We start from the raw sequence: 71266 nt of genomic DNA on the forward strand, positions 1-71266 counted from the left end.
TATTTTTTTAATCATTTAAGGAGATGATAGATCTCTACGATTCCTCTTTTTTAATTTCAATCATTAAAGTGAAGATTTTTGTGAGAAAGATGAAGAATTAAATAAAGAAGAAAAATAAAAAAAAAATAAAAAAAAAACAAGTTAAATGAAAGTCAAAATAATGCAAGGACAATTTTGTTCTAAAGAGAATTAAGTAAGCAAAATTAAAAGTTAGGAAATAAACTGAGAAATAGAATATTCTTTAACGAGATAAAATGTTATTAACCCTAAATTAAATGATTACTATGCGTATTAACAAGTGCCCCAAGAGTACCCATTAGAAAAATCATTTCACGATTACCACAAGTCTAATTCATTGACACAAAAGACTGTTAATCTCAACTGTTTCAATTCCATGACATTTGTTTCTCCTTTTCTGCTATTAACTTTGGAAATAATTATGTTTACCTGCCGCTACAGGAACCAGGATTATGATGCAAATGTCTATGAGAAAAACAAAAAACAAAAACAAAAGAAAGGAAAGATTCCAAATCACTTAAGGTATCAATCTTTTGAGTAACTGGAAATTATCCATTGGAGAAGATATTGTACCAAAACTGAAGGACTGAGGCAATGACAACCACCCAGAAATCCTTGATAGCTAAAGATAGCTGCCATAGAGTTTAACTGTGAACATCAGCCTTTGGAAATATCAATCTTAATCAGACACCTTCTAAACATAACTGCCCATATCAACATTTTTATGCAAAATTCTACCCAAAGACCTCGCATTCAAGTCGTAAAGGACACTGGAGTACAAAAGAGAAATATCAATCTTAATCAGACACCTTCTAAACATAACTGCCCATATCAACATTTTTATGCAAAATTCTACCCAAAGACCTCGCATTCAAGTCGTAAAGGACACTGGAGTACAAAAGATCTTCCACTACAAAGAAAATTCAAGGTCTCTATCAACTCATGCACTTTCACACCGACTATATATACATGCAAATAGAAATGTGATAAGAAAAGCTCTCAAAACAGACTATTAGTATCTCCTACTTTAACTGAGAAGATCTAAATTTGCCTAGTATATCCACAACAATCTACCATTACCACGGCTTCACCATACCAAACAGTTGGATCTATCAAATATGTTACAAGCGGAATGCTGAAATGTTAGTCACCACTTCCCCAGTATCTGCTAAAGTTTACGTGATTCATGCACTAGTGTACATTTTCTTCCATATTCACAAGCTTCCAGCCACTCCTTTCCAGCATAGAGACGCACAGTTGCACAACTCTGCATATGTTAGTTAAAAGTGGATGTTAAAACAACAGAAACATTAGGAAGCAATGAATATTTCAAGAAATTTGACCAAAAAGGGGTATTGGAAAAGAATGGTGTAAGTTCTGGGGGTTAAGAATTAATACCAGCAAAGCCAAATTTTACAGGCTTTGACTTCCCAGTTTGGGGTTTGAGATTGATAAACAAGCTGATGCATTGGTTTGCCAGTGATCGTCTTAGGGTATACACTGCATGATCCAGATGATTAAACAGTGTTCCAAGAGGGTTTTTCATCAGGTGGTTCCAAGTCAGTTTTATTTTCATGAAAGAACAGTAAAACTTTTTGACATTAGAAGAAAATAAAATTTGCCACACAGATAAAAACCAAGATGACAAAAATCAGTCAACAGCTTCCTTCCTAACAGTCGAAACCAGCTTGGATAACATCCTTTGACAGATAAACTGAAAGGTATGTTCCTTCTAAAGTAGAAGAGAAATGTAGCAAATCCTTCTAAAACTCTCTTAGGACAGGACAACGTAAAGAGCTAACTACAGTTAGAGAAGCACAACAGTCCAAGTTCCATACTAGTTATATAACTTGCATTAATAAAGTTCCTTGAATACGCATTTTTGTTACAGACACCACCCAGCTTTAGATATCAATGGGACTCTATCCATTCGCATATATAACTGGAAAAAAGGGTATCACAATACATACCAGTTATGGTTTCAATTTAGGTTTGAGGTGGAGACTCTGGCTCAGAACCACAAACAGACGAAAACGACATGGTATCTTCTTTTGGTATTGCGACGAAGTTCAATGGTGCAGTGGAAAGCCTTCTTGTTTCCTTAAAATAACCATTCTGCCGACCAGAATAAGAACGAGGTGTCAGAAGCTCTGGAGTTGCACAGCCAATTGAGTTTCTACGAGGTGAAGGAGTTACGGATCCGTTTCCATTTGCATGATAACCATTCACTTTTCTAAAACTGTTGCTTCTTCTTGGGCTTGGCTTGGAGCCAAATCTGGCTTCTTTCTCTGCAAGTAGCATGTCCTGGAGTTTCTTTTGATCCTATACAGAATACAAGAAGGAACCCTTGGTAAGATACAAAATACAGGAGAAAATTAACATTAAATACATTGTATATCCCTGTTATGCAAAATAGAGTGCCCAAAATTGAGTCTCAAATTTAACACAATCATACAAGTAATAATGTCAAAGGGCTATCTTTGCAAAGATCAGATTCATTTTCTTTTTCACCCTTTTGCCCTGTCATAAGATAAATCAATTTGAAATAAGAGTTGAAAAGATAAGACTCCTCGATACTTCTGCCACACATTGCTGTCTTCTATGACAGTTGAATGAGTATCAATATTCAATAATAAAAATTACCCTAGCTCGCTTTTTCTCCTCTTCCTTCTGTTGTCTGGTTCGTTTGTAATCCTCCAGTATTGAAGCCAACCGCACCTAGAGACAAGAAGCTGCAATTAGCAAAAGAGTCCCTTTCACCAGAATATCGAAGTAAAAGCAGAAGCAAATTACAAGTTAACATGACTCACTCCATCATAAAGAAACAACTTCTTTTTCTCATCCTCCCAGGCTAGCGTCTTGCTAATTAGATTGTCAACCATAACTGGACCAAGAGAACAATTGTAAGCTCCAATGATATTGTAAGTTCAGGCAACAAATGATACAAGGTTATAGCAGGTATAGATAGATACCTGGAATCTTATTGACCATCACTCGAGCTCGTTCTGCACGTTTAAGGTTTATGTGAGCACCTCTTCCAGCACTATACCGGGTTTCATCCTGGTAACCATGGGAGCCATTAGAACATGCCAAGCACAAGTTAGAACCCCATATATTTTATAAAAGCTAGAATGTCAATATAAGGCCAATACTATTAAGTTCATGCTGCATGAGAACTATTTAGCTTACTCGATTGTAGTCTTCAAGCCAGTTTTCCTCCTCACAGGCACAAAGCCATCGTTCAATTCTATCCATAATTTCTTTGCGACTAAAAGCTTCTTCTGTTGCTTTGTTAATCTGTGTTTCAATGTTTGCTAAAAGTTCACAAGGATCCAGGAGACCTACAAGAAAAGGTTTCAAGCTTTTTAATTTGCAACTAAGTAGAAAAGCATTTACATCTTATAGAAAAAGGCAACCATCATACCAGAATCTATCATTGCTTTAGCTTTATCAGCAGCGGTGCTTGGATCAGGTTGAATGTGGGTCCTACAGCAAATATCCTCTAATTCTTGCCTCCTCTTCATGACCAGTTCCTTCATCCTACTCGCTTTCAGCGTATTAAGTCTCTCAACTTCTGCAGTTATCTATCAGGATTTAAGACAAAAGTAATGTCAGAGAGTCTAGCTGCTTTATAAAATAATAGGAAGAAGAAACAGTTTTAATCCATCTGGTTTCAAACCTGTTGAATAACATCCAGTGAAAGAGCCCCCGGCTCCACAATATCTGATTCTGCTGAACCAAGAATGAAATTTATCCTCGAGAACTTAACCTGCTCTTCCTTTGTCGTATCCATCAAATTCCAAAGTTCAAATAGAGACGCAGCAACATCCTTCAGCTGCATTACTGATAATGTTAATAACAGAGATGAGCAAAATGTTGACAATGAGTTGTGAGTTGCAAAAATACCTTCTGAAGTCTGACTTTTCTCTCTGTTTTTAACCTGAGAATCGTCTGTTCTAGGCCTTCTAATGTTGTGTCGCTGATATTTGTAGACTGTTCCAGGCTGGTTCCCTGTAAACTTGGATGAATTTCACTGACAGTCTTGCCAAAATCCAAGCCAAGCACTCCACACAAGGAGTGGACTTCGTTTACAAACTCCAAAACCTTTTTGAGACGTTCAGACTGCCAAAGACAAAACAAAGACGTCATAACCTCCCATCAGAGAAAATTCTAGTAATTGGCAGGAACTACAAGCACATTCATGAAATCACAAACTATATACAAGGCAGCAAAAGTCGAATTGCAATATCAAGAGGTGGAGATTGTGTTAATCAGATCCATAAAGGATGCTATTTCTCAGGAGTTACAATACAGTGACAAAAATAACTGCATTATGTCTTACCTCACCCCCAAAAAAAATACAGTGACCAGAAGTCTTTTGGTTATCATTGCCACTTACAAAAAGCTGCAGTAATTGTAGGCCTCAATTGTAAGGCACTAAGTCAATCATAGTTTTGCTTCCTTGGTGTCTTATACGCCAGATGTGCATCTATCAAACAGGAATACTAAATAACAGCCAACCTAGCTTGTTCCATTATTGATGTAATTGGTTACATTGTCCAATTGACTTATTACAATACATAACTAATCAAAAAGGCTGTCAGTCTTTAAGACATAGATAAATTGATTAAGTTACAGTTGATTAGGATTACACAACTAACAAGCAACAAATGGAAACAAAAATAACTAATAAAATTTCAGTTACACAAGACAGTTACTACAAAATTAGGAAGGGTACATACCTTCTCCTTTTGGAGGTTACGAAGATGTGATTGGTATTCTGTAAGCTTTCTTAGTGAAAGGTCTTGCTCATCCAGGTTCATCGAATTCACTGAATTGATAATGTGACTATATCCCAAAATCTCACCCGTGATCTTCTCAATTTGTGCATTAATATCAGCAAATTGCTTGAAGCGTTCCTCTTTTCTTAGTTTCAGATCCTCCACGAGTGGTGTGACATATGCAAGCTGCTCTTTCAAAGATGATGGTTTCTTCTCTGACTGAACCTGCTTATTACATAGTACACTTAGCAACCGACAGTGAAAACCAAACACAGAATTTGTCTGAAGATTAAAGAAATCCAAAGTCTTGATAAAGCATTTTGCAGCTTCTATTAGTTTCAAAATACAGATACCATTCCAATAGCTAATCCGGGATTGATACTTAATAAACATGTACTTGGGACTTCAAAATTTAATATCATCTAGGACAAAAGAGAATAACACCAACATCATTTTTTTCCAGTGCAATAATCTCAAACCGGTATGTTTGAATCTATAAAAAAGTCAATAAATTGACAATATTCAAAATCTAGCTGAATTAGTATCTCTTCAATTTATAATGATTATTCAACAGTCAGGTTTTCTACAAGCCAAACGAAATTGAAAAGTGAAACTACAAAAGGCTCAGGAGAAAGTGTGACTACTACATTTGATCTAACAGCTACATCTCTATTTCATGAAATTATATGGCCAGAGATAATATATACACCTGCCCTGTGTGAAGATTTACAAGGATCCCTAGGCATAACCATTGGTCCAATGCACAAAAGAGCAACTGTAGCCTACATCTGCAGCATTGCAGGGGAGCTTCATGATGTCTTAATTTCTTTTTGTTAGAAAGGCATGCTACCTAAATATTGGACAGAGGCAAGCCAGTGTAATAGTGAGGGTTCAGTATGTAATACAACAACATTATGCGGCTTCGCCCATTACAAGCTGGTTAACATATTTCCAAATATTGTTGCTGTTGAACAATGAACAGTATAAGTAGGAGACATCACTGCTTTTCTCTTTGAGAAAATCAAAACCAATAAATACTTCAATTATAACCTTTTCCTAACATGACAACTAGAAACTAATGACCTAAATGGCCTTCAATTGAAAAGGTTAAAAGGATAACAATCTAAAAGATGGAGAAATTCACAATACTCAACAAGTCATAAAATATAAAAAAATTACAATCACCTTTCAGAAAGAAGGGAAAAAGGGAATACTTTCTTATCCTTTAAATCATGCTTGTTGAAAAGCTAATAAATTTTACATAGTCAATCAATTTTCCAACTCTAGAAAAGGCATGCCAAACATGGACACAAGAAAGAAACATCAGATAAAACAGAAACATATTCTAAAAGTAACTTTTCCTGCACTTAGGTTCATGGTTTCATTACCGGTGAGCTAACATTCATTTGCCCAAGAGAAGCCATTAGTGTTGCTATTTCTGCTTCTTTGGCAGCAACAGACTGATGAAGACGGGCCTTGGAGTTGGCAGCCTCATCAACCTTTCTTCTGTAAACTTCTAGGCATTCTTTCTCCAGTTCCAACAGCATACGGTCCTTATCAGCTTCAGTCTCACCAATATCAGCCCATAGTTGCTGCTCCACATAAGAACAAAGCCATGTTTAGTAGTAATTAAAGAAGTGCGACGGTTGGCCAACATCATCTACACTCAAATTCAAGAATCAAAACAGTTACAGTCCAATACAATGGGGAGTCAACAAATTCAACTAAGATAAGAAAATACTTTTTCAAAAACCATTTTTCCTCCTCAAACTCCACAAAATAAATTAACTCAAGAAATTAAAATTTACACTTATTGAGAAACGGATTTCTCACATTAATACCAAAGAAAAACACAGATGAACAAACCTAACAGGGTCTTAATTTTATGTGTCAAAGTCAAACCCCAAATTATTCACAGAACCCATAGAAATTGAAGCAAGAAAACCTGATATTCTCAAGAAACCAAAGTACAAAAAAATGCAGAAAATGTAGGTCATGACTTAAATTTACCCAAAAGTAAACATCATGCGAGTGTGTAAAGAGAGTGCTTTTTCACGGCAAAAGACATGTCTCTCTCACACACAAAACACACTCACGCACGCGCGCACACAGAGAAGAGAGACAGACCTGAAGTTCTCTGAGCATAGCATTGCAAGAACTAATGCTTGTCCTCTCACTGCTGCTACAAGGACTCCCGAATGCCAACATCTTTCTGACCTCTCCCACTACTCAAAAAACTCTTTCTTTCTTGAAAATCACCTCAACAAAACAAAACGCTTTCAGGAAATGCAAATTCTTGAAAACCCAAAAGCTTTTCAAGAACCCCAAAAGCTTCCTAAAAACTCAAAAGACACCAAAATCCCACTTCAAAGCAAGCAGCTTTTTTCTTGTTCTTTGGGTCCTTGGGTCTTCTTTTTTCTCCCTATTTCCTTTTCTTCTTTCACTTTTTCTCTCTCCCCCCTTTCTATTTAAGTCAAAGCTAAAACAACTCCTGAACTACAACTACTAATAATGATGAGAACAGCAATGATGAGTTATAAAAGCCTTTGTACAAACCCATTTCTCCATTTCTTCCACTTTGTACAACAGATCTGAAGCTTCCTTAACTCTCAAAAAACAGGGCCTTTAGCTTTAAGCCATATACACTACTACCACTTCCAGTGCTACTACCCACCAAGCCACCAAACCTGTATTGTTGGTGCAGTTGTTTTTTGAGCTTTTGGTGCTAAAAGGGAAGGAGAAAAATACAAGAAATGGGATCTGTTTATTTATCTGTAGAAATCATTAGGTACACATAAGAAGAAAAAAGAACTAGTACAAGCTCTAGTTAAATAAAGCACTGCTAAAAGGGCCACACCAACCAAAGTAATACCAACCAAACTGCTGACAGAGACAGAGAAATGTTAGGGGAAATGGGGTTGTTTTGGCTTTAGGGTTTGGGATGTGGGGTGGGGCTAAAATGTATGAACAAATGCAGCTGGATCTGCACAAAAAACCTAGCACAGGTTTTGAGGCTGGAGAGCTTCCAAATCCACGGAAGTTCTCTTTGTACAATGGAGTATGATGGTACTATTGGAAGTGTGACATTTCAACACAAGCTGCCAGGTAAGGCACAGATATTGGATAAAAAATATGTTGGAATAGATTATCCGATAAAGCATGTTAAGTTTATAAATGTAGCAAGCAATTATTACTCTATGGACTATGAAGTTATTTAGTGGCACTATTCTATTATGCTAAATGTCTAAATGATGTGTATTTGCTATTTTCCACTCCAATTGTTAGCTCTAATTATTTAGATGCTTTTTTAAGGTTTTGTCTGAGGGATTTTCTGTGGAAGATTTGTTATTAAGGTCCCAAGTAATGTTAAATAAATTAAAGAATTGTTGTTTTAAGGGTATTTTTCAAAAATTCTTACTTTAATTGCATATTTTAGAGAAACATGTAAATGAGATAAATAGGTAGATAGAGAACATAGTTGGAATTTTTCAAAAAAAAAAAAAGTTTTATTAAAAATAACTCTATCCAAATGGAATCATGATGCTAGATAAAGTTATTGTGTGAAATAAAAATGCAGGTTAGCTACACTAGTTACCATTTTTTCACAATTTATTAACTTAAAAAAGAGAGAGAGTTACATTTTGAAGTCATATTCTTCAACAACAATCAAAGTGAAGTGAAGTTTAAACGATAATTGGATCGACGGTTTCAATTTTCACTTTAGTATGATAACTAACTCGTGTGAATTGAAGTTAAAACATTGAAATTGGATTTCCTTTTCTTTTCGTTCACTTTACGATACTAGGAATTTTATTTACTCTTTTCCATTTAGTGCTAGGTAGTATTACAAAATAATCAAAATTTTAAGGGGATAGGAGGAAGGGCTAGAAATCTATGGGGCCAACAAACAAATTTTGAAAGTTTATAATTTAAATCATAGCATGTAACTTTGAAGTAATTAAACACGTACAACCTCACATCATGAGTAATTTCAATTATAAAATTATATTTCACAACATGTGTTTCATTATTCAGAAACAATCCTTCCATAAAGGTTGAGAAGAGTCGAAAACGTTTAGAGTTGAAAGATAAATCAGCTTACTTAATACTCGAATAGAACTTAGTTTTGTAAAACCTCGTTTGACCTTAGTTCATCAATTAGTCAAATCAAATTTGAACAGCATTTTATGTTCGATAAACTTTCAAACTCGATTCGAACTTGGTTCAATTAGTATAAAATTAAATTTTACATATAAAAATTTCAAGTTACTTGAGTTTGTCTCGAATCTAGCTCGATAAAAAACCAGTTCGAGCTTGGTTCGGCAAACAAATGAACTAAATGTCAAGTTTGCTAAAATTATCAAACAAATTTGAATATTATGACGTTTGGTTTCATTAGACTCATTTACACCCTAAAGACGTTTCGCTTGAGTATAATTATATGAGATGATAAGAGCAACCTACGAGTAGAAAATGTCTAACGCTTTATTTAATTTGTTAAGAAAAAAAAGCCGAGGAATCACAATATGCCTCTAGGCTTGATTTAGAAATTGAAATTTTCAGTTTTGATTCAATTTGGTTTAATTTTTCTTAATGTTAAACTGGTTTACTTGATTCATATTGATTGACTTAATTGTTGTAATTTATTTGAACACTCCTATTATTTCGATGCCATGTAATTCCAACACTGTACTCGTTTGTCTTCCAAGCTTAGTTTAAAGCTGATGGTACCAAACAATAAATGGTCAATCAACCTTTGGAGACAGTGAATTCAATTTGGACACAAAACATTTCAAAAAATTTTGGACAAAAAAAAAGTTTCTTGTTTTATTTTTTTAGGCCAAGGGACAATAATTCTTGTATGATCAATCTCATACAGGTTCATGTTCAGCTTCTTAACAATTACAAGGTAAAATTTCTCTTATTAGAAAAGGAAAATATTTTACAACACGAGTTCTCATTGTTTGAAAAAAAAAAAGAGGGGTTTCTATTAATTTTTTATAGAGTTCATACCAATTAAAATTAGTTATATACAACAATTTATCTACTAAAGACGGACAAGTAATAAACTCTTGCCATAAAGCAATTTATATTTTTTACTAATTTGATTTGTACAAATTGCTTATTTACTTCCTTCCCCTAATTGAAAAAACGATGAAAGGTATACTCCCATTTTAGTTTATATGATAAACTACTATTTATTACTTTTTAATAAATTCTTGAAAAGTTCACTTATATATTTGATTTGCCCATGGTTGATATTCACTACATAGGTTACGAATTTCTTTTTTTTTTTTTTAGTTCAAGAGAGACTCTAGCCTTATAAGAAAGAAGATGGGTACTTTCTTTTTTTATCGGACACGATAAATTTTATTGTATACACATTCCTACTTTATATTAGGATGAGAAGGGAACCCAAAGGAGTTAAAAGAGAAATCTGCGAAGACTGAACTATCATCGGTCCAAATAGGTGCCTATGCACCACTAACAAAATTTTCCAGGAATAAGATGGGTACTTGGGAGTCATCTGTTTCATGTCTATACTAGGTAAACTTCTTTTCACCTAGTGACCTGGTTAAGAAATTTTTTCCTTTCTTTTTCTTGAGTAATAATTCTGTTTTTTCTTACAAACAATGAAATTAATCTTGCAAGCAATATAACGAATTCATTTTCTTATATCACCAAGCATCATGTAGAGTCGTGGCTAATGTTGAAATCTCAAAAACTAGAGATTTTGGATTTTAATTCATTGCTTCCTCCCCCTTTCACAAGCAATTGAAAGGCGCTTAATTAATTAACATATTTTATTTTTCATTATCAAATATGTCTGAATATATTAAGGTTTGAATCTATTAAATTTAAGTGTTAAATTGAATTATCAAACAGTACCCTTCAGTTAAATGAATCTATTAGTAGAAACAAAACAGTATTTCAATATATAGTCCTTAAATTGATACCAAATTAGTATTTAACAAAAATCCTATGCAGTACACAAAATTATGCTTTTGCTTACAAGTTTCAATCATTATATTGTGAATTCCAAATAGAAAAAATAATAAAATTTAGTTGGGCATTCCGAAAATTGGAAATATATAAGCCTCTTTACTTTCGAATTTCTAGAATAAATACAACCACCGCAAACTCTTACATATAAATTTTTGCATTATATGTTTATACAAGTATATTAAATATTTATATATTCCAAAAATATACTACAAAATATATATCAGTATAACAAATGTTGATATCAAGATATTTCTTGCTTTCTTATTTTTTCTGTGGTGGCAATATGGTCAACTCGGTACTTTTATTTTTCCTTTTTATTTATTTTTCTGTTCTTTTTGTTTTGACTGAGCCATTGACAAGAGCATGTGAAAAAGACGTCACGGGGACCGGCCACACAATCAACGACGGAGAATCCGGAATATATGTTCCGTCTTTTATCCAAGAGAGTGTGGTGTCTACGTCCCAATCAAATGAAGATGTGAAGATCACTGACTAAAAAGAGCGTGCTGTGGAGATATTTCTGTGACTACGGATAAGGAAAATTGCCAGCAAGACAACAGGTAAGCAGCTGGTAAGACGTTTACATCAGTATTTATGACTAAAATTGTTTCATATATATTTCTTGATCAAGAAAATTAATACATCTAATATACTCTAATTTAGACACAATTTTACAATTGATGGTCTCCATTTTTTTTTAAAGGAAAATACTTGAAGCTTGTTTTGACCAGTGTCCATTGATGATTATTGGGCACCTACTAAAAAAATAAAGAACAGAACATTCTTGAATTTTTAAAGATGAATGTGAGCTTAGCATCTATCCTTGTCAGGTCAATGGACACTCATAAATTTGGTATCTAATGTGGAAATATTTGTAAGTAAATTATGTTGCAAGTGATGCACAAGAATTGGACGCAATTGAGACACTTTGCAAGTTCAATAGTTTGGATTGCATTTTTTTTCAAAAAATTTTTACATTTTCTATGAATACATTTGTCTATCATCTTTTTATTTCATATACATTAGATTGTTACAGTAAATTTTTTACAAAAATTTTAGAAAATAGTAATCCAAAAGGGCCCAACTCTGCAAATTGAGTTGTATTTCTATAGGTTTTTGGCATTAAGTTAAAGTCCCTCCTTTTTAAAAAACAAAAATGGGATCATCAGTGCTTCTTCACATATTTTCTTAACGATTCAAACTTGTAATCTACGCGTTACGAATGAAGCATTTTATCACCTAAATTGCGCTTTATTGTCTAAGATGAATTCCTTTATCTCCATTTTTATAAAAGAAAAGAAGTATAATTTATATTATTTACAATGCTTCGAATTTATATGTCAATTTAGTTATATATTAATTTTCAATAGTAACGTTAATTCGCATGTGGTGATGCACCAATCAAAATAGAATAATTTTTTTTGCTCTAATTCTTTTATAAAGTTTTCATGAGTGAGTGAAGTCAGGATCAATTCCGTGAGACTGACTTGCTTCCTTTCCCAAGAAATTCAGGGCCGACTAGTCACGGTCTGCTTCGTTCTAGAAACGTTTAGTCATAATCATGCTGTATCAATTTAATTGAGTCATGAATCCGGGCTTAATATTAAAATAAAAAGCTTATTGCCCCGTTTGGCAAGTAAGTTTTTTGAGAATTTGTCTAAAACTTTACTGTAATTTACTGTAAAAGTTTTTTTAAAAAATTTTTGAAATGTGTAAATTTTTGAATATTTTGAAGTGTATAGTTTAAAAATTTTGAAAATTTTTTTGAGATTACTGTAGTTAAAGTTTTTAAAAAACTTGTAGCTGACAAACTTGGCAAAAAACTTAGCTTTATATTTACTATATGACTTTTGGAGGAATTGATTACAAATTTATCCCAAAAAAAAAAACACTGATGAACAAAATTCTCTAATGTGTCATAATCACCATCAAGTTAATACTTTTAGGCCTAGTACATATACAAACCAAGCTTAATACTAATATTGCCAATTCCATGAACAAGAAATGAATAGCCACCTGAAACGCTTTGAAGAAAGAATTAAAAAGTGAGTTCACATTAAACTGCTTAGTTAGATTGAGGTTCTAAGTATTAGATGTCCTGAATTTTAATACTCCTTATTAAATCTTATCCCTCTATTACTGGAGAAGAATTAAAAAATAACTTCAATTGCTTGATTCAGGTAAATATAAAGGATAAATTATTGCTGAGTTTATAATTGGTCTTGACTAATAAGCCCTACATTAAGTGTCTAAACCATATAATTCACTGTGTATATAAGGCGACAAACTGCAGGCAATCCAACAATTGCAATGCATGCTCGTGTCCAAATATTTAAAAGCAAAAAAGTAAGTAGAAAATACATTTATTTTACCTGTTTGGATTGCTGTTTTCTGAATTTTTTTGTAGAAAATTATATTGTAACGACTCGATATATATGAAGTAAAAAGGTGATTAAGAAATATGGTCATGAAAAGCTTACAAATTTTCTTTAGAAAACTTCAATCTAGACAAGCTTCATGCACAATTAGGTTCAAATTATTATTTATATGATTATGGCAGCAAAATATAATACGATCCTTTGCTGTGAAGCTTGCAAAGTAACAGTGAATGATATTAATTAACTTTTTAATGTACGAAAATAATAATTGCAGACTAATAAAATCTATTCCAAGAGTTAAGAATCTTACACATATTACCTATCCATAGACCCTTTTTTTGGCTTTTTTTTTTTGTTTTGAGAATTTGCTAGTACGAGACCTCCATCATTATGAAACAAAAGGGCACATAGAGATTCTACTTCTGTAGAATCTAAAGCAAGCATAAGGGCTTAAAGAAGAGTAATAAACACTACCCCCCCCCCCCTCTTAATATATAATCAAGTTTCTAGACTTGTTTATGCCCCACCTCATATTTTAATTACAATTCTTGGTCCCATTTATTCTAGGTAACTTGTAATTGAGCCATGAAGGAAGCTGGTAGGTGGTTTAATAATACATCTTTTTTTTTTCCTTATGGAAGATGACTAGATGAGATAAGGGCTAAAGATGTTGCATATGAACAAAATATGTACAGATATACCTACAATTTAAACCAAGATATGTACCTATCTAAAGTTTGGTAGACAATTATACAATTGTAACATTTTTGTTTGTTTGGTACTTGGTACAGAATAAAGCTTCTGAATTCTGAACTTTAATTGGATTGATGAAATTAATTAGATGCCATTCAAAATTTCATGAATATGAAAGCATGAATGAAGGGACCCAATGTTGTCTTAGTTCTTTGCTAGAGTCAATGGAGTGAGGTTGGAGACTTTATGGCCACATTAGTCCGAGTTGGAATTTTGTGTCTTTTTCCTTTTTGTTGATGTCATTCTTGGAAGTACAAAATAATGAAATTTTATGGAATTAAAGGGCTTGAACAGTAGCTAAAGATAAAAAAACTCAACTAGTAAGTTACATGTTTTATACTACTAAAATTTCTCTTACCAAGAAAAGAAAAATAACGTTTCCTTTCTTCCATTTCTCACCAAAACTTTTCTTTCTTTTCCTTATTTTTTAATAATTAGGCTTTGTTTGGATCTTTCTGTTTTTCAAATACAAATTTTTAAAAAGTACTCTAAAAAATAGTCTAATTTTTTTAATGTTTAAAAAATATCCCAGAATATATTTTAAAAACTCTACTACTCTTAAATATTTCAAAATATTTTCAAAAAATATCCCAAAATATACTCTAAAAACTCTGCTACAGTAAAATTTTTCAAAAATACCTCCAAAATGGAATATTTGGGTATTTAATAACTGGTTTTTGTCAATTTCTTTGCAAAGGGGAAATGGAAGTTATTGAAGAAACAATGAGAGTCAAACCCAAGCATTTTCTTTGATAAAGAGGAAGTTTTCTTAGTCCAACGACCGCTGTTAACTCTTATTTGTCAATTGATCAACGATGGAATTTCAAAGATGCATCAAAACTTTTTGTAGTGATGTAATGTATATGAAATAAAAAAAAATAATTGAAAACTGTGTCGAAAGAATTTTTCTACAAAAACTCATAATCCAAACAAGATAAAATAAATGGTGCTGTTCATTCTTGATATCTGAATTCTGAAGTTAGATTTGTTACATCAATAATGTTCTAAAACTTTTTGGGCCTTTGACAAAAAAATCAGCAAATTTAAAATAAGTTTTATTGTGGATTCTTAGCATTTTCACAAATTTTTGGCTACTTCTCCTTTTTGATGATATATGAGTGTTCAATAAAAATTAGCCTCTCTCTCTCTCTCTTTCTTTAAACTCTTGAAATTGTGACTTGTAGGCATTGGATAAGATTTAGATTGTTGCAATTACAAGGTGATCATTGCTTTCAGATTGCAGCAGCCGAACATTCAATTATCTTGCCCCTAGATAATTGATGTTTAATTATACAGCCGAACGTCCATTATGCAAATGATAAAGTTAATTATCTAATCATGGTCTAGTTTGGTGGATTAGGTGGCAAGATTCTTATTAATTAAATCATTATACTCCTAGATTAAAATAGTCATTAAAATCATGAACGATGTGAAGGCAATTATTAATAGCAAAAACAATAAAATATGGTATACAAAAATAAGTATAATTCAACGATGCATGTTCTGCATGGCATGAAAAAAGGGATCTGTTATGTTTGGATAGATAATTTTTTCAAAAAAAAAAAAAAATTCGCTTGCATCATGAACACATTTCTCAATCTACATTTTTATATTCACAACCATTTTTTTATCTCACATACATCACATCATAAAAAGTGTTATAATAATTATTCTAAATAATTATTTGGAATAATACTCTATCCAAACAAAGGATAGATAATTTTTCCAAAAAAAATTTTCGCTTGTATCATAAACACATTTTTCAATCTACCTTTTTATAGGGCCAACCACCTTTTTATCTCACATACACTACATCATAAAAAGTGCTATAACAATTATTCTAAAAACTAGTAATTTATCTTAGAAGTAATTTATTCACTTTATAAAATCAATTACACCAATAATTTAAAGAATCAAAAAGTTCCATTCACAAGCACAATTACATTCTTGGATTCGGCTAAATACTCCTTGACATCCCCTTTGCGACTGTGTACCAAATTTGTTTTAATTTTTAATTTTTAATTTTTTTTTTTACAGTTTCAAGCACAGATTGATTGTTGGTTTGAAAATTTTCTGAATAATTACCCTTATGTGATTGTAGACAATATTTAGAAGGGAGAGCAGAATACAAACTTGAGGGGAAAATAATTTGAGAAATATATAAATGGTTGTCAATGTATGATGTGGGCTCTGAAATTCTGACTAGAATGACAAAGACAAGAGTCCTCTTGTATAGATAGCCAGTAGTGTTACCTCAAGAAACTGTAGATTGATGGATCCATGCTACAATAATGTATAGTTTCCAATCCTCCACATCAAGTCAATCAGGACAGTATTGCAATGAAATTTCTCATATGCCATATAGGGCCAGCTATGCTTTCTTTTGTACTTTTGTTCTTTTTACCTTTCAATTTTTGGCAATGGTAAAAACTTTTTCCACTTGTCCTTTTTGCTAAGAGACAGTAACTGCAATAATGGGAGAAAAGATAGATATGGGGAGGTATCTTACACTTTTTTTTTTAATAAACTTTTTTTACATTATTGTAAATGCCTCTAAAGGCATATCTTTGTCTATGCATATTGTACCTTTGAGTACACTATTGATTGTCATTATCATGAAAAAAATAAGCAGTCCTTTTGCTGCACGAGTTTCCCTAGTTTTTATAAATTCTAATTAAGACATATATATTAAATTTAGTTTGTCTGGAGAACAGTGTATTTCGGTTAATTTGTTGCCTAATCTTGTCAGTTTGAAATTGTCACCAAGGTACAAGCTCGTCCCTGTGTCTGGATAGCAAATTTTTTCAAAAAAATTTTTCGTTTGCATCATAAACACATTTTTTAATCCACATTTTTATATTTCTAACCACCTTTTTATTTCATATATATCACATTACAAAAAGTGTTACGGTAATTATTCCAAATAATTATTAAGAATAATACTCTATCCAAACAAAGATATTATGTATAATCAATCACCTTACTTGAAGTAAACTTTCCGATTTATCACTACTAACAACTAATTATTGATCAATGAATGTTGCAATAGGACGAGGGGTTGGGTTGAATAGCGAGGTAGGATAGATTGTACGTAAAATATCTTGAATTTATGACCTTCCACTTACACAAATAAATAAATGTTGCGGGAGAAAATTCTTCTCTAATTTTGCTTGCTTCATACCCAGGCCAGAGAAGGACAAAAATAAAATGGTACAATTATTCATCAATGGAGAAACCTCGTGATGCTTTCTTTTCAGGCCCAAGAAAGTTTTTATTATTTGGAGCTTTCCCATCAGATAAAAGAGCAATGCACTAAGTAGGTGTGGCGTTGATTAACAAACAATTATTGGCCGACACAATAAAATGTAATATTGCACAAAAGCAAAGGAAAGAGGCACACTGTTTCTTAAAGTATATGATGAACTTAACTAACATCAAATAATGATTTGTTAGGAGAAAGAGTAGGTTTGTTAGCAAGATGATTAGGTGTAGCTCCAGAAACCACAAGTTAATTCTAACATCATGTTCTATTGATTAAGACAAGACTAAGATTGTCACAGTTTTCTCAATCATATGATACTTTTACAGAAATCTGTCTCATTTGATAGATTATCAAGTCCTCAAGTGTAATTCTTTTCACCACACAAAAAAAAGAAAAAAAAAAATTTGGAGACAATTGCCCAAGTTGATTTTTATTTTAAGCTTGAACTTCAAACTTTTAATTAGAAAAACAAATGAAAAAGCTGCCCATGTACTCCCCTTTCTTCTTATACACAGGCAACAATTTTTTACAATTTTCTTTACAATTTTTTTTTTTACAATTTTTTTACAATTTTTGTTACAATTTTCTTTTTTTATATATATTTTCACTTTATACGAGTTAACAATTTGGATAGAATATTATTTGAGAATATTTTTTGGAATACTACAGTACTGGAACACATTTTATTATATAATATATATGAAATAGAAAAGTAGCTAAAAAGACAAAATGGTACAAAAAAAAATGTATTTATGTTGCAAGTATAAAAAATTTTCCAATAAAAAACTATCCAAATACTCCCAAAAATGTACTGAAAAAAGTTAAACTTACACCAGAATGTCATGTACCTTCATTTTCTATCACATACGCGATAGTTTTCGAAGCTGCTTTAACTTCACATTCTCAAGGACAGAAAAACTTGAACAGAAAGGGAAATCCTTTTACCATTTTAGTCCTGTACAGTATCCATCACATCCTGGTGGACAGTCTGACCCAATGAAAGAACATTTGGCGAATCAGCGAAACCGCCAAGCGAATCCTATTGGATGAAATGACTCTACAAGCAAAACTGGTTTATTTCTTGCTTAATCGTTCACAATCTGATACATGTATTTTTTTTGGGATTAATCCTATATATACTATCCGTGTATATATTATCGCCATTAAATATATGACATATGTGCAAAACTTAAATTTGAAATTCAATATTTATTTATGTGTCATCCATCCAACCGTGACAGTGGATACACTGACAGTATATATAAAATTTATTTATTTTTTTGATAGATAAAAATTTGAATGTGTTTGACTCCTATTATTGTCACGGGTTAGGGCATGTTTTCGGAATCATATGTCGCTTACTTAAATTGTCATAGATTATTCATCAACACAATTCTTACATTGACAGCAAGATTCAAATACACAACTTTTTTGTAAAAAAGTGAACAGATATTGCCAATTCACTCAACTTGTAGTGGCGTTGGATATACATTGTATGTAAATTGAAGTTGTGCATTCTCAAAACAAATAGGTACTTTACATATAACTACAAGAACATTTCAAGCGTCGTGCATAAAGGAGCAAGTCTGGTAAGTTTTCCCAAAAATTACTGTCCATAGTACTCGTATATATTCTATTTTATTTAAGATGAAAATTATAAAAAACATTTTTAATTTCATGTTCTCTTAATTGGTTATAAGACAGGGGTCACCTCAGGAGCCACGAAATCTGTCTATGGTCATTTGTTGCAGTTGATTCGAGTCGAGCACGAATAGTATTGCACTCGAACTTGAAATTGTGAGATATATTCGAATACGAACTTGAATTTAAAGAATATCAAATCTTAGTACTTGACAATTCAAGATTAATATTACGAGGAGATTGAGTTTGAGTTCAACCTCGCTTTGTAAAGTAAATCAAAAAAAGGATGTCCTTAGCTATGTAGATGGCATACAACAGTTGATTTCTCTTCTTGTCACGGATACACCAGAATGCAACACTGCTGAATTTGTAATGGTGGAGTATATGTTCTCTAAGATTGAAGAGATTTATTTCAAACCCCTAAAACTTTTCATCGCACCCCTCCAAAAGATTTTTCATAGTTATGCTTTTCACTTTATCTCAATGGCCAGAATCTTGCCTTTAGCTGGCACACGGCCACTCCCACAAAAGAAGGAAAGGGAAAACTCAATTTCGTTTTGACAATTCTCTGGACATTTAATTGTCGGTAGTACTATGGAAATCCAAGTAACAATAATGGCATTAAAAAAGGCGTATGTTTGGTTGCATTGCTTGGCTCTTAATCATGATCTTTCAAGAATGGCCTTTTCACGGCCATCATGGCACTTAATCATCAGCCAACTGGTTATGCAAATAGTAAATGTTTTTATCCTCCTTTTCTTTCTCCTTGCCTTAGATTTTTCCTGTGAAAAGTAGGCATGTATAAATATCAAAAGTTTATTCCTTTTTTTTTTAGTGGGTACGATGTTTATTCCTACTTGTTCTCTAGAATTTGGTTCATTAAACCTCTGGATCCTCTACCACATCTCTTGCTTTAACTAGTTGGAAAGCATCAGGCATCAACCATTTTCTATGCATTACTGTCATTAGCTACAACTGGCACTTAATTCTGAACATTTCTTTTTCTAAAGTCGCCAAATTACATCAGGCTACTAAAGGAGGACATATGTGGACTTTCCTTAATTGATTTAAAATTCATCAATTAAGTTAAATTAAGTTAATGACTGTTTTTGTTGCCTTATCCTCAAAAAAGAGGAAAAAAAGAACTGTGTTACATCCAGATACACTACGTATAACTGCTTTGTCTTGAGGATTTGACCAGCAACCATATAGATATTATCCGTCCCTATTGTTCCTACGTATTTAAACACGTAAACTTGCAGATCCTCCAATCAGGATGAAAGCTCAGCAAATTTACACCAGATAGCTTCCTAGAGAATGTTAAGAAAGAAACTTGAGTAGCATAAATCCTTTCACCAGTTCCACAGTTTATTGATTTAGAAAGTCCTCAAGGCACCAGACAGGTCACGAGTTCACCCGTAAGATGTTTCACTTGTAACCGACAGGTAGGCCTGTCAACGGGTCGGGTCTAGACCCGGATCCGGACCGGATCCATGAAATTATTGCGGGTATGGGTAGAGATTTAATTCCGTTTCCCGGATCCGGATCCGGATCCGTTTTGTCAAACAAAAAAACGGGTCAGATACGGAATATAGTATTCCGACCCGTATTAGACCCGGATCCGGATATAAATGAATTAATAATTTAAAAAATATATATTTATCAATATAATTTGATTAGGGTGATGTATTTTAATAAAGTTAATTTGATTTCTTTTCTTATTTGGTTTTTTCTTTGCATTAGTTAGAAATTAGTTTACAAATATATTTTTTTCTCATTTTTATTAGAAATTATAAATTTTGGTAAATTTGTTCGGGTAGACCCGGATCCGGATCCGGATCCGGACCCGCCGGATCCGGATCCAGAACATAGAATAAAAGACCCGTCGGATAAACGGGTCGGATCCGGATCCGGCATAGTAATTCGGGTCCGGGTCCGGAATAATGAATTCCGGCCCGACCCGGCCCGTTGACAGCCCTACCGACAGGTCATAAACTGTTGTTGATCTCTTTTTAAAAAAGGAAAAAAAAAAGAAGGTGAAGGATGGGTTAAGTGGTTCTTGGGGGAGGAAATGTAAGTGATAAATTTCGGAATCGAAACCATCATTTATACTATTAAAAAAGAAAGAAAGAAAGGTTCTCAAGGCACCGGATTGACTTGGCCACACTGCATGAGATGAATGATTTACCTTGATACCCTTAGCAATAGAGGAAAAACTACAAAAGAGATTTGTACAGAAATGGTCCAGTGCAGGAGCTAAAGCAGCAACTTCATCATCTTATCAATGAGATAAGCTTAGGCTATGCCATGGTCCTCCTTGTGGACCTCAAAGATCATTAAGTCAGGTACTTTCAAGACAAACTATAAATGCTGGGCCTTAATTTCTCTAGCTTTTCAACATAAAAGAATAAATGTGTGGCATGAAATCAATCCTTTTTGTAAAGGACACCGATAATACCTATTAACTGCAGCATCCAAGGAGGGGAAAAGTTTTCCCCTCTTTTGCAGTACGAAGCAGCCATGTTACAGTGGTTGGCAGTTGGTACAACTCACATTGCTTGAGGTTCAAGTATTTGCCTCAGAATGTTTCTAACAGAATTTAAGATGTCCTCTTCTTCGCACAAAGTCACAAACTTCACTGCAACCAAATTTGGATAAGGAAGAGTTGGATTAATTATGCCAAGTAAAGACCAAAATAATCTCATTCAGGATTACAGTCGAATACATTCTTCACAGTGGGGCAAAGTCCAGAAAGCCAACAAAAACCATGCGTCATTGTATTCTCTTGGACAAGTTTTCTAAAGTATTCTTGAGCTGTTGAGTTTAGCCTCTCATACTATATGATACCAAACTTATATCATATGCTCATATGCTATACCTTGATTTGAATTATGTACCACAACAGAAAACCCAAGATTTGGGTTCTCATACATATTATTCACTCAATCTTTGGTTATTACAAGAATTTAAGTAGTATTTGCTACTAAGTACTAACTCAAAATGATAATTACTAGGTTTATATAAACAGAAAAGTAATTTACAGTTGTCATTCTTACTTACACATAGAAACTTAATTCTCTGTACTTATGCATGGACAAAATTTCAAACGTCATTCCTAAACATATTGTTGATAGGGATAGAACAGCAAAAGAGAGCTTAAAGGATGCAACACACTTTCATCTGCTGCAAAGCCAAGAACTCTACCAATAAAATTTGATCATCAACGCTAACTGAACTGAAAAATCACTAAAATTTTGGAGAAATAAACACCCAATATATTCCAATTTGCCAGAATTCAAGATTGAATTCCAGATATAATGACCCTATTGACTAATGGCTCACAAATTTCTAAACTGCCAAAGGAGGGTTTTAATTCATTTGGCAGAAGAAAACAAGACATTTGGAGAATGATGGAAAATGATAAAAGGGAGAGCAAGTTGGATGTAGTGAACACATTGATAATTCAATTCAAAGATGACCTATTAACAAAATAAAGCCTGCCCCAGAAAAAAATAGAAAAAGACCCGAGTGCTTTAGTAGTTGATAAAGAATAAAAGCACAGAAACATCAATTTCTAAGGGAAAAGGAGACTAATTAATGTAGGAAAGGTTGGGTCGAGATGGGCACCTTTACCTACTCTATCATCTCATGATCATCACAGACCATAAATCATTTATGCACCATAAGTCCGCAGTCGTTCGGCACATCCTTTTTGAAAGTGACTAATATAACGACATAAATTGTGAAGTATGACAAACAACTCCAATGGAGAAAAAACAATAAACGAATGAGGATGGAATTGAAGATAACAGATACGAAAGACATCCTCTCAACAGACAGACCTACATTCACACGTGTGGCAAGAGATGTTTGACTCCATTGTTATTTCTTCAACAACACAACAGCATGGCTCAGAACACTGACGATTGAACTCTATAGCATAGGCTATTACAGAAAAATTCATGATTTTTTTCTACCTGTGTCATATCAAGCATTGATGTTGCATTCAACTAAACATACGAAGCACTACAGATCTGCTAAATGAAAATCAGATGTGCAATTAGTTTGTCTATATTTGACTTGATCGGTACAGATATTTGCTTGGTCTATATCTTGTGCAGAACTAAATTAATGTTGGCTGATATGATCAACTACATCGAAAGCACTCATAGAAAGAAGGTACTTCCCAGTCCTAACTAAGGCCAGGGCATTCTGAACGTATATCAGGCCTACTACCTTCTCCTTACTCTGGTACATAGAATCAGAAAAGCCAGCTATGTTTCTGATGGGCACTTTGGTGAAGATTACATATTGCAAATTGCAAGTCTAGAATTTGAAACCCTTACATATGATGACACGGGAATGGGAGCAAGTTTAAGCCAAAATTTATGAAGAAATTGCTGCTTAATTGATTACAAAAACTTTCTTTCAAACTCAAAAAATAGATCAAACTTGCCCAGCACTGAAGAATATCTTTATTGTCTTACTATGCTAGTAGCCTACCTTCTAGGTCCTAAACAATCATCATGTTTGGGTTGCAATTTTTTCGGAATTTTTGTACAAAATGTACTGTAGCTATTTGATAAATGTGAGATAAAAAGGTAATTAAAAAATTTATTCACAAAATACATAGAGATTTTTTGGTGGAAAATCCCTTTCCAAGCAAGGCTACTGGTGTCCTGTAAGAATGCCATAATGTACCTTGGTCTCACTCCTTTTTCTGATTGACACTATTATTGTTTTCCTTTCCGTTCTTTCCCCTGACTTGGACGCAACCGCGTTGACAACCAACCATTGATCTAATATTACCTTCTTTATCTGTTACCTGACATCATAGCACCATTATTTGGTAACTATTGCCACATGGGATCATCAATAGCAGATCTAAACCTGATCACCCCTTAAAAGATAAATTATAACTTGCAATAAATTTTAGAATCTGTACCATTCTTTCTTAATCATTTTTGCCCTGCACATAAGCATACATGATAAAGATACTAATGTTTGCTGAACTTCTGCAGGTGCCTGTATTTGCTAATTCTTTCCTAACCATCACAGCAACAACAATCTAACGAAGCTGCAGCTCTCAATTGCATACTTCCTATTGGAGGACAAATATTTTGCATTTACCAAAAAGAGTTGTCCCACAATGCCTCTTATGGAACTACTCCCCTCTCCAACTTATTAACATTTAGCATGGAATTTTATAACACCATTAAACATCATAATTCTTCTTCAGTTTAAAGAAATTTTGCAAAGAAGTTCACATAATCACCTAAATCTCTCTCAAGAGATGCTATACAAAAAATCTTTACTCTCATCCCTCTAGTGTCTCCTCCTTTCCAATAGCTAATCATAACATAGTGGGCAGTTGAGAAGGAGAGACTTGACCAAGCAAGTAGTTGTACAATGTCATGCCAACGTAGCCATTGAATACAATTGAAAACATTTATTACAGAACAAACTACTAGTATGAACAAAGAGCTCCCATGGTGACTCTGGCATGAACAGATGCTACTTGACCCGCTTGTTTAAGTTGATCACAGAATGATTCAAACTTGTCCAGCTTTTGAATTAAGCAGTGATTTCGCAAACTTTTTCTCTTGCAATAGGTACTTATCATTCTTACTGCAAACTGTCGTGTTTTCCAGCCACAGAACCAAGGCTTAGGACTTGAATTTGATGCCTATAAGTACACTTAAATGAGATTCATTTCTACTCTTACTAATTAACATGTTAACATAAGATTTATTTTTTCTATTTTTGGTCACCCCCCCCCCCCCCCCAAAAAAAAACTGCATAAGGTTTCCATATCAGGTGGTTGTTAACTTACTATTGAACTTGGACAGGCATAATGTATGCAGAAATTTTAGCTTAATTAAGATGTTAAAAGCTACATATAAATCAACTTAAGATCCAGTTTTAAGGAACACACAAGCTCATCAAAACGACTTCTATATAAACCCCTATGGGCTAATAGTCATGGCAAAGACACAGTAGACACTGTCTTCTTTTTTTTGTTAATTGTTTTTGTTATTAACATATAAACTTGGCATTAGTTTGCAAATCTATCATCCTGAGCAAAGTGCAGAGTAGACTCTAATAGAAATCATTCAAAAAATGGTTCTGATCATTCTCAGTTTATAATGAACATGGAGATAAATTTAAAGGAAATGTACATATCGGAATATAAATATGTAGTACAACTGAAAAAAAGAGAAACAAAAAGTGGAAAAACAAGAAACATCAGAACAGAATATAAAATATCTTACCCCAAGGAAGTATAGGAAACTCCCACCTTTGTTTGGGAACCATGATCACATAAGCAACAACCTGCCAAGACGTAAAGCTTTTACCGAATAGTAATAGTAACATTAACCTGAGCTTTTGAGTTGTCAATACTTAGGCCATAATAGTGTTAAGAAAGGATGCACATGCCAATACAGATGCAGCAAGAGAACAGGGAGAATTGTAAAGAACCATTGTCTCCTCCTTCTCGTAAAGTATATCCATAATATCTAAGCAATCTCCAAGCTTTACATATTCTCCAATTTGAGCAACTCCTCTACACAAATTATCAAAAGGAGGTAAAGATAGAAGCATGCATGGTTGTGGCCATTAAAGCTTTAAAACTCATTGCAAACAGAGAAACTCACTTCAATTGAATGAGAAGTTCTTCCAGATGTGTAAAAGCAATGTTCAATGTGCCAATCTTGAACTCCAATACCTTTCAAAACAAGCATTATAATATTCTGAGGCTAATTGGTCTCACCATCATAACTTACAATATCAAGATGTTAACCTGCATCAACACCATCTCCTGCAGAGTTCTTCATCAACTATCATGTCAATGGTAGCCGTAAGTTAAAGGAAACCCTGAAATTTAATTGTGAATAACTGGCTTACTGCTTCCAGGAGATCTCTTGCAGTGAAATGCTGATCTTTAATAAACTTGTCTCCAAAACTCTTCAAACATTTGACAGACAGTGGAGGGGAATCATGCATCTGCCAATTATTTATCTTAGAAACAAGCAAAGAAGTGTTATCCAAAATAGACAAGAAGCCACACTTACTTTGCTTGAGATCCATAATGAAGTAAGTGCGAACAGCTGTAGGTTACTTTCTGTCATGGGATGTAAAAGCCAGTTTTCTTTGATCCTGTCGTCTTGGAATCTTGATTTGATAAATAAAAAATATTTACCAAACTCCAGTCAAACAAAAATCCCGAAAACACTTCTGTCATGATTATAAGCATGAAAGTGTAACATGCACAAGTCCTAAAGAGATTATTATCATCCAAATGCAGACTGAACAAACAACCAAATTTGCCAGCTCAGGTCAATCTACATGCTGTAGACTACGCTTTTCAGGGCAGAGATTAAATTTTCAAATTTAAGCTTTCCTTTTGTCATCCCGGAAATTCTTGATTGAACAAATCAAGCACTTTGTTAGTGACTCATGAGTTTTCTTAAGTCGTGTCACTGGAAAGTATTCAAGGTTACATTAAACACATGCATAAAACGCAAATTCGGATAATAGTTAATATTATGCGATTCAAATTTAACCGAAATTCAACAATAATATAAAACTTACGTTCATCACTGTAGTAATAAATGCTCATAAAATAAATTACATGTCATACATTTCGATTCCTTGGATTCCAACCGAAAATTCACAAAATATTACACATAAAACAAGATATTATAAACAATAACCATATTTGACTAAAGATATCAACTTTTACCTGGAGAGAGATGGGTAAAAGCGCTCGGCGAACAGAGTAAGGGCAGAGTATTTCACCATTGGAGAAACATCCAGTTCCTTAATTTGAAAAAAAAGATCAGGCAAAAAGGTTCAGAAAAATCTAATAAAAACTGATTAATCGTAAAAGCTAGGGTTTTGGATGACTTACCTGAGCGCAATGGATGAGAAATTCCAATACTCGGGGCCTGGTACATGAGCAAAGCTCTCTGCTGCTGTTCTTCATCTCTCTCTCTCTCTCACCGTCACTGTGTGAAATGTGTGTGTATCTGTGGAGGGAATTTCAAATGGAAGCGCAATCAAATTGGGGGAGAAGCGAACAGATTTATGGTGCAGGGATTGGGCCGAATCATTTTTTCCGCGAGCTCTAAGAATGGTCTTGGGCTCTTATTAGAAGACAAGCCCCAATGTAGTGCTGAAAACAAGCCTCAACGAATAATCAACTTGGCTTCTGTTTGATAATTTTTTAAAAGAAAATTGATCGAGTTTGGTTTGAAATTTTTGATGTATATTTACAAAAAATTTGGCTTGACTTGTCTTAGTATTGAATTCAAGCACTTACAATTAAAACTTAGCTTGATTTGACATGAAATTTCATGTTGTATTATGTATAGATTTTAAGCCTAATTTGTTGTTTTTTCCCTTAATTTTTGCTCTCTGATATCCAAGAAATCTATTATGATGAATAGGGATGGTTAAAGTTTTAAGTTTACTGAGACTCTTAGTTGCTCTATTCCATGCTTTGTAGTTTGTATCTGTTGAATACATGCTTTAGCAATAGCACATGTTAGATCAGGGTACGCAAGCAAGAGACGTATATTAGAGTTTTGTTCGCTGTCAGATTCAGGATTCAAATTTTATATCTAGCAGTTGGGAAGTATGTAAGAAGGGGTGGAAGGCTTAAAACAAAAAACAAAAAGCCAGCAAGAAATGTGATAGAGGTAGATCCTGAAGCTGCAAGATAGCTAATTAGAAGACTGGAATGTAGTCAAGAATTTTGATTCATTACATACACTAGGATGTATCTATTGATGCATTGTACATGAGTACGTGAATTGAGGGCAAGCTGTTGAGACATAGGAAAACATGAAATGAAGACAAATAATTCAGGTCATCAAAAGGCATCAAATCTCAGAGTATAAACATAGAAAGTTGGGCTAGTACCACAACTCAAAATACAAAAAGGTGGAATGAAGAAGCTCTCCTTACAGGTTCAATCTCATGAAAAGAATATGGTAATGCTATCCATCTTGTTGATGGAGCGTGCACTAGGATGTTGTTCTACAAGAGAAGCTTGGACACCCATCCTTCATAATAATCAAGTTTAACTTGCTTAGGATATAATTTTATGCTCTTAACAATATTTTTCCTTTTGCTTTACAACGTTAGGCACTGATCAACATCTTCTTCTTTTTTTTTTTTTTTTTGCTTTATAATGCAATAATTTGGCACTTATTTGCATTGAGAAAAGTCTAGGATGACAGTCCACTTAGCCCTGAATGGTATGTTTATGTTATCTCTTTAGGTGCTCAAAGAAAAGTCATTTGAAAAGGGTTGTCTAAATGTTTGTTGGTTCAAAGTTCTGCCAAGTTATTTTGGAAGTATCCTGAGGGCTGTCTTAGAACATCAACTTTTTTTCCAGCTTAAATGAATTAAAAAATAAAAAGAAGTTAGGAAAAGAAGTTAAAACAGCTTCTGATTGAAAAAAGAAATGAACAATTGGCTTTTAATCAACAAAGCATTAGCTACTTGATTTTAATAAAGCAACTATCCACTGAATGACGCTACATTACAAAAGTTGTCTAATATTTTGAAAAAGCTTACAAAAATGTATACGAAAAAGTTTGATGGAAGATGAGTGAGCAAACTTATTCTTACCTGATTTATTTCTCAAAAGAAATGTGTAGTATTTATTTGTCTTTTTTATATACGTGATCGTAGAATATTTCATGATGTAGTACGCAAATAAAGAAAAGAAAGAAAAAGCAACCTCACCCTTTACAATTCACAAAAGAAAGAAAAGAAAGCCAGTAAGCAGAATTACACCTTAGATGTTCATGAAAAATTTTCAAGAAAGCTTCAAATACCAAAGAGTGCTAAACTTAATTGTCTGAATAAGTTAGAGTAATTTTTTTTATGCACCATCAGTGTATACACAAGCAGGTATAGATGTATGCTAAGTAATTCAACATTAAATTTGAAATTTATTTTTTGTATATCTGACATATATTTACATATGTTAATGTAAAAATCCACTACACCGATAGTAGATAAAAACTTAATCCAATAAGTTATCGACCAGTGTTTACACTGGCTAAAGAAAAAAAAATTGAGAACTTTGTCGGTAACGTAAGTCTCCTTCCATCATGTTCATCTGCAAATTATTTTTATCTTTTTTATTTAAAAGATAGTACATTTGTTATAAAATTTAAAGCACAAATATCATTACGATAAAAAGCTCAAAATATTGTGTCTTCCTTATCAATTAGTTATCTGACTGTACCGTTCTTAGAAATTTTCCGGGCATTTGAACCAAAATCATGAAAAAATTTCGCGTATGAAAAGACTAAAGGGAAACGACTAGTTTCATCCTTACATTTTACAAAAATATTCTTTTCATTTCTTACTGTTAAAACGAAGCGAATTCGTTCTTGACCTTTAAAAATTGAAACTATTACATACCTGAAGTCAACTTTTAACCTAAATCTAATCATCTAATAACCCGATTACAAATTTCAGAGGTATAATTGATAGATCACTTGATTAACTAAACTTGATATTCACGTGAAATTTAATGAATCCAAAAAAGAAAAAAGAAAAAATTATAATATTAAAAAGAAGAATTAATTTTTCTTATATTATCATTGTATACACTGATAGGTTTAGATACCTATCACATCATTTTAGTTTAAATTTAAACACCAAATTTTGTATGTATGGTATACATCTAGATCGCAAGTGTATACATTAACAGTGCATGAAAACATTTACCCAAAAAAAATCCTACTATTCCAAGATAAAAAAATGGCCTTTTCTATTATAATTTTTTATTTTTTTTTTCCTTTTTTGATTCAATAAATGTCATGTGAATATTATGGAGTTGACCAACTGATCTATCAATTTTATCCTCAAAATTTGTTACTGGATTACTAGATGGTTTGATTCAAATTGAAAGGTGGGTTCAGGGATGTAATAGTTTTAATTTTTAAATATCAAAAATGAATTTGCTTCATTTTAAAAGTAAACGATGAAAATAATATTTTTGCGAAATGTGAGGAATGGAATAGGTCATTTTTCCAAGACTAAAGAAAAGTTGCACATTTTGTTCGAAAAGTAAATCGGGTGACTATCAATAGAAGAGGTCTCGGGCTTGAAACCTCCCACTTACCCTAACAAAAAAGAAAAAACTATCAGTTTATTTAGATTATACCATCAAAACTATATTTGCGGACCTTTCTGTAAAATCTTCAATTGCATAACTATTGTAATCTATATAACTTTTCATTAAAAAAAGGTAGGTAATACTTTGTTGCTTAAAAAGCTGATTCTACATTTCTGTTTCAATTAGAAGGTATATTTATTTAAAATGCTCTTATTTCTATTTTAACTTTTTTTTCTTTCTTTTGTTTGATTTATTTAAGCGGGAAAAAAGTTGGTCTTCGAAGACTGCCCTCACGATACTTCCAAAATAACTTTGGCAAAACTTAAAAGCAACAAATTAATTAAGCAATTCTTTCAGATGACTTTTCTTGCAAATGGACTAAACGCACAATTATCTAAGCTTTTGTCAATTCTAATCACTAATCAGTGCTTACTCATTAGTCATTAGGTTATAAAGCAAAAAAAAGTTGCAGTTTGCTTAGTGCTTTGGATTAAGTTCCTAATCAGTGCTTATGTCTCTTAAAATGCATATGACAGTACAATTAGGATAATACTCTTAACGTGCTTATGACAATAAAATTATAAAAACTCCCCTTATGGTATGGTAAAATTGCAGTTTGCCTCCTAACATTTGTTTCTTCTCACTTTACCCTTTATTTCAGTCGAGTTAACAATTAAAATAGTTGAGTTGATGAAAATGCCCTTCTACATGGTTTATAAGGAAAGACTCCAAGATTCTTTGGCTATTCAAATTACAAGATGTAATTTTTACTATAGAATAATTATTTTTCTAGACTTATGGATAAAATAAATTTGAATACTAACATTCTTTTTCTGCCTAGAATCGGCATGCACATAATCGCTTTAAAATAGGTAGATGCTGAATTTCATGAAAAACGAAGAGAAATATGTACTGTACAGGAATAAAGAAAGAAAAATATGTGTTTTGCTGTAAAGTTTACCTGTTTTCCACAATTGTTAACTGCAATACAACACATATTTTTCTTCATTTTTCTCAAAGTTCAAGGTAAATTGCAACTTTGACCGAACTTTAAGGGGATAAATTGTAACTTTGACGGAACGTTAAGGAGAGTGAGATTAACCCATAATATTATCATAAGCATGTTAAGAGACATATTCAAGCTTATAGAGTGGTTTGGATTAAGTTCCTATCAGTAGCTCTTCAAATTATTTGCTGCATTTTGTTGTTTCTTTAAAATGAAAATGAAGCTTAGTATTTTGGACTATGTACTTGATTTGATATATAATGTCCATCACGATTCACCACCAAATACTCACAACATTAGTTAGTTGTATAAATGTATTGAAAATTGCAAAATAGCTGTCAGTCATGTTACAATGTCAACATGAAATGTTTAATCTTTGTTGGAAAATGTAAGAATCCCAGATTTTAAGGTTGAATTCTTCATTTCTTTATACGACCTTGAGTTGCAAAGTGTTAATAAATTAAACTCTCTGCCAGATTCATGCGTCTTTCTGGCATTGTCGTTCTTAAAAGCTGGCCATATTTCTCAAGTAGCAGTAAAATAGAAGTTCTACAATCGCTTTCCAAGTTTTTGTTTAATAACTGGGGTAGATATCATTTATTGGCATGAAAATCAACTATCTTCCGTACAATTTTTTAAACTCATGATGATCATGCATGTGTATTCTCACTTAAATATAATTAAGGATTCAAAGAAAATCGAAGAGAATTCCAAACAGTTCAGTTCATGTCATCATCAAGAAATTAACTATAAAACTCTGCCTATATATGACTCCCTGAATATAATGCGAGGCATCCAGCCATACCATTTCCATTGAGTGTGAAGTAATAAAATCTGGTCAAGAAATGGCTGAGGAGAGTTGTTTAGATGGAAACACAATTAACGATCGAAAGACTTCACCAAAAGCAGCAGGCTATGAACAAGATTCAGATTCTAAATCTAGAAGGAAGAAGAAAGTGGCCCATAAAGTTCCATACTACAAGCTTTTCTCCTTCGCTGATCCTGTTGACTATGTCTTAATGGTGGTTGGTACAATCACAGCAGTTGGAAGTGGGATTTCCATGCCCCTTATGACAGTGCTATTGGGAGAGATAATCAACTCCTTTGGCGAGACACTGGATAGAAAACAAGTCGTACATGAAGTTTCTAAGGTATGAAGCACTCTAGTTTTATAAACAAATTGTAAGTATGTTGCTGTTTCATTATGGAATTAGAAAATAAGCAATGGTATTGTGTTCAGATTATAGTCTGCCAGGCCAGAGTCTTATCCTGTTTGTGTAGAAACTACAATTTTCAACTCAGCTTCTCTATTTCCATTCAAAATTAATTATCTCAAAGAAGCACATATTTCATCTCTATTCAATGCAAGTGTAACTATAGTTTCTTGATAAAACATTTATATAACTAGCAATATCAACTTCAGGTATCTTTAAAGTATGTATACTTGGCTCTGGGATCTGGAGTTGCATCGTTTTCTCGTAAGTTAATTTGATTTCCTGAATAGTAGTTTGCCCTATAGTAGCATGATTCTTTATCAGAGAAAATCAACAATGACCCTTCTTGGCAGAGATAGCTTGTTGGACAGTCACAGGAGAGAGGCAGGCCGCTAGAATAAGAAGTTTATACCTGCGAGCTTTATTAATGCAAGATGTTGCATTTTTTGACAAAGAAACCAATACTGGAGAAATTATTGAGAGGATATCAGTTGATACTATTACTATTCAAGATGCCATTAGTGAAAAGGTATGGCTGCTTAGACACAGAACAAGAAGTTCTCAGCATCGTAGAAGCATAATATGATATATCTCTATTTGATTCAACAGGTTGGAAGATTCATACAGTTGTCAGCTTCCATTTTAGGAGCTTTTGTTATAGCTTTTATTAAGGGGTGGCTACTCTCCTTGGTCTTGTCGTCTTCAATTCCGCTACTTGTCCTGACTGCTTCTACAATGACTATGATACTGGCAAAGCGGGCATCTCGGGGACAAGCAGCCTATTCAGTTGCAGCAACAGTGGTCGAACAGACTCTAGGCTCAATTAGAACAGTAAGAACAGTGATAGAATGGAAGCTGTTTCATATTCTATAGTTCTTGACTAGTGACATTTTTTGGAATTTAGGTGGCATCTTTTACTGGGGAGAAGCAAGCTATTGCCGAATATGACAAATCCCTGGATAAAGCTTACAAATCAGGAGTGCGAGAGGGCTTGGCAGCTGGTTTGGGACGTGGTACCCTTGCGTTTGTTTACTACTGCAGTTATGGTTTAGCGTTATGGTTTGGAGCCAAAATGATCTTAGAGAAGCACTATACCGGAGGAGATGTCCTCAATGTAACAATTGCCCTATTAACTGGATCCTTGTGAGTATCATTATTCTTTGTGTCTATGCATGATAAAAGTGCAATGCTTTTATGGATTTTATTAATTTTTTATTACCAAGTCCTTGAATTGCTAAAAAATTTCTGGTCATTTTGATGTTCTTCCAGTTCCATTGGACAAGCATCCCCTTGCTTGAGTGCATTTGCTTATGGACAAGCTGCAGGATTTAAAATGTTTCAGGTAATGAATAGAAAGCCAGTTATAAGCCCTTCCAATTTGGGTGGACTAAAATTGGATAATGTGGCTGGCAATATAGAACTGAAGGATGTCTATTTCAGCTATCCAGCAAGGGTACATGAACAGATATTTAATGGATTTTCTCTCTTCATACCAAGTGGAACAACTACAGCATTGGTTGGACAAAGTGGAAGCGGAAAATCAACGGTTCTCAGCCTTATCGAGAGATTCTATGATCCACAAGCAGGTCAAGTCTTGATAGATGGTATCAACATCAAAGAGTTTCAACTTAAGTGGATCAGAAGCAAAATTGGTCTCGTCAGCCAGGAGCCTATATTGTTTGCCTCGAGCATTAGGGATAATATTGCATACGGCAAGGAGAACACGAGCCTTGATGAAATACAAATTGCAGCCCAACACGCCAATGCTACTAAATTCATCAACAACTTACCTCAGGTTTAGCTTTGAGACTCTTCTGAATAATGTTCTTGGATAACATGTACTTATGTTTGTAAAGGTGTTTTCTTTAGAAATTTCTTTACAAACAAATCTTCGCAAGCTTGGCACGTCATGCAGACTTTTAGATGCAGGATGTTAAGGACATTGCCAAGAATCAGCAGAGTCAGACATGAAAGGATCTTTCTCAAAGTTGTTATCCGAGATTTGTACAAGATGCGTTAATTTTGAACTAGGCTAGATGCAGAAAAGAGAAATTTCAGAGAAAGAATCTATTGTTTTTCCTCTTTTTCATCTTACACCTTATCTTCTCATAATTTTCATGCTGTTCAATCTCAGTGTATCTGCTTTTCATATGGTCAGGGACTAGATACGATTGTTGGTATGCATGGAATTCAGATGTCAGGGGGACAAAAGCAGAGAATTGCCATAGCAAGAGCAATTCTGAAAGACCCTAGCATTCTACTTCTGGATGAAGCTACAAGTGCTCTTGATGCAGAATCTGAACGGATTGTGCAGAAAGCTCTGGATGGAATTATGGTCAACCGGACGACAGTTATTGTAGCACATCGTCTGAGCACAGTGAAAAATGCAGACAAAATTGCTGTGATTGATCAAGGAAAGATTGTTGAAAAAGGTTAGTGCTTTCTGGAACAAACTGTGAAATACCAATAGGTAGAAGTGATGGTTTGGAACAAACTGTGAAAGCTAAAATCTTTTGTGGATAGATAAGTCTTAGATTTTGATTGTATATCGTACGCACCATTGATGACTTGCTTGTTTAGAAACTCACAAGATAATTGCTAATTTAATTTATCAAACTTTCAGGTCCACATAGTGAGCTACTACAAGATCCTGAAGGAGCATATTCCCAGCTTGTACGGTTACAACAGCCTAGTAAAGGATCAGATGACTATATTTTGGATAATCATCATGATGGACCAGAGATTAAAGCAGATTCTGGAAGACATTCGAGCCAAAGAATTTCCTCCTTAAAATCCATAAGCCGATGCTCATCCGAAACAGGTAACAGTAGCCGTCACTCATTATCTGTATCAACTGGTCTGCCTACCGTTGTCAGGATGCTAGAAACAGGATCGGGAGAATCCCAAGAATCAGCTTCCATGCCATCAAAGAAAGACCAACAAAGTCCACTTTACCGCTTGGCCTATCTTAACAAACCCGAAATTCCACAATTATTGCTTGGTTCCTTAGCAGCTGTTGTTACTGGAGCACTTTTACCAATTTTTGGGGTAATTCTCTCAAAAGCAATCAAGACCTTCTATGAGCCTGCTCATGAGTTTCAGCAGAAATCAAGATTGTGGGCATTATTGGTAGTAGTTCTTGGGTTGTCTTATTTGTTGGCAACACCATTAAGAGCGTATTGTTTTGCTGTGGCAGGATGTAAGCTGATTAGATGCATTCGGTTGAAATGCTTTGAAAAAATAGTTCATATGGATATAAGTTGGTTTGATAGGCAGGACAACTCAAGTGGTAGAATTAGTTCCCGGCTTTCGATTGATGCAGCATCAGTGAGGAGTCTAGTTGGCGAATCGCTTTCCATGCTTGTTCAGAATAGTGCCACCGCTTTTGCTGGATTGATTATTGGTTTTGGAGCAAGCTGGAGGTTATCCCTCATAGTAATATTCATGTTACCACTCATTACCATTAATGGATACATGAATTTAAAATTTTTAAGTGGATTCAATGCGGATGCAAAGGTTTGTCCAATACTTGATCACTGTTGACAGAATTCTCAAGTTAAATGCATGGAAATCAGAAATCATATTTACTGTCATGATGAGTGGTAGACACTAAATGGAATTGTCCTTAATTCGGAAGACACACTTTGTTAGTGCCACAAAATGAGATAGTTCTGACTAAGTACATACTTTGTTATTGCCACAAGATGAGATAGTTCAGTTTGGAGAGGTTCACGTATACTTTCAGAAATAAAAATTTTATAAAGTAAATAATTCCTGCAATTGATGTAGATTGCATTTAGGAGCTTGTGTATGTTCTGATGATTTGAAAACTTAGTCAGCAAAAGGGAACATGTTCTTGCATAATGTTTCTCCTTTGGTTATTTGATGTGAATTCAATGAGCTGCTGTCTTTGCATCTTCTTGATATATTAGAGAAACTAATGACCAAAAGTTTTTGTAATCAACTCCTTGTAATATGCATATTCAACTTTTTGTTCATGGAATTTCTGGAATGTACAACACAAGTTGGAATTCCATTCTGTTTACAGAAGTTGTACGAGGAAGCCACTCAAGTAGCCAGTGATGCAGTTGGAAGCATTAGGACAGTTGCTTCCTTTTCTGCAGAGGATAACGTGATTCTATTGTATGAGAAGAAATGTAAAGGCCCGGTGACAAAAGGAATAAAACAAGGATTATATAGTGGTGTAGGATATGGTTTGTCCATGTTCTTCTTGTATGCAGTTTATGCAACCACTTTCTATGCTGGAGCTCGACTTATTAAAGCTGGCAAGATAACCTTTGGTGATGTTTTTCAGGTAAGATATGATATCTCATTTTCCATACTTATTTTTCTAATTGTTGAAGATTAAAGTGATTTACATCTTTCTTATCTCATTTGATCTTCCTCCAAACCTGATTGGCAGGTCTTTTATGGCTTGAGCATGGCAGCAATTGGCATATCTCAATCAAGCGCCCTTAGTCCAGACGCTAGCAAAGCAAGAAGTGGAGCTGCTTCTATCATTGCACTTCTTGACCTGAATTCGCCCATAGACTCGAGCAAAACCTCGGGAATTATATTGGACAATGTTAAGGGAGATATAGCATTTCAGAATGTCAGCTTCAGATATCCAAGTAGACCTGATGTTCAGATTTTTAAAGATCTTTGTTTGGCTGTCGAGTCCTGCAAGGTAAACTCTCATGAGTCATGAATGGGTTTCAATTTCTGAAGTTATTTAGTTTACGTTACTGCATCCTTTACTGAGTACTTGATTCACAAGAGTACTTCATTTTTAATTGCCAATTTGCAATCCATTGTTTAGACACTAGCTCTGGTCGGAGAAAGTGGGAGTGGAAAATCTACCGTCATTTCGTTACTGCAAAGATTTTATGATCCTGATTCTGGTGAAATCACACTAGACGGAGTGGAACTGAGAAATCTGAATTTGAAATGGTTAAGGCAGCAGATGGGATTAGTGAGTCAAGAGCCTGTTTTATTCAATGGCACAATTCGTGCTAACATCGCATATGGCAAAGAAGGCAGTGCCACTGAGGCTGAAATTATATCTGCAGCAGAAAAAGCAAATGCTCACCAATTTATCAGCGGTTTGCAACAGGTCTGAACACTAGTTCTTCTCTAAGTTGTTTACTATATATATGTCAAGATACTTTCCAATCCCTAGACCTTCCAAAAGAAAAAGCTTATCTTGCTTAGCTTTTTCATTCCTTCCTTTTGCCATCTCATGGTTTTGCTCTCCAATACTATATGCATTCCTTGTTTAATTGGAACTGCTTTGTTGATCAACCAAAAAAAATAAAAAATCCAGGGCTACGACACACTCGTCGGTGAAAGAGGAATACAATTATCAGGTGGACAGAAGCAAAGAGTGGCGATTGCCCGAGCAATTATAAAGTCCCCCAAGATCTTACTTCTTGATGAGGCCACTAGTGCTCTTGATGCTGAATCTGAGAAGGTAGTTCAAGATGCATTGGTTCAAGCTATGGTTGGGAAAACCACAATAGTGGTGGCTCATAGGCTTTCCACAATTAGGGGCGCAGACTTGATTGCAGTTGTTAAAAATGGAGTGATTCAAGAGAAAGGAAACCATGAAAGCTTGATTAGTATGAAGGATGGCATGTATGCTTCTCTTATGGAACAATATTCTAGTGCTACATCAATATAAAGGACAACGTTACCATATTCTTTTCATGAGAGTGAAGCTATAAGGGGAGCCTTTTCATTCCATCAAATGTGTTCATAGTTATATCCCAATATATCTAATGAATCAAACTATTTTATTATATGTTCTGCGGTTCTACTTAGCTATTCATAGTTGTAGGAATGCAACGGGCGGTATTGATGAAGCATATGCTTCTAAAATACTGTGCAATGCAAGGCCAGAACAGCGCAAAACAAAGTCTCTCAGTATGTTTAAAACTTCAATCATCATTGTTCATAGTGTGGTAATAACGTGAACTCAACATCCAACAATACTTTCAACAGAAAATAGACCAAAGAAATTAAATTTAAAAGGCTAGTGTCGTTCAAATGAATAAAAACCAAGCCTAGGTGTTTCATGAAATGTCTCATTCAGATGTGGTTGTTTGGAACTTGATGATTCGTGGGTATTGTAAGATAGGAAATGTTAAAATGGGATTTCAGCTATTCAGGCAAATGGATGAGAGGAGTATTGTCTCTTGGAATACGATAATTTCGTGTTTGGCGCAGATTGGGAAGGGATAAGGATGCTTTGGAGCTTTTTCATGAAACGCCGAGTCAAATGATCTCTTTCAAGATTTTGTAACACTGGGTAACGCACTAGTTGACTTCTATTGCAATGATTTAGGAAGATGGCCAGAAAGAACGTGGTTTCTTGGAATGCAATGATTTCAGGTGTGGCTTTCAATGGCAAGGGGGGAACTTGGGGTTGAATTGTTTGATGAGATGACAGATGAAGGTGAGAACCCGAACGATTCAACTTTTGTGGGAGTTTTAGCATGTTCTTGTTTAGCTTGATGTTTCGAAAGCATGGTATAAAATCCAAAGCATGAGCATTTTGGATGCAGTCGATCTTCTTGGACGTAATGGTTGCTTAAAAGAGGCTTTTGATCTAATAGAGACAATGCGCCCCTGGGGCGCAGATCAGCTGGCTAGGGGATAGCCTCATTAGGCCCCAGGTCGTGTGGTCGATTCTGGCTCTCCTACCGTCTCGTGTATTCTTGGAGGGCGAGGTGCACGGACGCAAGGAGATTAGTCTGACAAAGTTGGGATACTCCCTGTGTTGAAAAAAAAAAAAATCTAATAGAGACAATGCCAATGAAGCCAAATGCCCGATTATGGGGTGCATTGCTTAGTTCTAGCCGAACTCATGGTGATATGGAACTTGCAGAAAGAGTTGTTAAGGAGCTTATTAACTATGTGTTGTTGTCAAATATATATGTGCAGAAAGGGGGGACTGGGATGAAGTTGAGAAGCTGAGAGTGTTAATGAGAGAAAACCGTGTGATTAAGGTGCCAGGACAGAGCATGTTTGTGCAATTCCAAGTTTGAATGTTGGATATGCAAAGATGGGAGCAGATATAATGTAGCAAATTTCATGAAAAAAAAAGTCCTTTCTTTGTCAAAAAAAAAAAAAAAAAGAATAAAAACCGTAACTAGTCTAAATCGATGTCTTCAAAGAATAAGTGCCTAGAAGCTTTATTCTAAGTATCTCCACACCGAAATTTGGTCCTCTACGATCCGCAATCTCTAGTAACGGCCCTATTCCCAGTAGTACTTTTGCCCAAAAATTTATTAGAAAGCCCGGAAAAAATGGTATTGGAAGAATTAACTGGTATGGGAGTACCTGTGTGTGCGTGGTAGACATGGTCATGGTTTAGATTCGAATCGGAATTAAATTGAAATTGGATTGACAATTTGTTGAACCAGAATCGAAACCAGCTCTGGGGAACCGAAATCGTGACTAAAAGTATGGTTCAGATTCACAAAAATTAAAATCAAAATTATAACTAGCAAGTTTTTGGAACCGGAACCGTCTATTATAAGAATATATTTTTTTTTTTGGGGGCAAACATATGCATGTACTAATTTGATGAGAAAATTGAGATATTTTTCCTATTCTATTTCAATTCCAATAAGAAAATTATTTGTCTTTTGTTTTAGTTAAAATGTTTAATAGATATGAAGTATTTTCTCATTAAATTGTATCATTTTCTTTTTCCAGTCAGCTAATAATATAATAAAAGTGCTTTTTCTTCTAAATTCATGTTCTTTAATTTCTTTTTATTCTAAACACATTGTTATATTGTTTTATATTAAATTTTGTAACCATTAGTGATTAAATAGTAATTAGAAACAACTGGAATAGTAACCAAAATAAATTGAAACAGTAACGAAAGGAGTCGGAACTAGAGATTCCAGAGTTGTAACTGTAACCATCCTTATAAGGACCGGTTCTAGTTCCACATTTTTTTAAAAAAAGGAAAATTTACGATTTTGAATTGAAACTGGCAGTTTTGGAACCGTGGCCACTCTTAGCACATTGCATCTAACTTTAACAATATAAAGTTTGATGTCTATTAATAAGGAGTATCCATAGTGTTTGATAATACAATATATTAACTAATATCTAAATGGTTTAAGAAGTATATTAAGTAATAGTATTTTTGCATTTTTTTTCTTTTTAGTATGGCAAAGAAGGTCACAGTTCTAAAGTGCGACCTCCTTTCAAGATTTCTTAGCCCTTTTTTGTCGATTTAAATCCCTGTTTGACAAGTGAGTTTTTTGGGTGTTTGTCTAAAACTTTACTGTAACTTACTGTAGAAGTTTTTTAAAAAATTTTTGAAGTGTGTTTTTTTTAAATATTTTGAAGTGTATAATTTAAAAATTTTTAGAAGTTTTTTAAGATTACTGTAACTAAAGTTTTTAAAAAACTTGTAACAGACAAACTTGGCAAAAAATTTGTCTGCAAAACAAGGCATAACTACTAGGTGTTGCATTCCTGAAATAAGACCATCGCCCCTCCCAGCAAAATTTATGCCAAATCATAAACATCTTTTTTTTTTTCAGTTGAGTGGAAGCTGAAACCAAATTGTATATTTAGATGTCTGCTCTGTGATCTACCCAAAAGTTTGGACCAAAAAACAAATGAAAGAAGTCATGTAGGGGTAACGTAAAATATATGCTGCCCGCCAATTTTTTTTTTTTTTTTTGGGTAATTACTCACATCCAAACTCTCCTAACAAATTTCAACAAAAATTTCGTGAAACTTTAACGGGTTGTAAGAAAAATAAGGGATAATTTCAGAAACCTCCTCTAGGGTTTGTAATGATTGCAGCCACCTCTCTTAAGGTTTGCAAAATTAGAGAAACCTCCCCTAAAAATATGTTTTAATAACAAATGGTGATGTAAGCACAAAAAGTCTAATGAATATCCTATGTTGCCCCTATTTGATTTGTAAAACAAATTAAATGACAAAAGAAATCAAATATCAGCATTACTTACTAAGTAAAAAAAATTGGAGTCTTTTATTCTTCAGTTAAAGAATCTGGCGTCCATCCAAAACATTGATTGATATTTGATTGCTGAATTTGGTTATCAAGCGAACCATCTAAATATTGTGTTCTAGACAATGATAATTTTTAGACACAGTCTAAAATCATTGTAAGCCTAAAACTGAAACTGAAATTCATATCATGCTCTCTTTTTATCCTCTATCATCAATATAAGATTAAACATAAAAGTCCAAAAAAATTAAGTGGCTATATTGATTTGTTTTCCTTCTACTACCAATATTGGAAGCCTTCGTTCTATATCCCCTCAATCAAGTACCCCTTTTTTTCGATGTATGTGTTTGATTATAGATTTTTTTCTTGTTCATAAATCCTTAATGTACATAAAAGAAACATATGTAATCTTTGATTAATTCTCCTTTCGATCCTATGAAGAAGGTAAACTCAATTTCAATCAAATTTTACACCAAAAATAAGTAAATATCATTTCTTTTCCGGTTTTTGACCACACTGGTCGCATGACCCATCATTACACAACTATTTGGATACATAAAACCCCGTCATCCTAAAGGGGTAAAGTGTATATATCTTGAGTTTAGGAGGGCAAAATGTTATACACCCTCAAGTTCAGGGGCAAAGTGTAATTAACCCATATGATAATACAGTCTAATTCATTAGATGGACTGGAATATGAATACCAATACAGTGAACGTGGATATATATATATATATATATATATATATATATATGTACAAATTGCTAGCAGTTCAGTCACTGTTACACAGGAAATCCTAAAAGGAAGGAAATCATTGCAGGTTACAATAAGGCATCAAATCAAAACTAAGGGTTAAAACTAGAAAATTGGGCCAGAACCACAAAACACTGACTGTGGAACCTTCTCATATCGTAGCTTCATGTAGATGGAGCACAGGCATATTGTTCTACAAGAGAAGCATAGATGCCATCTGCTATACTAATCAAGCTTTCATGGTTCCCTTTCTCCTGAATCACACCATTTTTAACAACTGCAATCAAGTCTGCGCCCTTAATTGTGGAGAGCCTGTGTGTCACCACTATTGTGGTTTTACCCTCCATAGCTTGAACCAATGCATCTTGAGCTACATTTTCAGATTCAGCATCAAGAGAACTAGTGGCCTCATCAAGAAGTAAAATCTTGGGGGACTTTATAATTGCTCGGGCAATGGCCACTCTTTGCTTCTGGCCACCTGATAATTGTTTCCCTCTTTCACCTATTATTGTGTCGTAGCCCTGAAATTTTTTTTTTGCCTTTTTGTAGTGAATCAACGTAGCTCTTTCAACTAAACAAGGAAGGTATAGTATTGGACAGCAAGAGTATGAGACGTTGAAAACAAAGAGTGTGAAGTTAATTAAGGGAAACTGTTTTTTGCATTGGTCTAAGGAATTTAAAGTGTCTTGGACCTTTCTAATAATAGTGATCCATAATCAGAAAACATAACTAATCAATTTTTTTTTTTTTTGTACTGAATTGAGATAGATGGATTTGCTTGAATGTTAACACAAGCTCAACAAGTGAGAGTAGTGCTCAGACCTGTTGTAAACTGCTGACAAAATTGTGAGCATTTGCTTTTTCTGCTGCAGATATGATTTCAGCTTCTGCGGCACTACCTTCTTTGCCATATGCAATGTTAGCACGGATTGTGCCATTAAATAAAACAGGTTCCTGACTTACTAATCCCATCTGCTGCCTTAACCATTTCAAATTCAGTGTTCTTAGTTCCATTCCATCTAGTGTGATTTCACCAGAATCAGGATCATAAAATCTTTGCAGTAGTGAAATGACAGTAGATTTTCCACTCCCACTATCTCCAACCAGAGCAAGTGTCTAAACATTGAGATGAAGATTGTTAATTTCACTTCATGTTTCTCTTTCGGATTAGAGAGGTGATGAGAAACCAGCTTCTTTTGCCAGAAAAATGCACGGCAAAGGATGCAACCAAGTACATTTAAAAACTTCAGCAACAGAAATCCACTCACGAAAATTTACCTGGCAAGACTCAATAGCCAAACAAAGATCTTTAAGAATCTGAACATCAGGTCTATTTGGATATTTGAAGCTGACATGCTGAAATAGTATTTCTCCCTTCACATTGTCTAATGTAATTCCTGAGGTTTTGCTCGAGTCTATAGGTGAATTCAGGTCAAGCAGTGCAAAGATGGAAGCAGCACCACTTCTTGCTTTGCTAGAGTCTGGACTAAGTTTACTTGATTGAGATATAGCAATGGCAGCCATGGTCAAGCCATAAAAAACCTACCAATTACGTGAATTGGAAGATGATCAATTGCAACAGAAAAGATATAAATCACTGTATTATTTGGTAGCTAGAAAAATGATAAAGGAAAATGCCATTGCGTATCTTACCTGGAAAACGTCACTAAAGGTTATCTTGCCAGCCTCAACAAATTGAGCTCCAGCATAGAAAATGGTTGCATAGATAGAATACAGGAGGAACATGGACAAACCGTATCCTACAGCACCATACAATCCTCGTTTTATTCCTGTTGTGGCAGGGCCGTTACATTTCTTCTCATACAAGGATATCACCTTATCCTCTGCAGAAAGGGATGCAACTGTCCTAATACTTCTGACTGCATCAATGGCTACTTGAGTGGCTTCCTCGTATAACTTCTGCAAACAGAATGGAATTTCAACTTTTATTGCACGATCCTCTAATCCATAATCAAATACTTGACTCCCTTAATTTGAACATACCCAACCAGCTTTGAAACTTATCTCATATTGTTTTACATTTTCCCTACTGCTTACTAACTCTGGAAATTATCAGCACATACTAGTTGTAGGACTATTTCATTTGTGAAAGCATAACTAGTTTCTGCTCAACCATAAACGATAAACTAATGCTTCTTCCTATAGATAGTTAATCAAATTTCTCCAAATTGAAGGACTATATCAATTTATGGCAGAAACAAAGTATATACCTAGTCATAACATATGATTCATAGTAGATATCCTCTGGTTCTTCAGAATTAAAAATAAGTTTGTTTAGTGTCTATGCTAACAATCTTGAAAGCAAACACGAGTTCTGATTTCCTTTAACCAAGTCAAAAGTCAACACCAATACTCTTTCCAAGCAATTTGCTTAAGAATTCTGTCTACAAAAATCAAGTTTTGGACAAACCTTTGCATTAGCACTATATCCACTCAAGGCTTTCGAGTACATATACCCATTGAAGCCAATCAATGGTAACATGGATATTACTATCAGAGATAACCGCCAGCTTGCTGCAAAACCAATAAGTAGGCCTGCAAAACCTGTTGCACTGTTCTGAACAAGCATGGAAAGTGATTCACCGACTAGACTTCCCACAGATGTTGCATCAATTGAAAGCTGGGAGCCAATTCTACCACTTGAATTCTCCTCCCTGTCAAACCAACTTATGTCCATATAAACTATTTTCTCAAAGCACTTCAATCGAATACGTTTGATTAGCTTACATCCTGCCACAGCAAAATAGTATGCTTTTAATGGTGTTGCCAACAAGGAAGCCACCCCAAGAACTACTAACATTAATGCCCAGAATCTTGAATTCTTATGAAGTTCATGAGCAGGGTCATAGAATGTCTTGATTCCTCTTGATAGAATTACCCCAAGAATTGGCAACATTGAACCAGTAATAACAGCTGCCAAGGAACCAAGCAATAGTTCTGGAATTTCTGGTTTGTTAAGATAGGCCAAGCGGTAAAGTGGAACTTGTTGTTCCATTTTTGATGGCATGGAAACTGATTTTTTTGATTCTCCCACTTCTGTTTCTGGCATATCAATTGAAATGGAGAATGAGTGACGGCTGCTGCTACCTACTACAGATGAGCACTGACTTGTGGATTCCAGATAGGAAATTCTCTGGTTCAAATGTCTTCCAGAATCTACTTTGATCTCTGATTTATCATGATTATCGACAATGCCATCATCTGGTCCTTTATTAAGCTGTTGTTGCCGTATGAGCTGGGAATATGCTCCTTCAGGATCTTGTAGTAGCTCAGTATGCGAACCTGAAAGTTCGAAAGGATTGAATCGGATATAAGCATTTTTACCGGCCTAATGGACCGAGAAACAAGTAATTTTAGCTGCAGAAAAGGTCTAAAGTATGATTATTCTTCAGGTAATATCTGGCAATGTGAGAACCCTTTCTCGATGGACTCAGAAAAGATACCAAGCACCTACGTTAAGTTTTTGAAAGCTGCGGGACATCCTTCAATTTGAAAAACTTGACTAGTCACTAATTTCAGTTAGTGAATTTCAGTGCACAAGCCTTTTAAGACAGATAATTAAAAGTTACATTAGCATTGTGATGGTATTAATCATCCAAACCCAAAGCAATATGAAGGGTTTGCAAGAGAGTGTCCTAGAGAAGCAAGTGATGGAGGATGCGAAATATGTCTACTAGTGAACTAATACTATCAAAACATGAGACTTAGCTATCTACAAAAGATTTTAGCTCTCCATAGTTTGTTCCAAACCGTCATTTTTACCTATCAGCAAATCATTGAGGTAGTATACTTCAGAAGCACCAACCTTTTTCAACGATCTTTCCTTGATCAATAACAGCAATTTCATCTGCATTCTTCACAGTGCTCAAACGATGTGCCACAATGACAGTTGTTCGGTTGACCATAACCCCATCCAGAGCTTCTTGCAAAGTCCTCTCAGATTCTGCATCAGGAGCACTTGTGGCTTCATCCAATAGTAGAATTCTGGGGTCTTTCAAAATTGCTCTAGCTATGGCAATTCTCTGCTTTTGCCCCCCTGACATCTGAATTCCATGCGAACCAACCATCGTGTCTAGTCCCTGAGCATATAAGTACGCTTAAAAATGTCAAAAGAGAAGCTGTTAAAGCACAATTGAACAAAAAGGAAATTATGAGAATGCAAGGTTTAAGTTGAAAAAAACTTCTGCGGATTCTACTGCTGAATTTTTGTTGTCGGTATCTGGGCCAGTTCAAAAGAACTCATTTTGGAGAAGGCTGTGAGAGAGAATTTTTTTTATGTCTTACTACTGCAAGTTCTTAGTATTGTCTTTAATTTTACCTGTTGGTGCAGGGTTTAACATCATGCAGCTAAAGAAAAGCCTACATTACGTGCCAAGACTTCGACCGTGATTTGTATTTTGTAACAGTTTTGAAAGAGTGCACCTCTACAAACATAAGTTCTTGCCATCCAGGTAAGGGTCTCAAAGCTAAACCTGAGGTAATTTGTCAATGAACTTAGCAGCATTGGCATGTTCTGCAGCAGCTTGTATTTCTTCGGGACTTGCGTTATCCTTTCCATATGCAATATTATCCCTAATGCTCAGGGCAAACAATACAGGTTCCTGGCTGACAAGACCAATTTTGCTTCTGATCCACTTGAGCTGAAATTCTTTGATATTAATATCATCTATCAGAACTTCACCTGCTTGAGGATCATAAAACCTCTCGATAAGGCTGAGAACGGTTGATTTTTCTTGTCCACTTTGTCCAACCAATGCTGTAGTTGTTCCACTTGGTATGAAGAGAGAAAATCCACTAAATATCTGTTCATGTAGCCTTGCTGGATAACTGAAATAGATATCCTTCAATTCTATAGTGCCGGTCATATTATCTAATTTCAGTCCATCTGAATTGGAAGGACTGATATCTGGCTTTCTCTTCATTATCTGATATATTTTAAAACCTACAGATTGTCCTGATGCAAATGCACTCAAGCAAGGGGATGCTTGCCCAACAAAACTGGCAGAAAATCAAAATGATCAGAAATTTGTTAGCAATTAAGGACTCATACGATCACGTTAACCAACATCAGGCCATCAACCCCAAAAAATGCAACCTCTTCAGGCATGGCATCTAAACACGCATAGACAAAAAGAAAAATGTTACTTACAAGGATCCAGTTAGCACAGAAAGCGTTACATTCAGGACATCTCCTCCAGAATATTGTTTTTCGGCAATCATTTTGGATCCAAACCATATGGCTAAGGCATAAATACAGTAGTAAAAGAACATGAAAAGACCAAAACCGAAACCAGCTGCCAATCCCTCTTGCACTCCTGAATTGTAAGCTTTATTTAGGGATTTGCCATATTTGGCAATTGCTTGCTTCTCCCCTGTAAAAGATGCAACCTAAATTCCAAAAGCAAGTTCAATAGTCAGGAAAACAATAGGCTTAAACAAATTCCATTGCAGAACTATTCTTAAATTATTCTTACCGTTCTAATTGAGCTAAGAGTCTGTTCAACCACTGTTGCTGCTACTGAATAGGCTGCTTGTCCGCGGGATGCTTGTTTCGCTGGTTGGATGATCGTTACAGAGGACGTAAGGATGAGTGGCGGAATTGAAGATAACAAGACCAAGGAGAGCAACCAACCCTTGTTAAAAGCTGAGGCAAAGCCTCCAACAACAGAAGCCGACAACTGTATGAATCTTCCGACCTGTTATTTGCATCAAAAAGGAAAGTAACATATTATGCTTCAGTGATGCTAAAAACTTCTTGTTCTGTATTTTTGCACTGACACCTTTTCACCAATGGCATCTTGGATAGTAATAGTATCAACTGATATCCTCTCAATAATCTCTCCTGTACTAGGGTCTTTATCAAAAAATGCAATATCTTGCGTTAATAAAGATTGCAGGTATAAACTTCTTATCCGAGCAGCCTGCCTCTGTCCTGTGACTGTCCAGCAAGCTACCTCTGCCAAGAAGGGGCATTGTTGAGTTTCTCTTGTAAAAAGACCACGGTTCTGTTGAGCAAATTACAGTTCAGGTAATCAAATTAACTTACGAGAGAACGATGCTGCTCCAAATCCCAGAGCCAAGTACACATACTTTGAAGATACCTGAAGATCATTTTGCTCGTTACATAGTCAGGACTTCACAAGATACTGCACTTACACTTGCATTTACCAGATATACCACATATGTAGTTAGCTTTGAGATAACTTCTGAATGGAAGTAGAGAAGTTAAGTCGAAGATATTTTCTAATTTCTTAAATGGAAAACTGCAACAATACTGAGAATTGGTATGCTAAACTGGAGTGCTTAATATATATACCTTTGACACTTCATGTACAACTTGCTTTCTGTCCAGTGTTTCACCAAACGAATTTAACATCTCTCCCAGTGTCCCAGTCGTAAGGAACAGACAAATCCCAGCTCCAGCTGCTGCGATTGTACCAACAACCATTAGGACATAGTCAGCAGGATCGGCAAAGGAGAACAGCTTGTAGAATGGAACTTTATCGGCCATTTCCTTTTCTTTTCGACCATTATCTGGATTTTCTTGATTGCCTGACGCTTTCAGTGAAGTGTTTTGGTCGTTAACTGTGCTTCCATCCAAGCAAATTTCCTCAGTCATTAATTGATTGCAGTGCTTGTTCTCCATTTCTCAGGTATTGGTACTTCACACTCGAATGGAAATGGTATAGCTGGAAGATTAGCATTTGATTACTCCAGCTTCATATATATGCAGACTTGGTAATTAAAATGATGATGAGATGGGACCAAGAGCTTAATATTCTATTAAATATTCGTCAAATCCGTAATCATATGTGAATGATCATACACCATGGATCATCCAAAGAGCCAAAGAAAAAAAATTGCACGGAAGATGGTTTGATCCTCATAAGAACCAAAAGAGTTTAGTTATCTATCCATTACCATTACAAAAGAACCATAAATCTTGGTGTTTTAAGCGTAAGTAATATTTTGGTCTTAGTTTTTCTTATTCCCATTATGTCCTTATTAATTGATGATTGAAGTTTCATATTGTGTCCTTTTTATTTAATGATGATTAAAAGTCACAATACATACATGTTCGTTTAGAACTGTTAATCACCAATAAGAAGATAAAAGGTTAAATTGACAACTAAATTCATCATAATATAGCATGAAAAGAGCAGAATGGCAAGAATAATTACAAAATACTAAGACAAAAGATTTACAAGTACTGAAACTGAATAACATTTATAGTATCCATATTTTTAATTTGCAATTTACCTTTTAAATTTGTGCTTTTATTAATGTATCTTTTCTCCTATTATCCCAACTTCTCAAAGTCTTGGACTAGAAGAAGTCATCAAAATATTGCTTGGAAAGTTTCTTTTCAAAATTGTTCAAAATTTTGATTTAGCAATTAGTCTTTTAAGGAATGTGTCGGTGGCAAAGAATGGATCATTGCCTAATTTTCATTGATGAAATTTTATTTCTGTGAGGCTGAAAACTTGCTTATAAATGCACAAAACTTAGGAAGACGATAGTCTTATGGTCAAAAAAAAAAATCCCTTTAATATAATGTGCTAATCTAAAACCATCAATTAATTCACACTATTCCTGCAACTCTTCAATGGAAAATGGGGTAATAAACTGGTTGGATTAATCATTAATTGAGCCATTCATGCCACATGAAATAGCTTAAACCAAGATTTAGTGAGGAATCTACAAAAAGACTTTTTCAAGTTGCACGAGAAAGAAGGTTAAATTATGAAGTGGGCAAATATGATGGTTGGATTGGAATTAGAAATTGATTGTGTTGGTAAAGAAAAGGAAAGTTTGGATTCAGAATTTCAACTTGCATATACTTGAAACTACTCTTGGAGAATGTTAAGGTATTATTTTAGCCCCACCTAATTTTCTATGCAAATATACGAATTTAGTCTAAGAGATCTTTAAATTGTTGTCCAGAATCTCTTTCACAATAGCTGCAAACGAGCATGTTTTAGCAAATGCTTTGCTAAGTTTGGTTTCATGCCCTGGTTTGATAAATTCATACAAAATTTCATCTTCTTGCAGTTGTAACTTTGATAAAATATACAGTTACTTAGCCAACCTTCCATCTTTAGAGTTTTTTCATGTAATACTTGTTTAACATTTAATAGGCAAAAAATATTTTGTATGAAAATGTAATATCTTGAGAAATATATTTACGTATAAAACACATCTTACCAAGAATCCAGAAACAGAAAACTAGAGCATTGTACGAATAGACTCCTAATTATGTAGCAAACTGGATTTCATTTTTCTCAATATCTAGTTAAGAAATTTGATCAGCGATTCGAACGTCATTGTCGGATTCAATTCATATTTGGCTTCTATAGGGAATAAATTTATTAACACCAAACATCTTAAGAGTTGTAGAAACAATTGAAAATTTCATCGTGAATACAGATGGGATTTTTAGATGTTACCGGAAACCCTTTGATGCTGAGTCTACATTCTTTGTTGACTCGAACATTGGAGTAGCCCTGAGGTTACCGTCTGAATTTCTCCTTTGTTACCCTTTTGTGCAGAGAAATGTCCGGCCGGCCCTTAAACTATTACTTTTGTATACTTTTGACCCCTAAATTGTACTACGTAGTGTTTGAACTTTTAAACAAATTAATGTGTAAGATTTTAGCCCTTCTATCAATCCCCGTTGTTTGAGCTAATGGAATGAAGTGGCAAAATAGTCCCTTAACGAAAAAATGAAAAACAAAGGATGATGAGTTTTTGGCTATTTTTTCTTTTTTTCCTCGTGAATTTTCCCATCCTGTAGCCCCAATTTTTATGATATTCAGTAAGAATGATAAGAAATATGATAGTGTAATCTCTTTGCTCATCTTCTCATTGTTTATTTTTTGTGGAAGGACAATTTTGTCCCACCATTCGATTTGGCCAAACAACAGAAATTGACAGAAGGGTCAAAAGCTTACATATTAATTTATTTAAGGACTTAAACAATACAAAATATAGCCTTAGGGGTCAAAAGTGTATAACATGTAACAGTTGAGGGACCGGCTGTGCAATTCACTCTAAAGAAATCTAATCGGGCTTTAAGAAGGACATACCAGAAACGTATACGTTTACGAAATGTGAGTGTGATAGAAAATTGGTTTTATTAAAGAATTGAGAAAATTTCATCTTACTTATATAGTAGGATTTTAAATATTTTAATAAAAATAAACATCTGATTCCTCTACAATGCGTGACAACTCACCACTGTGATTTTCATAACATCTGTATTTCTTTGTGACAATTAATTTTGTGAAGATTTGGTTGCGAATCTTTGAAACTGAGGAGGATCAACAACAAATTATTGGGCTAATTGCAGCCAAATCTTTGCCAAATTTTGACCGTCCATAAGCCAACAAAGTTGGTTATGAAATCAGCCAATAAAAAGTTCACAAATGTTTGCCGATTGAGCTGTAGCCACTTGTGAATATCAGGAAAAAAACAATGGCCGATATATTGTTTATACTTTATACGAAGCTTCATTGTCATTTGGAAGAAAGTAGAAATTGCAGCATGTTGAAGAGCTGAAGATAGGAGCTAAATCCAAATTACTAATCTAGCATGCTTACGATAAGTTTAGATTTTGATCATTTCTTTTATTGCTTAATACAATGATTAGATATTGTTAGTCTAGTGGGGGAGGGTTGCAACTAGATCGTACTGTAAGTAAGAAATCTTAAATTTAAGAATTAATTACATTAACCTCCCTCGAGGTTTGATCAAACTATCAATCAAACCTCAAGGTTTAACCAAATAACAAATATCCCCTTATACATAACTTTTGTTTTTTTTTTTTTTGATAAACGATACCAATTTTATAAATATTAACACTTGATAATACAAGAGCTAATTACAAAAAGAGGTAACTACCCCCATATCCTTTCTAACTAACACTGATAGCCAAGATGGGAATGAACCTTCCCATTCATTAATCCTTGACTGCAAATTGAGCCATAGCATGGCTACAACCATTAGCAGTCCTGGGAACAAACAAAAACAAACAACATTCAAAACTCTTCTTTAGGTCCTCAATGTCTTTCAGGATTGTTTGTAGTTTACATTCTTGCACATTGTCTGTGTTGATTAGGCTCACTACATTTCTGCAGTCAAATATGGATCTCTATTCTTGTCCATCCTGCAGCTTTGGCCATTTCCAGCGCACTCCTTACTGCTAAAGCTTCCTCTATGGCTGCTTCTCCTCTTCTCCTCGCCGCGATGCCTTTGGCTTTCACTATCTCTCCACGCCAATTCCTTGCAATTATCCTCAATTTCTGTTAATTGAGTAAGTTTAGATTTTGATCATTTCTTTTATTGCTTAACACAATGATTAGATATTGATTAGTCTAGTGGGGGAGGGTTGCGCTAGATCTTAATGTAAGAAGGGTTGTAAGTAGGAGATCTTAAATTTAAGGGTTAATTACATTAACCTCCATCGAGATTTGACCAAACTACCAATCAAACCTCAAGGTTTAACCAAATAACAAATATCCCCTTATACATAACTCCTATTAAATAAGTTAAAATAGAGCCTGTGAAAAGACCAAATGCCCATAAGTTTAAACTACCTGGTTACAAAAAAGCAGTATATACACGGATATACCTCTTTTTATTTTATTTTCTATTTCTTGTTAAGTTATTTTTTCATCCATTTCTTACGTCATCTCCTTCCTCGCAAAATTTTTCTAGAAGCTTTCAAAGAGGCACCATGACTGCAACTATTGACACTATGATTCGCAGCTCGTGGTTGCCGGCCACCATTGTATGATGAACGGATTTAGCGAAGCTCGCACTCAAGCTTGGATATTAGATTTTGTTTATATAGGTTGCAATTCTAGAATCCAAAATGCCCACAATGCTGCCAAATGAGCCTAGATAAGAAGTCTTGCAGCCCGCTGTGGCCGGCTACAGTAGTACGATGACGGGTTTTAGCAAAGTTCACACTCAAGACTAGATTTTTCATATAGATTGCAATTTTAAATTCCAAAAACGCCTATAATGCTGCCGAATGAGCCTAAAGAAAGAGTAAATCATCTAAGACCAAAATCTACAAACTATATACCAAAGTTATTCACATGAAACTCAGAATACAAAAAACCAAGAAAAAAAAACCCCACAAACAACAAAGTCTCCCATGAGATTTGAAATTGCAAAAATTACCACATAACTACATGAACTTTACAAATAAAGAGAACTCCACCACAAGAGATGATTCCCTTCTTACCTTTTGGATGCCTATAACTTTTAATTGGATTTGAGTTGTATGGATTTAATTTTATTTATCTATGAGTGCAGGTACCCGTACTCCTAGTATTTGACTGATGCATGAATTTGGACATTACTTTTGACAGTGAAGAAGACCGAGAAGCAAAAAAATGGAGATAGTGGTTGTGGTTGGAGCAGGTGGGCTGGTGAGCCAGAAAGGGAAGTAGGAATGGTAGAAGAAGGTGATTGTAGTGGACTCGATTGGTCGCTCCGTTTTGGTTCAGTTTTGCCGCTGTTTTCTTTTTAGTATTAGTATTTCTTTTGATAAAATGAAATTACTGGATATGTTCAAGCAAAAAAACAAGTGCTTTTTGGTTTTGATCTTTTAATATGATTAGAAGACAACGTGCTTGATATTTGATTATGTTTTTGCTTTCCTTTTATGTTTGATATAAGAAGTTGAGTTTTTTTCTTTATAATTTGTTCCAAGTATTTTTTTAATTTCAGCTATATTTTCAATTTTGTTAAAATTTCTAATTTAAGCTTTTTTTATTTTCTAATTTGTTAGGAAAGGGCATTTTTGGGCTCTCAAATAATTCATTGCTGACATCGACAGATTATCTAACGTCTATAGATGCTAGGGAGCTTTTTGTTAAACGTTTGGTCATTCAAAGGGCGAGACTGTTATTTACTCAAAATTTGAGGCTTGATTGGTAATTTGGCTTGACTTGAAGGGAGGTCAATGTAATTAACCCTAAATTTAATACCTTCCATTAAAAGAAAAAAAAAAGATATTGATTAGTATTTAGGGAGGCATAGGATAATTGTCCACTTAGCCTTATGGACACAAACTTGTGACGTATATCCTAATTTTAGGAGTCTTATATTTGTATCCATCGCAATTTCAATTTTTAGGAGTATGTCCTAATTTTTAGAAGTCCCATGTTTGTATCCTAGTTTTTAGTCAGGAGGCCCATGTTTTGATCTATGGCAAATTTTAGGAGTCCTATATTTGTATCTATGGTTTAGACGTATCATATTTTTAGGGTCATTATTTGTAGGTGAACTCTATTACATATGTAAGGGCGCACAAAAGAAGAAGTCACAAAAATAAAAGTGCAACTTGGGATTTTTCAATAGCTTTGTGAGAAGAAGTGAATTCTCCAAATATGGTTGGAGATATTTATCACCTTTTGCATACATTCATTTCACTAAGCCATAAAAACAAAGCAAAGTGACTTAAAATATTGAGAATGGAAATATGTGTATCGCGAAGGGTTTTAAGTAAAAATGATGGATGAAATTTAACACCGAATTGGAATATAACATGGCTTAAATAATTCTGGTGAATTATTTTACATAAAAAAAGTTATCAGCAAATTTAAAAGGGAGTTAAAATACCATCTCAAGGATAGGGGTGAAGGATGGATTGGATGGTAGGGAGGGAGAGAGTGTAAGTGAGAGATTCCGGATTTGAACAAAACTGTCAATAGGGTCGAATCAGCCCGAACTCAGCCCATTCAGTCCGAAAAAAGCTCACTAAGCATAAGGCTCCGTTTGGCAAATGAGTTTTTTGGGTGTTAACCTAGAATTTTGTTGTAGTTTACTGTAAAAGTTGTAGGAAAAATTTTTAAGATGGAAAACTTTTTTTTCTTTTCTTTGTCTTTCTTTCTTTTTCTCTATCTTTTTCTTTTTCTTTCTCTTTCTCTTCTTTTTTTCTTTTTCTTTCTCTTTTTTGGGTGAATTACTTTACATAAAAAAAGTTATCAACAATTTAAAGGGGAGTTAAAATCACCATCTCAGGGACAGAGGAAATGGATGAGTTGAGTGGTATGAAGGGAGAGAGTGTAAGTGATAGATCTCGGGTCAAGACTTCATACTTACACTATTAAAAAAAAAATCACCATCTCAAGGGGCAATGTTAAATTCATTATTCAAACTGGTAGCTTTAAATTCACTTTTTCAAATAGAGAAACCCCAATTTTAGGAAGCTGCTAAAATGTGTGACTAGGTTTGAAATTTTAGATAGAAGTAAGATTATTTCGAATACAAGTCCTTGATATCATGCATAGTATTATTTATTTTCTTCCACCTTACATAGTTAGACTAGTACTTTATAAATAAAGACACTCTTTGGCAGCATTTTAATTGCTTCAATACATTTAGTTTGGCTACAAAAGCTAACAACCAATATAATAGAACTAATGACATTTGATTTGATGTTTATGCCTAATTGCAAGAATTCCACCAAACATCTTTCCCTCAGAATAAATTTGACGTTGAAGTAAACAATCAGCAATCCACTTCCCCATTTTCTATTGCCTTAAAAAATGATAATAAAGAAAAAGAAATAAGTGTAGTATTCTTTGATGAGGAAATTGTCCATATATTCTTCACATCCCACTAACACTCCCTCCACCCTAAGTAACATTTTTTATACCTTAATAGTTTGTTTCAAATAACATTCATTTTCCTTAATTGGAATTTTTAAATTCTACACACCTTTCTTCTAGACATAATCTTTACAAAAATGAAAATGAAAACAAAAATAAAAATAAAATTGACCCATATTTTCTCACTATCTACTATTGACATTTTAATTAATTAATACACCAAGTCCAACATTTTTTTTTGTTAAAACTACTTAACCCTCGTAAGTATTTCTTTCGTAGGCTTATTTGTGTCATTGAGTTGTAAACATTCTTGCCATTTCTAGGTCACATTGTTGATTATATCACTCAAGATTTCTTGTAATATTACAAAAAAGTAAAAGGTAAATTGCATATAACCCCCACGTAGATTCATAGATCATCACATGACCCTCTAACATTACAAAATATCCATATAACCCCCTATGATTTTATGTAAAGTGAAAATTTGATGAAGAAAGCCTCATAAGTTGAAATACCAGCATTGTCTTTATTTAAGCACTAAATTGAGCAATGGCCCGACCACCTTATAAAGAACTTTAGAGAGATTACGTGAATAACTACAAAAATTATGGAAAAATAAAATGGATATTCATTCAAATCATGATAAGAGAGCTAAGTAGATATTATAATTCCATCACATGCATTTTTAAAGCGCATCATATTCAATTGTTGTAACTATTAGATTTTTCCACCCATTTTTACTTTATACAAAACAATAGCAGCATTATGTGGCTATTTGGAAACCTTAGAAGAGTCATGTAGCAATATAAGGAATAAGAGGGGATTATGTGTATTTTATCGAAAAATAAATGGAATTAGAGTGGGGTGGAGAAGAATCCTTATACTATATATGAATGACTTTTGGTCAAAACTTGGGTTTGAATTTCAAACACAAGGGTAGGGATGTTTTGGAAATATGAGAGTGTTTGGAGTGTAGTTAGAGCTTGAGGTACGACTTATGTTTGCGTGTGTTTCCCTATGTTTACTTAAATGCCCTTGTATTCATTTAAATACTCCCTCCGTCCCATAAAATTTGTCGTTTTTAGGAGAACGTGCAACTTATATATAGTGATATTTGTAAGAAAGGGAATTTTTACTTTCCTCTTATACCATTATTGGCGAACCATCTTTTATTTAATGTATTGATAATTGTGAAAAATAAGTGGTGGGCCATATCAAAGGGTAAAGATAAAATTTCATTGAAAAATGTGAATTGACTTTTATAAAATGACAATTAATTTGGGAGAAAAAAAATGACAAAAATGATAGTAAATTTTATGGGCCAGAGGAAGTAGCTACTACTGTGTTTAAGGTTATGGATACTTTGGGAATGCAACCGCATTTGAAGTGTCGTGTCGTTGGAGCAGTGGGTACAAGTGGTGCTGAAGGTAGATTTTGAAGCCACAGTTGTAACAGGAGCGGAGAGTATATCGGCAGCCATCATCGACAAGATAGGAAATCTCAATCTTTCCCTTTTCCACTAACCCAAAACATCTAGATTTGCATTTGCATCACAAGCATACCTACTATCCTATAAATAAACATCTAAATCTGATTTTTCTGGTGGAACCCTATCAATTTCACTCACATGCATGTGAAACTTTTCTTTACCAGTTAAAATGGCGGGTCCAGTCATTTTCTATTTCTTACTAGAAGAACTAGAACCTTCATTTTGTTTCATTTTTACAACCTGCCTCTGTTGTTGTTCAGAATGGAAAACAATGTGACAATCAACATATTCATTGTAAAGCTCATAAAGAATGTCTCTAATCTCAGCCACGAATCTAGGAGCTGCATCCTCACCATAAATCACCGGAAAAGCATGATTAATAAGAAACATTTTGTATCTCGGATCCAAAATTGCACCCAAAGATAGCAGCACATTACTTTCCCCCCAATATTTATCAAATTTAGCAGACATACTTCCAGCCATAACCCGAATATGGTAAAAAAGATCAAGAGCTTTTTCATTTAAAAGCTCTTTAATCCTATAGAGCTCCACAAGAAAAATGTTAGCTGTTGGATACTCGGACCCGAAAATCATGTCAGTGATTTCATGAAATATTCCTAGAAATTTGCACACTTCTTCCACTTTCATCCACTCAAAATCAGTAGGAACATAGTGAAATCCGGGGTCAATGTCTGCATATCTTGGAAAGATATTCTTGAACTCTAAACCCGAAGCTAACATCAAATAGGTGTTATTCCATCTTGTTGGACAGTCCAAAAGTAGCTTTCTAGAGGGCAACTGAAGCTGTTTTTTAATTTTGGGAAATTCAAGAAGCCTATATTCAGAATTGTTCAAGTACTTTATCCCTTCTCTAACAACATCAATCACACCACCAAGTTGACAATGATCATCTTGCACTAAGAAATTAAGTATATGTGCACAACATCTAACATAAAAAAATTTTCCTCCAATACTTAATCTCTTTCTTAGAGCAAAATCCTCTCTAAGTCTCCTAATGTACACATCATTGTATGAAGCATTAACAGTTATGCTAGAAACCTTATTCTCAATCCCCCAATCAATAAAACACTTACTAAGAGTATCAGCTATAATAACTCCAGTATGGGGAGGAGGAACATTGCAAAAATTCAACACACGTTTTTATAGCACCCAATCAGAATCAATAAAGTGACCAGACACAATCATATATTGAATTTTTTGATCAGATTTTCACAAATTTGTGGTAATACTAATCCTACCAGCACCTTTCAACGATGATTTCAACTTCCTTTTTTCAATTGTGTAAGTACTAATACAATCTTCCTTAACAGTCTGCCGATTAATCTTTTTATAAAATGGAGAAATCGCTTTCATGAATATGTTGAAAATCACATGCTCCATCATAGAAAAAGGGTACTCATGCGCAAGAATCATGTGTGATGCAAGCTCTCTTACCTTGGCATGATCATACGAGAAATTTGTAATGGAAGTGATACCATCACTTGGGCCTTCGGTGAATGACAGCACTTGTTGCTTTTATTTGCTTTGCTCCCCAATGGCCATCTTTCTTTGTAGGCAAGAATTCAAGTGTCTCTTGTGCTGGGATGTGGTTCCGGTTGCACTCTTGGCAAAAAGTTCCTTGCAATGGTTGCACTTCACTTTGACCGTCCCATTATCTAGCACTACTTCACTCATTTCATCCCATATGTTGGATTTCTTCTTCCTTTGTTTTTTCTCAAAAGGACCAACTCCTCCATCTCTATCTACTTGTTGTCCTCCTTCATTGCCATCATCTTCTATCATTTCTATCTCTTCTTCACTCATCTTATCAGCTCTTTCTTTATTGTAGTTCAATTGTTCCAAGTCTTTATTATTTTGCTCCATCACAGGATTTGATGATGAACCTTGAAATGAGTTGAATGAAGAGCTGTACATTCCTTAATCAAAACACATTTAATAACCAATACAGATTCTGATTAGCCAAAATAGAAATTTAGAATAACATTTCTAAGAAATAAGGTACAAAAGTAATAAAACAGATTCCAAGAAATAATGCCTACTTCAAGCCAAGTTTCCTATTTTGAGATGTCATGAACTATTTAACAGTTTCCTTATCTGGAAGCTAGTTTCGAGAGTTTATACATCATACTCTAGATCAATAACTAGTACTGTGTAATAAGGCAAAAAATGCAGTAATGCCTGCCCCAAATGTTATCTAGATTTTGTTTTACAGTAGTTATATTCTCAACTTTCTAAAGCATTGAGGCAACTCAAATACTGTCATTCATAATGCAGGGAAGGGAGTATGTCTTATGACAGACCAGCATATGATATGATTAAAACCATGTACCAGAAGAAACTTGGTTTAACAGTTATCCAACCTGTCAGATCCAACCAATCCTTAGCTGAATTTGGATTCGAAATGTTCATCCTATTATTAGTCATCAAGATTTTTGGGAATAGCCTATGCTTATAGTTGTGAATCTGATGACTAGCATCTCTGTGGCATTAAGAAATGAGGTATTCAGTCACATGGTAATAACCAATAAGCCATCGTTCATGTTAGATAACAGATTTTGTTTGGGTGGGACTTAGCTGACTGATCAGCATCTCCAAATAATTATTGTCATTGAGTATCAAAATTCTATTTTACATTGACTGGTTTCAATAAATGGATGTAGCAGGCTAACTTTATTCCCAACCGACACCATAAGTGACCATTATTTTAGCGTAGAACCCAAAAGTATAACTAGTATTGCTAGAATATCAGAACCTAACCTATGATTAAAATGTTATATCCTAAGTTAAGTGCTATAGGAATAGGACCAAAAATGTAAATAAAGTTCTATAAGAAAGAAACAAAATATGCACTTCCAACTTCCAGCATTTAAACGACTCTTGATTTGCTCTTTTTATAAAGCCAAGTTGGGAAACAACAATACACAGTTTCGACCCAGTCTATCAAAAGTTGTTAGTTTCCATTTAGCCTACTAAGCTAAGATTAAACTGGTTAATCAAGCTTTTGCTTTTCCCATGTCAGTTTTTCAGTTACAAAACAAAAGGACTAGCAACTAGTAGTAATTTGCAACTTCATTAAACACATGATGACCATTTTTGCAATATTCATTCACCCAATACTCATTCAAGTCTACATTGCAATATTCAGCATAATGTGACGCAACACAGGAAAGAAAAAGGGAATTAGCACAAAAAAAAGGAAAGAAAGAAAGATTAGGGCCTAAATTAAACCTGAAGAGATTTAAAACAGCTTAATTTGTACATCTTCAGCATCAAAAATGCACATGGTGGGCTTTCATATGTTGGATGAAACTCTAGAACAAAAGTCGAGTAAAAGATTCTAAGGAAATTACCCAAATGGCCAACAAATGCAGTATCTACTAATAAATTGCAAAAATCAAAAAAATATTCTAAGGAAACCCACACAGCCTCTAAAAACCAAAATAAATTGCAAAAATTGAGAAGAAATGGTTACCACGGATTCACGAGAAGAGGATTCAATAATGGCGGTGAGATGGTTTCTGTTGGGACTGAGCAAAAAATTGGTCGGACTGAGCAGTCAACTGCCTTACGGTGAGTTGGTTTCTGTTGGGGGACTCAACCTTGATGTGAACAAGAAGATAATGGTGATGGAGGTGAGATGAATGGATTGGTGAGCCGGTGACGGTGGTGAGAATGGAGGGTGCGGCTGCGATTGTGGAAGGAGGAAAGGAAAGACCGAAAAAGGAAAGAAAAAATTAGGGATGGCGACTGGCGGTGAGATAGTGGACGGATAGATGATGGTCCTGATAGAGGTGAGATGATGGATGAATTGGAGAATGGTGAATCGGTGACGGTGGTGAGAATAGAGGGTGCGGGCGTGCGGCTGCGGTTGTGGAATTGGAAAAGGTAAGACCAAAAGAGAAAAGAAAATTTAGGGCTACGGGAGAATGACTTAGATTATAATACCACATACACAATGAAATGACAATAATACCCTTGCTCTTCAAGCCTATCGAGCTTCAACGAGCCGAGCATCGTTTATAAAACGAGTACTGATTAGAGCTCGAGCTCGGATCGTTTCTCTCTGTAAACGAGCCGAGCCGAGCTCTTATCGAGCCGGGTCAAGCTCGGCTCTCGAGCTACCCAGTTCGATTAACAGCTCTAGGTACAAGTTGTGCTAACTTTAATTTTGCTATAATTACTTAGATGTTCTTCGATTCATTTAGACACTGTAGGGTCATCACAGGAATTAAATTAGCAGTTATTACTGACTATTTATCATGACGATTTCAATACACTGCCATTGCATAAGAAGAAGAATTTAAATCAGCAATTATTATTTTGTCTCTTGGTTTACACTAATACATTTATTAACCTGTTCTATTTTCTTTCCCAAATACGTGTAGTTTTACTAATACCTTTGTCACAGTTTTTTCTATTAGGTTCTTTCCGGCTTTCGATATATATGTAGTTTTACTATTGTTGTTCTACTCCCATATGTTTGGGGATGAGCCATGCATGCTTGGTGGTTAATTTTTTTTTTTTTTTGTCAAAAGCAATTATATTTCATTACTAGCTTGATAATACAATATCAGTTACAAGAAGGTAACTACCTGAATGATCAGTTTGTACACTCTTATGGAGCCACATGGGAAAGTTTCCTTCCCAACTAACATTTCTAACAGGCTTAACTGCAACTTTTGCTAACTTATGTGTACATTTATTTCCTACTCTACTAACAAAACAGAAGGTATATTTCTCAAACAAACTTCTCATTTTCTCAATGTCTTCCAGTATAACTGCTATCCTGGACTTCTTATTACTATCCTCCTTGATCATGTCCAGTACAGCTTTGCAATCAGATTGGATCTCCACTATCTTCTAGTGTGCGTTTCGGGGTCATCATCATCTCCATTTTTACCGCAGCAGTTTCTTCCACCAGTGGTTCACTGGTTTTCACCTCCGCTCTTGTCTCAACTTTTGAAATTTTTCCTGTCCAGTTCCTTGCCACGGCTCCCAATCCAGTTATGTTCATTCCTTTTTAGAAGGCCGCATCTGTATTGATCTTTATTGCATCTCTATATGGTGGTGTCCAAATTGCAGTACTAGGTGCTTGCCTTGTTTTTTGAATGTACCTTCCTTCTCCACTGTTCTGTGCCTCTATAAATTCTGTCCATTCTATGTGCTTTTTGTAATGCAACCCCTGCCTCCATCTTGTCCCCTAAGAATATCCTTCTATTCCTTACTTTCCATATCTGCCACTCCTCAGAGTGCCTACCTAGGAGTTTGTACTGAGATTTAACTGAACCCTTCACAGCGTCAACAGCTAGTGCTCTTGCTTTGTATGCCACTGCTCTAGTGATTTTTGACTTGTATTCTTCATCAACAGTTTGTATTAGCTCTTTCACAAGCAATTGTAGGTTAGATCTATACCTCTCTTCATATCTATTTGCCAACCACTTTGAGGTAACAGCTCTATTCTTCCAAGCATGGGCAAAATTTTCATGCTTATCTTAGATTGACTTCACCACCAAGTCGCTTGTGCCTAGACAGTTTATTATTAAGTCAAAAACAAACCACTAACAGGGGGCTTACATTTTGCTCTAAGTCTCTTTCTCTCATTTATGTAGGACTTCACAGGTTCACCATTAACAATGGCATAGTTTTTAAGAGCTTCTTTAAACTCTCTGCTATCAACAAACCTTTGTCCTTTAAAGAACTTTGGATTCTTCATGTCTCTATCAGGGATAAAGTCAATGAATTTGGGGATATGTCCTCCCCTTTCCTCAGATGATTCTTCACCACTATCTGGTTGATCATTTAGTTTGTCCCCAACAAATGCAGCTCCAACTTCTGTAGTTTTTGAACCAAAAGTTGCATGTTGTTTTGCTCTATTTCTTCTGCCTTTCTTCTGTGATTGTTGAGTAGGAATGTCAAAAGTTCTAACTTCATTTTCCACTGCAGTATCTTGCTGCTGGTTTCCCACAAATTGCTGGCCATTTTCGGCTTCATCTATACTACCTACATCCTAAAACATTTGGTCATCTCTGCAAAAACTATCATCGGCACTGAATTGCTCATCATCTAAGCTGCTGCTCATTTCATCAGCATCAAAAGCCTCTAAACCCCTACTAATACCTACCCCTCTCACTATTTCAGTTGTTATCTTTTGTTTGTCACCTTCAATTTCAACCAGTGAAGTTGGCATCTTTTGTTTAAACATGTCATTCTGCTCCTATTTTTCTGTTAAATTTCACTTACACTTGCGCTACTCTTTTTTTGGTTTTGAGTTTCAGTATTAAAAAGCTTCTTTGTTAACACCATACTAGCACAAGGTTCTTCTATTACTCTGCTCTCATCATCTATTTCTTCCATCAGAACACCAGATTTATGTGGTGTCACATGTCTCTGGAGGCTCATTCAGTTGCATTTCCAATACCTCTTCAATGGTCTTATGGTCACAATAACTTTCATCACCTTATATTCTTGTACCCAACTACAGAACTGGTTCACATGTTGTTCAGTTTGCAATTGTCACAATCCATCTAGTAGAACACTTGTAGGCTCAAGGTAATAGTACAACACGGGGTTCTTTTCCCCGTACCCTAGTTTTTTTAATATTTCATTAATCTCAAATATTGACATCCTATCAGCATCTCATAAATCTACATGATCAACTTCACCACCAGTATAAAATGTGAAATTCGAACCATTAAACCTACTCCCATGGTGCAATCTAATAGTAAAATATTCACTGCCATGTTCTACACAATCATGTATCAAATTAAAGAAAAATTCACTATATTCATTGAGTAGTCAAAATAAGTAGCAAAATTGCTAAATAAACAACTACCCATGCAACATCAACTATTTTTTTTGTCAAACTCTATACCAAAAATTTCATTAATTTACTATTTTTAGTACACTAAAAATGGACCATAGATATAGTAGGACCCCATGCAACCTACCAACAAGACAAAACTCTCAAAGAGTGTTTCCACCCAATTAATTTAATTAAGCTCCACTTTATCTAAACCCCTATCAACCAGCATCCATTTCTTTAACAGCCCCTAAATCTTTCAATAATAATACAACAATTACACACATAAACCTCAACGATATAAGCTTACAAATTGAGAGACATATTACCGTATACAGGATATGGAGCAAAATATGCATCCCTTCTCCTGATTATCCAATCTATTTCTCTATTGATTCGTAGCTTTCACCAGAGATTTTTTCCTACACAACCTTCAATAGTTGTAATTGAACGATTATCCAACCATACTTATACTCTAGATGAAATTTCACAAAGAAATGGATTTTTCCTATGGGTAAAACTTGAATTTTCGAAGGATTTGCAAAGAAACTCTAATGGTTTGTTTAGAAAATTGAAGAATTGCTTTTTTAACCTGTTCTTAGGGTTTAAGTTGCTGGTCCCAATGCTTCAAACACGAATGGACAAAAATGCACTTTAAATCCGGCTAGATTCATGTATAAAGTCATCGAAAGTCTTTAAAGTATGGATTTTTAATTGTTCAAAGATCAATCGGAAACAAAAATTAGATGAGGGATCAAAAGTTGACAACGGTAATAGTTTAAGGGTTCCCCAAGTTCTATATCCTTTTGATGCTAGTTGCTTCTTTATCTCTATCATTTCACTTTCTAAGAAACCAAGTATGGATTATTTTAGTAAATACTGCCATTGTTATTTAGGCTTTTGTTATGAAAATAATTTTATTCTCAAGTAAATGGTTAGGATCTTTGGTTATCATGGTCTAAAATTGCTACATTAAACAAAAGCTAAGAAGTTGGAGGAGCAATGTGATAAAAAAAAAGGCAAAAGTATGCTTTCCTGATTGAGAAACAAAAAGAGCTCGAACAGCAAGAATGTCGAGAGACTTATAAGAGGTAAAAGAAAAGACTATTGCAGTTAACAAAGGTATATGTACATATAAAGTGTAAGTTTAATTACAGAATAGTTCAATATGAATCAAATTAACCACATTTTTGACACGTGATTATAGTATGCTTTTTGACACCTATTTGGATTGCTATAGTTAGAAGTTTTTGTAAATATATATACATATATATATATATATATACTATAATGATTTAATATATATGAGATAAAAGAAATAATTGAAAAATATGTTCAGAAAAACGTAAAAATTTATTTGAAAAAAAACACAGTCCAAACGAGGTATTAACTTATAGTCTACTAGGTGAAAAGCTTGTTGGACTCCATGGTGTAGTCAAAATGGTTAAAATAATTTTTTTTCTGATTATACATAAAAAAAAACCCACAAAAAAAATGCAAAAGAAGGAAGCATTGCAGTGATTGGACACTTGCAAAAAGAAGGCCAAATGGCCCAATCACTAATTTTTTTTTTTTGACTTTACTCTTTCTTCTGGTTGACTTCTGCACTGCATTACAGTCAACCAGTCTCGCACTCTGTTTTCTGTCTTTCACACACAACAGACATTCCTCTCTCTTTTTACACCTTCAATACACATTTCAATGAAACCAAGCCCAGCTGAATTCGATCCCTGAAACCCACCAGGAAAATAATGAAAAAATCCCCTAATTTAATCTTTCATATTTTATTTCTTCTCCTTTTGATCAGCCCTTCAGTCTTTTCTTGGAAAAAAGATGAGTTCAGAAACTGCAACCAGACACCTTTCTGCAAACGCGCTCGTTCACGGAAGCCCGGCGCGTGCAATCTGATCGCCACCGAGGTCTCAATTTCCGACGACGGTGACCTCATAGCCAAGCTCATTCCGAAAACCCAAGAAAATAATGAGTCACAAGATGCTCCAGTTGAGGTAGATAGTAAGCCTTTACTCCTTACTGTTTCAGTTTATCAAGATGGTATTTTGAGGCTGAAAATTGATGAAGAACAATCTTTGAACCCGCCCAAGAAAAGATTTGAGGTCCCTGATGTGATTCTTGATGAATTTTTGAGCAAGAAGTTGTATTTACAGTGGCTTAGTGAGGAGAAAATTGATAATGATTTGGGTTTTTCATCAGTTGTATATTTAGATGGTGATTATGAAGGTGTGCTTAGGCATGATCCATTTGAGGTTTTTGTGAGGGAGAGAGGGAATGGAAAGAGGGTTTTGTCTATAAACTCAAATGGGCTGTTTGATTTTGAGCAACTGAGGGAGAAAAAAGAAGGGGACGATTGGGAAGAGAGGTTTAGATCGCATACTGACACGACGCCATATGGTCCGCAATCCATAAGTTTTGATGTATCGTTTTTCGGGGCTGATATTGTTTCTGGGATTCCTGAGCATGCTACAAGTTTGGCTTTGAAGCCTACTAGTGGTCCTGGTGTGGAGGATGGTTTTTCTGAGCCTTACCGGCTTTTCAATCTTGATGTGTTTGAGTATATTGATGAATCACCCTTTGGCCTGTATGGTTCCATTCCCTTCATGATTTCTCACGGAAAGGCGAGGGGGAGTTCTGGGTTTTTCTGGTTGAATGCTGCTGAAATGCAGATTGATGTTTTTGGTACGGGGTGGAATGCTGGTCAGGATAAGATAATGATGCCAGTGGATGAGAAGAGGATTGATACATTGTGGATGAGTGAGGCTGGTGTGGTGGATGCATTCTTTTTTGTTGGTCCTGGGCCAAAAGATGTGATCAGGCAGTACACTTCTGTGACAGGAAGACCAGCAATGCCACAGTTGTTTTCAACTGCATATCACCAATGCAGGTGGAATTACAGAGATGAGGAAGATGTTTTTGATGTTGACTCGAAGTTTGATGAGCATGATATCCCATATGATGTATTGTGGCTTGATATCGATCATACAGATGGGAGGAGGTATTTTACTTGGGACAAGGTCTTATTTCCTAACCCAGAAGAGATGCAGAACAAGTTGGCTGCAAAGGGTAGGCATATGGTTACTATTGTGGATCCTCATATTAAGCGGGATGATAACTATTACATACACAAGGAGGCTTCAGATAATGGTTATTACATCAAGGATGCAAGTAACAGGGATTTTGATGGGTGGTGCTGGTCTGGGTCCTCATCTTATACTGACATGGTCAATCCACATATTAGGTCCTGGTGGGCTGATAAATTTTCCTATGGTAATTACGTTGGTTCGACTCCATCCTTGTACGTATGGAATGACATGAATGAGCCTTCTGTATTTAATGGTCCAGAGGTAAATTGTTCTTACTCCTTATTGGTTTTGATAGGCAAATGGTTCATATTCTGCCAGTCTTTCAGCATTTAATTCTATGTCCTTTAGGTCAATATTCATATATATTCTGATAAATATTGAGTGCGCCCCCTCGAGTATTCTTGTGTCCCGCTATATCAAATGTTAAATGCGAATCACTAATTCAGTTGGACAAACTATTGCTGAGTCTATTCTTACATCCGCTGCAACGGGATAGAGTCCCGGAATGCCTGCTTGACTCTGACATTGACATTACACGAGGAGATAACTCTTTACTTGTGCTTATGACACACCCTAATGTGTGTGCAGTTAACTAAAAATGTATTTATCAAAATTATCTCTGTACAAAATTTTGGTCAAATTACTTTATAATTTAGATAATCGTACAGAAAGATGGTTTTAGTTGAAGGGAATATGTGGGAGTTAGGGTGGTTTGGGAGTGAGGAAGTTTGGAGAGTCATTCTCTTCTTTGGCTTCGGATGACCTGAGCTTGTCTATAAAATCAAATTGATTTGATTGCCCTTTCTGAGGTCTCAGCCAATTAGTCTTCATGGAATCTTAGATTTTATCAATTTGTCAAGCTGATTAAGTTGCAGTGGCAAGTGATTTTCTCTATTTTTTTAAAATGTGGACATAGCATGTCACTTGTCCTACTGTTAGTTCAAATAACCTACAACCATTACAAAGGGGATTTTGTTCTATATTTCCTGGTCACCCATAATATGACTTGTACAACTTGAAGGCTGAACTCTATATGGATAATGTGGGGTTCATGAGGGGACAAGAGCAGTCATTCTTGGGTTTGTAATGAATTATAATTTACTTCCAGCATGTTGGAAATTCAAGCAAATAGAAAGACAACGTGGAGACAGGGAGATAGAAAAAGTCTAACATTGAAGGAGTTTTGGAGCACACTCAATCTGGTTAGAGAGCATCACAGTCCACCAATCAGAGAAAATATAGTACTGTATTTCCTAAATTTGCTGACAAATTCCTTTTTTTTGATGCTAGAATACCTTATTAAGACTTGACCCACTTGATAGTGTGATATGTAGGACTAATATACACCAAAATAATCATTTTGAAGCTGGAATAGGGTTTGAGCCTAAGGATACAGAAATTCTGTTAATTCTAGGATTAGGAATCCTCCAGAAAATAGTCAACAGAGGCTAGTTATTAAGGGAAACAGTAGAACATTTCCAGTAGAATTGATAAACTTTGGAGTAAACTCTTGGTGGACACTCTAGAAGTGCATTCTCCTAATTTCTGTTACCGCATCACCCATCCTCATTTAGACAACATAACTTGATCTCTTTTGGCTGATTTGAGATTTTCTTAAGCAGATAGTTTTTATTGCTTATACAGGAACTTCCTTTTCGGGCATCTATTTTGTTTTTTATACTATATATGATTGCATGTTTCGTTGAAAAGGGTCAATTTAGCTGAAAGTAAACTTTTGTCGCACAAATTTCATGGAGGTCATCTTTTTTGACCTTGTAAAGCTCGAGATTATTCATGTAACCTCATTTTTGCCTTGGGTTGCAGCTTTGTGAATGATGAATCTCTTTCTTATTTCCAGTTGTCAGCCTTTTCTTCTTATGTTGTTCCATCTTCTGTGATTTTTCAATGTGTAATTAAAAATGCTAGCAACAATAATATGATATTTGCAGATTAATTGAGATGCTGATTGGATGAGCAGGAAGTATCTTATATAAGTGTTATGATGCGGCTATGATCTGTTTTTACATCTACTTGATTATAGAAGAGTATGCTACTGAAGTTCATGAATATCTTTGTCACATATCATCTTTTACTTAGCAATACTAATGCAGTCATAATCATAATTTGATTTTTTAGTTATATTTTGCATGAACCCAGCTCACAATGCCCAGGGATGCTTTGCATTTTGGAGGCATTGAACACAGAGAGTTACATAATGTCTACGGTTATTACTTTCACATGGCTACATCTAATGGCCTTGTTAAGCGAGGAAATGGAAAAGATAGGCCTTTTGTCTTGTCGAGAGCCTTTTTCCCTGGAACTCAAAGATATGGAGCAGTATGGACAGGAGATAATACAGCTGAATGGGAACACCTAAGGGTTTCAGTTCCAATGTTATTAACCCTTGGTCTTACAGGAATATCATTCAGCGGTTAGTAAATTGCTTTTGCTTTTTTTACCATTCAGTAGTTGACCTTTCTTTTGTTAGTGATGCTAGATGTACTTTGCAGGTGCCGATGTTGGTGGATTTTTTGGCAATCCTGAGCCTGACTTGTTGGTGCGTTGGTATCAACTGGGTGCTTACTATCCATTCTTCAGGGCACATGCGCATCAAGACACCAAAAGAAGAGAACCTTGGTTGTTTGGGTATGACGTCTTCTTATCCAAATTGGTAGATACAAGAAAAATTTGCCTAATGCTATCATCATCTGTGTTTTCTATGTATGTGTTTTTTTTTCATGCTTTAAGATTGAAATTGTAAATTTTCTTTTTCTAATTTGACCCCCTCCCCACTCTTTTACCCAAAGAACAAGGCAGGAAAAAAAAAGTGACGTGCACAAAAAATAGCTGCTTTTTGTGCTTTAGGATTTTTTAGTACTTGTTGCTATCTTTGTTTCTCACCTAAAATGATGTTACTTAAGACTATACTTAACCTATTTTACTTTCGTGTTGGGACTAGGCAGTAGGTGTAAGATTCAAAACATCTACAATATTTATAGAATGCTTGCTAAGTTGCCTGCAGCAAACAAATAGGAACAATCTATGTTGTTCTTATAATTTTTATTAAATCATCTATTAGAAAGTTTTCTTATAGTTAATGTGATTCATTATACCTATACATGGATGGAGATGGCAATAAAGCGAAAAGAATCTTCCAGGAGTTAGCTAATGAGAAGAATGGCCAAAACCATGAAACTTTGAAGTTAGTTTTCTGCTGTTTGAAAAGATGCATAATATGTAATAAAACAATCAGTTCAGGTTATCATTAAAGGGGGGGAAAAAGCTAGGGTAAAATATAGAAAACCGCCCAGTAGTTTGGTCAAAGGTCATAAAACCCCCTTATTGTTTCTAAACACCCAAAAGACCTCTTTGTGCTTTGGACTAATGTGGAAACTGGATGGAAACCATCTAGCTTAACAGAATAGTCTGACATATCTTTATTACGCTTTTGTTAATTTTACTTGCTAATTTAAAACTCCTTTTTTGTCCTTTCTTGTTCTTTTTTTGGTTTCCTTTTTTCTTTTTTTTTTCTTCTTTTTCTACCCGTCATTCCATGCCCACTGCCCCTCATCGCCAATTAAAGGACCCCTCCCTATCCACACAGGCAATGGAAAATGCCAGAATGACTAACCACATGAAACCCACCCTCGAGTATAGATTAAAGACTCCCTACATTATTTGCAACTGGGATCTTCTTATTCTCTAATATTTCTGCTATAGCTAAGACTTCCATGTTGTCTTTGGGTCTAGGTTTGTAGATCTGGGGTGGGTTGAGTTATAGAGTGATCGAGAAGGGTGATTGTGGGGGCAGCAGCAGCAGTAGGATGATGTGGCGGTGGTTGAGCTGAATTGCTTCTGGTGAAGTTAAGCATTGTTTTTCAATGCTTGGGCAATTATAGTTGATAAAAAAGAAAAGAAAAGAACTTGGGCAATTATCCAATTCAGCAATAGAGGTAAATGCTTCAAGACTTAAAGGTGGTATTTGGCAGTAGTTGCACCGGCAATAGCTGGCAGTGCTCCACTGATATTGTTGTTTGTTTTGATCCTTCAATCAGGAAGATGAAAAAAAGGGAAAGAAAAGGAGAAAAGGAAAACAAAAACAAAAAGGAAAGAAAAGTGAAAAGGAAAATAAAAGAAAAGAAAATTTACTAAATTCTCCTACATACCTTTTGTGCTCACTTGTTAAGTGTGTGTAGTTCACTCTCCGTCAATTTCAATGATTACTGTCAACATTCCATAGGGGGGTTTTATGAGTT

The 71266-nt window shown here is 34.7% G+C and overlaps 5 protein-coding genes and 1 long non-coding RNA gene across 9 annotated transcripts in view; 2 read left to right on the forward strand and 4 right to left on the reverse strand.

Moving 5' to 3' along the window:
* Nucleotides 1–907: 907 nt before the first annotated feature.
* On the reverse strand, nucleotides 908–7941 carry LOC113717969 (65-kDa microtubule-associated protein 6). 2 transcript variants are annotated; one of them, XR_003454578.2, is made up of 13 exons: nucleotides 6927–7157; nucleotides 6188–6391; nucleotides 4761–5024; nucleotides 3925–4140; nucleotides 3698–3853; nucleotides 3443–3602; nucleotides 3208–3359; nucleotides 2991–3078; nucleotides 2829–2902; nucleotides 2662–2736; nucleotides 1989–2340; nucleotides 1417–1518; nucleotides 1065–1285 (listed from the first exon to the last, which is right to left on the reverse strand). XR_003454578.2 is itself a non-coding variant. In XM_027242841.2 (12 exons), the coding sequence occupies exons 1-11, from the start codon at nucleotides 7005–7007 to the stop codon at nucleotides 2005–2007; spliced, it is 1806 nt and encodes a 601-aa protein (XP_027098642.1). In that variant the 5' UTR covers nucleotides 7008–7941; the 3' UTR covers nucleotides 908–1285; nucleotides 1989–2004. The 2 variants fall into 2 exon arrangements, 1 of the variants encoding a protein (XP_027098642.1); XM_027242841.2 differs by lacking the exon at nucleotides 1417–1518 and having other exon boundaries at nucleotides 908–1285; nucleotides 6927–7941.
* Nucleotides 7942–21010: 13069 nt separating this feature from the next.
* LOC113717594 (cyclin-J18-like) lies at nucleotides 21011–26960 on the reverse strand. Its single transcript, XM_072072960.1, has 9 exons — nucleotides 26752–26960; nucleotides 26584–26660; nucleotides 25913–26012; nucleotides 25746–25844; nucleotides 25642–25659; nucleotides 25496–25566; nucleotides 25320–25404; nucleotides 25112–25172; nucleotides 21011–21477 (listed from the first exon to the last, which is right to left on the reverse strand). The coding sequence occupies exons 1-9, from the start codon at nucleotides 26824–26826 to the stop codon at nucleotides 21389–21391; spliced, it is 675 nt and encodes a 224-aa protein (XP_071929061.1). The 5' UTR covers nucleotides 26827–26960; the 3' UTR covers nucleotides 21011–21388.
* Nucleotides 26961–31705: 4745 nt separating this feature from the next.
* LOC113718810 (ABC transporter B family member 11-like) lies at nucleotides 31706–38002 on the forward strand. 3 transcript variants are annotated; one of them, XM_027243726.2, is made up of 12 exons: nucleotides 31706–32139; nucleotides 32412–32466; nucleotides 32556–32731; nucleotides 32812–33033; nucleotides 33107–33345; nucleotides 33472–33997; nucleotides 34361–34634; nucleotides 34826–35718; nucleotides 36251–36517; nucleotides 36626–36889; nucleotides 37022–37315; nucleotides 37526–38002. In XM_027243726.2, the coding sequence occupies exons 1-12, from the start codon at nucleotides 31834–31836 to the stop codon at nucleotides 37880–37882; spliced, it is 3873 nt and encodes a 1290-aa protein (XP_027099527.2). In that variant the 5' UTR covers nucleotides 31706–31833; the 3' UTR covers nucleotides 37883–38002. The 3 variants fall into 3 exon arrangements, with proteins under 3 accessions (XP_027099527.2, XP_071927733.1, XP_071927732.1); XM_072071632.1 differs by having other exon boundaries at nucleotides 34826–35637; XM_072071631.1 differs by having other exon boundaries at nucleotides 32562–32731.
* Nucleotides 38003–41774: 3772 nt separating this feature from the next.
* On the reverse strand, nucleotides 41775–48654 carry LOC113719599 (ABC transporter B family member 11). The gene is made up of 12 exons (XM_027244837.2): nucleotides 48295–48654; nucleotides 48025–48079; nucleotides 47759–47934; nucleotides 47453–47674; nucleotides 47128–47366; nucleotides 46451–46976; nucleotides 45784–46057; nucleotides 44389–45260; nucleotides 43611–43877; nucleotides 43236–43499; nucleotides 42780–43073; nucleotides 41775–42478 (listed from the first exon to the last, which is right to left on the reverse strand). Exons 1-12 carry the CDS (start codon nucleotides 48622–48624, stop codon nucleotides 42122–42124), a joined length of 3876 nt encoding a protein of 1291 aa, XP_027100638.2. The 5' UTR covers nucleotides 48625–48654; the 3' UTR covers nucleotides 41775–42121.
* An 8658-nt stretch (nucleotides 48655–57312) lies between these two features.
* LOC140021753 (uncharacterized) lies at nucleotides 57313–61007 on the reverse strand. Its single transcript, XR_011825725.1, has 2 exons — nucleotides 60586–61007; nucleotides 57313–59029 (listed from the first exon to the last, which is right to left on the reverse strand). It is a non-coding gene; the product is annotated as an uncharacterized lncRNA (long non-coding RNA).
* Nucleotides 61008–65547: 4540 nt separating this feature from the next.
* LOC113719148 (probable glucan 1,3-alpha-glucosidase) overlaps nucleotides 65548–71266 on the forward strand; it is a 9734-nt gene continuing 4015 nt past the window's right edge. Inside the window, exons 1-3 of the mRNA XM_027244237.2 lie at nucleotides 65548–67271; nucleotides 69168–69441; nucleotides 69521–69656. Coding sequence (XP_027100038.1) covers nucleotides 65664–67271; nucleotides 69168–69441; nucleotides 69521–69656 — 2018 coding nt within the window. The 5' untranslated portion in view covers nucleotides 65548–65663. The remainder of the gene's footprint in view (nucleotides 67272–69167; nucleotides 69442–69520; nucleotides 69657–71266) is intronic.

The sequence above is a fragment of the Coffea arabica genome, chromosome 11e (assembly GCF_036785885.1).
Source record: "Coffea arabica cultivar ET-39 chromosome 11e, Coffea Arabica ET-39 HiFi, whole genome shotgun sequence".
Lineage (NCBI taxonomy): Eukaryota > Viridiplantae > Streptophyta > Magnoliopsida > Gentianales > Rubiaceae > Coffea > Coffea arabica.

What these genes read in the sequence shown, in the direction of transcription:
- LOC113717969 (XM_027242841.2), bottom strand. Translation starts at nt 7,007, where the DNA reads ATGTTGGCATTCGGGAGTCCTTGTAGCAGCAGTGAGAGGACAAGCATT. An exon ending in CTATGCTCAGAGAACTTCAG is followed by an intron (nt 6,392 to 6,926) that starts GTCTGTCTCTCT and finishes TATGTGGAGCAG; the next exon opens with CAACTATGGGCTGATATTGG. An exon ending in TAAAGCAATGATAGATTCTG is followed by an intron (nt 3,360 to 3,442) that starts GTATGATGGTTG and finishes CTTTTCTTGTAG; the next exon opens with GTCTCCTGGATCCTTGTGAA.
- LOC113717594 (XM_072072960.1), bottom strand. Translation starts at nt 26,826, where the DNA reads ATGAAGAACAGCAGCAGAGAGCTTTGCTCATGTACCAGGCCCCGAGTA. An exon ending in TTTTACCCATCTCTCTCCAG is followed by an intron (nt 26,013 to 26,583) that starts GTAAAAGTTGAT and finishes TATCAAATCAAG; the next exon opens with ATTCCAAGACGACAGGATCA. An exon ending in GTTTCCTATACTTCCTTGGG is followed by an intron (nt 21,478 to 25,111) that starts GTAAGATATTTT and finishes ATTTGGTTGCAG; the next exon opens with TGAAGTTTGTGACTTTGTGC.
- LOC113718810 (XM_027243726.2), top strand. Translation starts at nt 31,834, where the DNA reads ATGGCTGAGGAGAGTTGTTTAGATGGAAACACAATTAACGATCGAAAG. An exon ending in TCGTACATGAAGTTTCTAAG is followed by an intron (nt 32,140 to 32,411) that starts GTATGAAGCACT and finishes TATCAACTTCAG; the next exon opens with GTATCTTTAAAGTATGTATA. An exon ending in TTATCAGCGGTTTGCAACAG is followed by an intron (nt 37,316 to 37,525) that starts GTCTGAACACTA and finishes TAAAAAATCCAG; the next exon opens with GGCTACGACACACTCGTCGG.
- LOC113719599 (XM_027244837.2), bottom strand. Translation starts at nt 48,624, where the DNA reads ATGGAGAACAAGCACTGCAATCAATTAATGACTGAGGAAATTTGCTTG. An exon ending in AAGATGCCATTGGTGAAAAG is followed by an intron (nt 47,675 to 47,758) that starts GTGTCAGTGCAA and finishes TGCAAATAACAG; the next exon opens with GTCGGAAGATTCATACAGTT. An exon ending in TCTGTGCTAACTGGATCCTT is followed by an intron (nt 46,977 to 47,127) that starts GTAAGTAACATT and finishes ATTTTCTGCCAG; the next exon opens with TTTTGTTGGGCAAGCATCCC.